This window comes from Pinus tabuliformis, chromosome 3_1 (genome assembly GCF_031772625.1).
Source record: "Pinus tabuliformis cultivar Carrire ecotype Pingquan chromosome 3_1, CPIR1, whole genome shotgun sequence".
Taxonomy (NCBI): domain Eukaryota; kingdom Viridiplantae; phylum Streptophyta; class Pinopsida; order Pinales; family Pinaceae; genus Pinus; species Pinus tabuliformis.
The window spans coordinates 782,099,340-782,171,428 of record NC_142301.1 but is presented as its reverse complement, the minus strand read 5'-3'; the positions used below and the strand labels follow the sequence as shown (position 1 = coordinate 782,171,428).

At 39.7% G+C, this 72,089-nt stretch overlaps 1 protein-coding gene and 1 pseudogene across 1 annotated transcript; both read right to left on the bottom strand.

Moving 5' to 3' along the window:
- Window positions 1-48,375: 48,375 nt before the first annotated feature.
- On the bottom strand, window positions 48,376-49,450 carry LOC149189737 (uncharacterized; annotated as a pseudogene).
- A 3,958-nt stretch (window positions 49,451-53,408) lies between these two features.
- LOC149189736 (threonine synthase, chloroplastic-like) lies at window positions 53,409-56,237 on the bottom strand. Its single transcript, XM_089411920.1, has one exon. The coding sequence runs from the start codon at window positions 55,696-55,698 to the stop codon at window positions 54,016-54,018; it is 1,683 nt and encodes a 560-aa protein (XP_089268046.1). The 5' UTR covers window positions 55,699-56,237; the 3' UTR covers window positions 53,409-54,015.
- Between the last annotated feature and the right edge of the window lie 15,852 nt (window positions 56,238-72,089).

Below are 72,089 nucleotides of genomic sequence, written 5' to 3'. Positions count from 1 at the left end.
CTCCAAGTCGTTCTGAAAAGTCACAAATTTGACCTTTCCTCGGGGCTTTGACAGAATGTCTGCGACCTGCACATCAGTCTTAATGCGATGGAGCCTTCATGCTCATCAATGTACCATATCCCAAATAAAGTGGTACCTGATGTCTATATGCTGGAGCAATCATAGAATACGTGATTCCTCAACAATCGAATCCCCTCTGGTTGACACAGAAGATCACGGTGATATCCATCATGTGTCAAACAGCGCACTAAAGAGCTTCCTCAACCAGGCAACTTTACATGAGGTCATACTCGTAGCTATGTATTCGGTCTCAGCAGTGCTCAAAGCAACCGTCTTCTGCTTCCTGCTCATCCAAGATATCGAGTAGAACCCAAAGAGAACCAACACCTAGAAGTGTTATTGCGATCCTCCACACTGCCTACCCAACCAACGTTTGAATAATCATGCAGCTTCATATTTCCGGCAGTGTATCTCAATCCATGAGAGATTGCGCCCCGAAGATATCTCAAAAGGTTCTTGGCACCAATCCAGTGAGGCTCATCCATTTATGAGCTCAACATGCTAACTGCAAAACATATATCCGGACCGGAGTTCACCAAGAACATCAATGCTAGAATGAGTTTATGAAACTCAAAGGCATTTCCCAAATCAGGTTCGGCATCACTACCACATAACTTTTGAAAGTTAGGATCCATCGAGGTAGTCATGAGCTTGCAGTCCACCATTCCAAATATCGAATCCAACTCCCTCTTACTCTTGCAAATGAGAGGGTCTGCACCTGTCAGAAAGAGGTCATCCTCATAAGTTGCCAGTGTGAGAGGTCCATCATCCAAAACCTTCAAGCAATGGCTTGGATGGGCTTCACTCCTAGTGAATCTCAGCTTCATCAAGCAGCTATTAATCCTCTCATGCTAAGCTCGAGGTGTTTTGCTTCAATCCATAAAGGGCTTTCTTCCACCTACATACATGAGATTCCCGATCATGAATCTCAAACCCCTCGGGTTGTTCCAAACCTGTGGACCTGCTACATGAGGGGAATGGTCCCCGTGTAAGATTTTCCTTTGGTACATCTCAGACATGTACCTTCATGCTCCTTTTTGAATTCAAGCATCCCTGTCACCATCTGACTCACATCAGGTAGGGCCCCATAAAGTAGACCTCCGGTGCTACAGATGAGATGTGTCAACTGACATGGTCCCCAATGGACTTCCTACAACTTGATACAAATTGCCAACCCTGAACCCATGAGTAAAAGCATCTTTGAAAATTCTATTTTCAAACACGTACCTTTCCATCGATTAATGCCACCCTGAAACCTTTGTCTTCCATTACCGAAATGGACACCAGGTTATTCTTGCGATCAAGTACATAAAAGAGATTCTTGTAAATGAATCGAGTTACCTTCATTCAATTGTGGGGTAACATTCCCCACACCCTTTCTGGGATAGGTGGCATTGACTCCAAGTATAATCTCTCAATTGTTTCCATCTCTACCAGATTAGAGAGTGCACCCTTCTATCTGATGAAGTGCCTTGAAGCACTATGATCAATAAGCCAGATTCCCAACGAGTCTAGAGGAGAGGGTCCATATAAGATAATGTTTTTTTTTCATCTTATCAGAAACAACATTTGATTCTTCATACTTGGGGTTCCTTGCTTTCTTGAAGAGTCGACTATTTCCTTGATGACCTGTATTACCTGCCATTCCTCCGATCATTGAAGATGTCCCTGGAATGATTGTTATCATCAACAAGTGATGTGTCCCTACCATTCGGACACTCCTTCACATAATGGCCGAACTTATTACAAACAAGGCATCTACCTTTTCTTCCACCCTTAGATCTGGACTTCCCATTGAAGTGATCTTTAGCTAGGTCATCAGAAGCTTTCCCTGCGCCATTCTAATAATATTCTCTGCTTCGACCTCACCCTTGGTGAATTTGAAGAGGGATGAGGAACCCATTGATCCTTTTGTCCTTTCCCAACTATCTTCGGTGATTGCTCTTTCACTCCTGCTTGGGCTTTGTCCTCACCTCAGCTCTGATACCATGTTAATTTTAGGTATGTTCTATGCTTAGAGCAATTTATTTCAATTTTCACAGTTAGCTCAATATCTTTTCTAGATTAGCAATCACATCAGCATAATAGTAAATTGCAGATAGAACATAAACATAAATCGCAGAAGACAAGCCAAGACAAGAGGACACAAGATGTGGCACTAGCCAGGGACAAACCCCAATGTGAGGAAACCCTTGATCAATTATTTTTATATGTTCTTCAATATTTCAGCGGAGAGAGAGAGAGATAGTACATATACAATAGAAGTCAACACTTTGACTTATCTAAGTAAGAGCATAGATCATCTCTAAGTAGCTGAGGTAACTGAACTCAGTTGAAGACATGTTGCTTCAACTGATTCTCCCAGGTGACTCCATCACCATGTTGCACCCATCATCACTATGCTGCATCTCATCATGCTTTACCAATCATGACTATACCCATCACTGTATTGCATCATGTACCATTGTTGTCCCATGTGCCATTGTTGCACCATGCTTGTCATTGTTGTCCCATGTGCTTGCTGCACCATGCTTGTCATTGTTGTCCCATGTACTTGCTACACCATGCTTGCCATGTTGTCCCATTATCTTTGCAGCCCCATGCCATTGTTGTTATCCCATTGTAACATTGTTGTACCATGTTGTTGTCCCAATGTGTTTGCAGCACCATGCTATTGTTGTTGTTCCATTGTAACATTGTTGTCAAATGTTGTTGTCCCAATGTGTTTGCAGCACCATGCTATTGTTGTTGTCCCATTGTAACATCGATGTACCATGTTGTTGTCCCAATGTGTTTGCAGCACCATGCTATTGTTGTTGTCCCGTTGTGCCATCATTGCACCATGCCATTGCTTCTACCCCAATGTGTTTGCAACACCATGCTATTGTTGATGTTCCGTTGTGCCATCATCGCACCATGCCATTGTTGTTGTCCCATTGTTAGTATTGTTGTGCCTGCACTTCTGGTTAGGGCATGTGCCACTGCCCTTAACCCAACACACAGCAAGACTAGCCCTCTAAATGACTGCGGCCTAGTCAAGGTAGAGTGTTGCCTCCTCATGTTGTTGTTTTGGGCATATGGCAGCCTCTCAAGTCTACATGCAGCCCTGTTTTGGAGTGGCTAGGCCTGCGGCCTACCACAGATCTCTGCGGCACCCTAACAGCCCTCCAAAACAGTCAATCCTTACCTCTTGCTGCCCTCAACCAATCCACAATTCTTCTTTCCTAACTCGGCCTCCATGCAAGTGTGAACAATCCTCAAAATACATCCACTACACCTTCAGCAACTCGACCTTCAACCACAAATTTCTCCCATGTTGTCCATGTTGTCCCAAAATCTCCTCGGCCTCCTTTACAGCAACTCAGTCCTCCAAAAGACCCATGATTTGTTGCGGCTAAGACCTATTTGGGCAGCGTATAGGTGTCTGCAATTAGGGCTCTTTCTGTCACTGCGTCTAGGGTTATATCTCCCCTCTAGGACTGCGGCTAGGGCATCCTCCTTAGGACTGCGTTTTCCTTGCTAGGGCATCATCTCTAGGGCAGCTCCCTTAGTCCCCTTTCTTCCTGCATCTAGGGCTTCATCATCTAGATTTCTCTTGCCACTAAAACCCAGAACAAGTGGAGAGAAATCAAGAGTGAATTGTGTAGAAATGACTATCAAGTCACCTCCTTTTATACTAAAACGTTGAGCACATGTGGGGGTTATTTGGTTGCTGGCCGACCTTGATGAATTGTCTTATAACACAAATAAATTCATAACTCCATGAATACTTATCAGAATCGGATGATCTTTAGATCAATCCTACAACTCCCGATGAGAGGGATCCAAGAAAAATATCAGCTGCCATAAATCAGATAACCCACATGGAGTTCGGCCCTAGTTGCCAATTTTAACACCTACACATCTACCCTATTCTGTGTTGTAGAGCGCCTCTCAATGCAATAACAATGTTATATGGGAATAGTGACTTTCAGTGACTTATATTAGTTGACATCATTAGCTTTGACACAATTGTTGGAATATTGATAGTTATGGAACCTGCATGACTTATTCTTCGTATATGTATTTGCATCTAGTGACTTATATTATGATCACGAGGATGACTTGATGAAGCTTGGTTTGATAATTAAATGACAACTTGTTGGCATGATAATAGATTAAGTTATGACTTGATAAGTGCTCCACCTGTCACCTGGTCTAAAGAATCTGATACTGTGGTATAGATTATTTTGATATTAGTTCTGATCCGGCATCTAAACTTTGATAAGCTAACTTAGTTGATTTGAATGTACAATATTGATTTATGTAAAACTGAACATATTGGTTTGGTAAAGTGTTATATTTGCAGAGCATTGTATGAAGCAAGCTCCTCGATCTTGATGTGTCCGCATTGACAGTTATCTGGTGAAGTCAAGATGATGTGTTGATCCAAACCTCTACTTCAAAAGTGATCCAAGATATGATTTTTATTTTGGTTTTGGTTTTATATATTGACAGTCTATTATTGACAAATAATGAGCCTCTAATGATCTAAGTAAGAGGGAGATGGTTTTTGAAGCTCGAAATAATGAATCATGGCATGAATTGATTTTTGAAGTTGGGAAAAGAAAATCTATATTGCGAAGCTATTGAAGAAGTGTCGAAAAGTGGAAATGCAATCCAAACCTCTACTTCAAAAGTGATCCAAGATATGATTTTTATTTTGGTTTTGGTTTTATATATTGACGGTCTATTATTGACAAGTAATGAGCCTCTGATGATCTAAGTAAGAGGGAGATGGTTTTTGAAGCTCGAAATAATGAATCATGGCATGAATTGATTTTTGAAGTTGGGAAAAGAAAATCTATATTGCGAAGCTATTGAAGAAGTGTCGGAAAGTGGAAATGCAAATCCTTGGATACTATGATTGAATTTCAAGAAGTTGTGAAGAGATATTGTTGAACTCAACTTGGCAACCGACAGTTGACTAAAGCGTTGATGTTCCGATTGAACACCCACCTGTATATATATGTTAGAATTCATGATTGAGCCGCTTCATACACATTGAGATATTTGCATGGAATGAACAATTTTTGGACTAAGACACTCTTCTTGTTATATGTGACTACTTGGATGTACCAATGATGATTGGGATCGCTATTGACGAGAGGGCACATCTTAGTGTTGCCTTAGTATGAGATTTGCCATGATGTTTTTAGATGAGAGGTTCATAGCCTTAAGCACGACCAAGGTTGAGTACGATGTTGCTAGCATGACTAGTTGTGAGGCAGGATGAAGAAGCTCTTTGGAGAAACGTTTGAGCAGGTTCTAGATATGACATGGATACATTGCAATGACAAAGAGTGGGAACCAAATGGAAAAGAATCATGCATAAAGTTGGGATTGAGACAACTTCATTGATACAGTGTTGTTGTACGAGACAAGCTTAGGCTTGTGGTTGGCACCTCCTTGAGAGGGAGGATGACTATGGTATCCTTTTTATAATATGTACATTTTGTTCTAATATGATATTTGATTTGATGTCCTGTATGAATAAAAGACAACTACTATTGAGACATGATGATTACCAGATATGAGTGCGATGATATGTTTATGGTCTACAGAGAGCAGGACTAATCGAGAACATTGAGCCAGCTTTTCCCCCCTATTTGAGATCCCAGGGTGTGGAATTAGATGGAGGGCTCTTGGGGTTGAGGAATCTCTGGACAATAGCATCGTAGATGTTGCTCCCCTATTTGTTACCCATAGGGTTGGAGTAGTAGCTCACCCTATCTTGGTCTTTGCAGAGTATAACCCAGTTGGCATCATACCCACAACTTGGGCTTGTTGGGATTACCGCTCCTCGTCTGGCCAACGGGTTGAGAGTGTACTTGGGGGTGTACAACCCAAGTTGATTATGATGCAGGTGTTATACAACATGACTCTTGAGGGTCATTGTTGGGAAGATTAGTAAGAAATAGGATGGGTTGAGCAGTAGCTCCCCTATATCACCTATTGCTTGATATGGGGTCGTAGATGTTTAGCTCCCCCATGAGATTCTGGGTTGAGATATGATCCCCGATGTAGTTCCAGGTTGAGATGTGCTCCTTGATGTTATGCTCTCCGATGATGATGCGAGTCGTAAATTTGGCTCCCCGCTGATGTTTCCCAGGTGGTAGCATTGAGCTCCCCACTGGCAGAGATTCCAAGTGGTAACAGTGGCTCCCCGAAGGATAGAGGGTCGTAGATTGAGCTCCCCTCCGATGACAAATTCTTCTTCTTTTAGATTCAAGAATATTCAGCATATGAGTAGGGACAATCAAGAGATAAGCAGGAATAAGCAAGAGATGAATTGAGATACGAGATGATGAGATACTTGAGATTGGATATGATTTGTTGACAAGATACTCATGACATGATGCAGTTGGAATTCTCCCTAGTTGAGAGGGAAAATTTAAATAGGCAACTGCGGTCAAATTCCACTTTGGACATCTCATTTGATGGAGATAATGATTGCATTGAATTCCTCTTTTCGAGAGGACCAAAATTGACCTAAAGATGACTCAAAATGGATAAGGGAAAGTGTACTTATGAAGAAAAGCCACATATGGATATTTGATAAGGTCGGCCCTAAAGCAAAGTGAACACGCTTGGAAGGCTATAAATAAAAGCGACATCTACCTCATTTGGATATCATTATGAGACACTCTTCTATCTTGGTTTTTGGCTCGCACGGGTTTGAGGCTCGTCCGCGGAGGAACAGGTTAGCTCGAAGATGAAATTGTTGGGTTCGAAGCTCGCATTTCTGTTTTAGGGTTTTGGGCTTCACTCGCAAGCACTAGATAGAGAAATCTCCACTGTGGTCGCTCACTACTAGGCTCATCTGTGCGACCGAAGCATCTCAGTCGCACACGCAACTCATCCTCCATGCGACCAACATCTAGGGTTTCAGAATATCAATTGCACACTACAGTCGCTCACTTGTAGGCTCCAAAGAGCAACTAGAAACTTCCTAGTCACATGCATGACTCCTCTATGAGACCAGGACCTAAATGATGGAATTTCAATTGTCTGAAGATTCTGCTCAGTGACTACAGTGGTCGGCAGTTGACCACAGATAGTGACAATTCATTACAAGCTTCAAAATCAGGATTTTGAGTATAAGCATGATTGGGTTCATCTCATAGATATTTAGTTGATTTTTGTTGAATAGTTGTATGGATGAAGATATGGATCATTGTACTCTATTTTGTTGAATCACTCAATGAAAATCTAATGAGAAGAAGAATTTGAAAAGGTTTTCTCCATAGTGGGTTTTTCCCTGGTCTCTGACCAATCCTAGTGTCTCTATGTGTGAATGTTTTTCTTCTATTATTCCTTCATGTTTCGCTGCATTGATGATGATGATATTGTTCTTTCTATATAGTTGCATACGCTGTTGAATAATGATGTAAATATGAATAATGTTATGATGTTATAGGGTGAACGTAATGTGTTAATGAGGAAATAAAATTATCAAAGCAAAGAACAATATAGCCCTCAGAAAAGTTAACAAAGCCCTAGAGGCAGGTTTGTTGGAATATAAGACAGAGTTCCATATGTCTATGATAACAAAGACTAAAATCCTTTTGCTCCATTTTTCAGACCAAACATAGAGTGCTTCCAATGTCACAATTTTGGCCATATTGCACGAGAGTGCACAATCGGCATGAAGAGGGCCCCCAAGGCAAGCAGGAAAGGCATTCACTAGGCAAGAAGATAAGACCACCAGGGTTTGGCAAAGAAAACAAGTTTCACAATGAATTCTCGCACAATTGGAAGACATGATGCAGCAGAAGAGCACATTGTGTTGAGAAAAATGGTACCAAGGAAGTGTTTCCTAGGCATTTTTTCTTTTGGCCTAGGGAGACACTTTAGTCACCTTTTGTCTAAGTGACATTACGTGTTTATTAATGTCAAGGAGCCTAAGTACCTTTTAGGAGTTGTGTACCTTGTATTTTTATTTATTAAAAGTCACATGTGTTATTAAAGTGACTTTATGTGTAAAGTACTAAGTTCACTTTATATTATTAAAGTGACTTTTATATTTTAAAAGACACTTTATGTGAGAAAAAGTAACCATGGTACTAAAAACATTAAAAGGTACTAGGAAGTCTTTCTAAAAGAAGGGGACCATATGGAGAGGGATCAAGTGGGGGATTGATCCTAGCCATTAGATCTTAGGGATAGGGTTTCCATTGTTTCCTAAGAGAAAAGAGGGAAAAAGGAAGAATTATTCCAATCATAAGGATATTCTTCTCAAAGGAAAGAAGAGAATGCAGGAGGTGGAGTTTGAGAGCTCGTGGAGGAAAGGAGGAAGGTACAGCAATCTATTCCCTAGAAGGTCGAGTTAAAGCTGAGAGGGAGTTTGAAATTCAAGGAGATAGTCACAGCCATAGTTGCATACAGGTCAAGAACTCTTTGGAGTCAAGTTCAGCGATATTTCTGAGTGAGCAAGGACACAGGGAACATATCTTTCAGCCTGCGTATTTCTGAAGCAGACAATAAAATTTTTGGGCTACCACCAACGAGAATTTCGGGCTTGAACAGAGATTAAATCAGCGTATTTTTTGAGGGTTGCTTTGGAACATATTTGCTCACACTCAAGGGAGGTTATCTGCTGATAAATTTATGAAAAGACCTGTGTAAGCCTGTTGTGATGAACCTGAGTTTCAAGGAAAAGGGACACAGTTTTGTGCTTCGATTCCTGTGCTACATGAGCTGATAAGAGGTTGTGTTATTCACTGAGGAAAGGAGACTGTGAGTGCATCAGAATATCAGTCCAAGAACTCAGTGCTTAAGGAACCTTTGTGAAGCAGATCAAAGGGAAGAGATAAGTTAATCTCTTTTCGTATTTTCTGTCGTAAAAAATCCTTGAAGAAGCAAAAATAAAGCCTCCTTTCAGAATTGGTTTTCCCCAAGAGGCAGTGCGGTTTTTCTGGGGTCAAGTTTGACCAAAATTAATTGTGTCACTGTGTATTTCTCAATGGTGTGCTTGCTAATATTTCTTATATCAGCTGGAAGTTAAATGTTGTAGAGGTAACCTAAAAGTTTCAAGTTAAATGCATGTTAATATATGTATCAGTCATATGTTTAAGATGGACTGTGGTTTTTAAATTTAAGCAAAAACTTGATATTTGTGTGAGCTGCCAGTGAACCTAATTTTTCTACATGGTATCAGAGCTTCCCAAGCTCTAGATCTGAGAAAATACTCCTCAGATCTGAGGAGAAATCAGCTGATATAATAACCAGCAAGCAAACTTTCTGCTAGAACAGTGTGATGCCAACCTAAAACCTTCTTCAGAAACACAAAGGACTGTTTGTTCAGAGGAAGGAAGACTGCCTTGTGTCAGATCTGTGAGAGATCTGAATTTTTGGTGTCGGTTGAAGGGTTATGGCGACTGATATAAGGGTAGAGGACAGATTGGTAGGGGCAGAAAACTTTGGCCCCTGGAAGGAGAGAATGGTGATTTTATTTGAGGAGTTGAAGGTATGGGACATCGTGGAGAGTCATGTGCAACCTCCTGCAGATCATGTTCAGTGGAGTGAGTTCAATAAGAAGAATGTAAAAGCGAAGAGAATCATTCTCGATGCCATCAGAGACCATATATTCCCTCATGTGACCGGGACAAGATTTGCCTCCGAGATGTGGGAGTCTCTTGTCACATTACACCAGAGTTCCAATGAGAACAGGAAAATGGTGTTGAGGCAGAAGCTAAGAAGCACCAAGATGACCAAGACCAACAGTGTGACCCCATACCTCACCAGGATCTCACAGGTGAAGAATGAGTTGGTTGTCATGGGAGAGGCTATCCCAAAGAACCAATTGGTTAGGATTGCATTGGATGGATTCACCAAGAAGTGGGATGGATTCATACATGGCATTGTGGCTAGCGAGCACTTTCCAAATTGGAGGATGTGGGATGATTTCATCCAAGGAAGAGATCAAGAGGAGTGCTAAGGCAGGCAGCCAGAGTGGTGGGGGAGGTGAGGAGGAGAATGTCGCCCTTGCAACGAAGGGCAAGAAGAAGCAGGGGTCCACCAGTGGGGCCAAGCAACAGAAGGAGGAAGAGAAGTTTGAGAAGGACATGAGCAAAGTGAAATGCTTTGCTTGTGGGGAGATGGGTCACTATGCTTATAAGTGTCCCAAGAAGAAAGGGAAGAAGAAGGATGTGACGGAAGAGTTCGCCTCGAGGTTTGAGTCAGAGTTTGCATTGGTGGTGAGCTTAGCCACTAGTGCTACATCCACGAGTGTTTGGTTCATAGACAGTGGAGTATCTTGCCATATGACCGGAGTCAGGGAGCACTTCACAAGTCTTACAAAGGATATAGACTTGGGGTGGTGCTTGGAGATGACACCAAAGCAGCAGGAGTGGGGGCAGTATTATTTCAGAGGGAGTCATTACCTCCTTTGAAATTGACAGTTGTTCTCTATGTATCGGGGCTAACAAGGAACCTGATCTTTGTTTCATGTATTAAGGACAAAGGATATGTCTTGTTATTCTGGGATGGACAGTTGTTGATGTATCCTGTGGGATCAAGCGTGGCATCTGCTAGAGTGATTGGTGTATGTGATGGGAGACTCTACAGGTTCATCTTTAAGCCCTCCAGGACCATGAGGAGGTCACAAGAGGATGACTGTGTAAAGCAACAGGGTTCTGAAGAGAGGAGCCCACTACAGGTTTCAAGGTCCACAGGTACAAGTTCACAAAGGTCAGGAGGATTACTAGCTTCTGGGTGACAGGATCACTAAGTGCAAAATCTCTGAGTGCAGGATCTTTGAGTGCAGGATCACTACAAGCCACAATGGCATCTTCATTAAGGTCACAGGTGTCAAGGGATGGAGATGAGGCTCCCACACTTGTGTAGGACTCGGGAAGACTTTATGGTACCTTGAAGGAAGCACATGAGCTAGTAAGGGGCAGCAGATCACCAGAGAGCTTTGATGTTGATGTGGCGATAGTGGGTGACAGGATGGGACCTAGGAGTGAGCATATCCACTTAAGATATAAGGATGGAGTGGTGAAAAACAACTTCATCGGTAAGAAGGAATGTTCAGAAAAATGGTAACAAGGAAGAGTTTCCTAAGCATTTTTCCTTTTGACCTAGGGACACACTTTAATCATCTTTTGTCTAAGTGACATTATGTGCTTATTAATGTCAAGGGAGCCTAAGTACCTTTTCGGAGTTGTGTACCTTGTATTTTAATTTATTAAAGTCACATGTGTTACTAAAGTGACTTTATGCATGATGTACTAAGCTCACTTTATATTATTAAAATGACTTTTATGTTTTAAAAGTCATTTTATGTGAGAAAAAGTGACCATTGTACTAAAAACATTAAAAGGTACTAAGAAGTTTTTTTAAAAGAAGGGAACCACATGTATGAGGGGTCAAGTGGGGGATTGATCTTAGTCATTAATCTAATGGCTTGAGATTAAATCTCAGCCATTAGATCTCAGGGACAAGTTTTCCATCTTTTCCTAAGAGACAAAAGGGAAAAAGGAAGGATTATTCCAATCATGAAGATATTCTTCTCAAAGGAAAGAGGAGAATGCAGGAGGTAAAGTTTGAGAGCTCATGGAGGAAAGGAGGAAGCTACAGCAGTCGATTCCCTAGAAGGTCGAGTTAAAGCTGAGAGGGAGTTTGAAATTCAAGGAGATAGTCACGGCCATAGTTGTGCACAGATCGAGAGCTCTTTGGAGTCAAGTTTAGCTATATTTCTAAGTGAGCAAAGGTCCAGGCAGCATATCTTTCAGCCTGCGTGTTTCTGAAGCAGACAGCGAAAATTTCGGGCTACCACCAGCGAGAATTTCAGGCTTGAACAGAGATTAACTCAACGTATTTTTTGAGGGCTGATTTGGAACATACTTGCTCACTCTCAAGGGAGGTTATCTGCTGATAAAAACACCTGTATAAGCCTACTAAGGGACACAGTTTTTTGCTTCGATTCCTGTGCTAAATGAGTTGATAAGAGGTCATGCTATTCGCTGAGGAAAAGAGATTATGAGTGCATCAGAATATCAGTCCAAGAACTCAATGCTTAAGGAACCTTTGTGAAGCAGCTCAAAGGGAAGAGATAAGTTAATGTCTTCTTGTATTTTCTGTTGTAAAAATTTCTTGAAGAAGCAAAATAAAGCCTCCTTTCAAAACTGGTTTTCCCCAAGAGGCAGTAAGGTTTTCCAAGGTCAAGTTTGACCAAAATTAAGTGTCACTGTGTGTATTTTTCAGTGGTGTGTGCTTGCTAATATTTCATATATCAACTAGAAGTTAAATGTTGTAGAGGTGCCCTAAAAGTTTCAAGTTAAATGGATGTTAATATATGTATCAGTAATATGTTTAAGATGGACTGTGGTTTTTAAATTTGAGCAAAAACTTGATATCTATGTCAGCTGCCAGTGAACCTAAGTTTTCTACACATTGTCAAGGGGACCCTATGTAATGGAAGAGATGATGCAGCAGCAAAGCACATTGTTAGGGGCAGCCTGTGTAATGAAAGAGATGATGCAGCAAGAGAGCACATTGTCAGGGGGGACCATGTCAAACGAAGATGTAGTCAATGAAAAGGACACGTCAGCCACTATTTCCCATTGATGTCAAAGAGGGAGAGAATCTTGGAAAGAAATGCAAAGAAGAAGCATGAAGTTAAGGGGAGCTTATGCAGTACACCAGGTGATGATCGATGTGTTGACATCAATGACAAAGGGGAGATTGTTGAGTATGTTGTCATTGATGTCAAAGCAGGTGCAAGACATTTTCATTTATGTCCTCAGTATGCTGGCATGCATGAATGAGTAATGCATTCATGAAACCCTAGCTCTAGGTTTTGGATTCTTTGGAAGATGATCACACCCCACACTTGCCCCGCACTTGTTGATTATGTTCGTCATGATTCTTGCCATAGGACCCCTCTGGGTTAATAGCCCTTGCCATACTAATTCCTACCAGTATGAGGCACATCACAAGACTCTTTATAGTTTGATAGTTATGCCGAATCAAAGTTGATAACCCCATCTTGTGGTTAAAACCCCATCAAGTATGATGATGTGGCAAAATTCCTTTTGATTGATCCACTTGTCATGGTCAAAGGATGATAAGTCAAAATTAATTCTAAGATTAAATTTTAGGCTCCAAAGCAAGTCGGTTTCCAAAAAGTGGGATAAATCATTTGGCTCCAAGATTCAATTCAAAAATATTATAGATCGACCTAATTTAATTTTTGGCTCCCATATTTTAAATTTAAATTTCCCTCGTTGTTAAGTCAAGTCGGCCTCTCTAAAAGACCTTATCATCCACTATAAAAGGAGGCTCGTTCTCTTTTGAAAGGCAATCATAGAGACATTGGTCTCAAAAAAAACATTTATGTAGCATCTAGCATCTGCAGCCAAGTAATCTTCTTGGAGGTCGAGATTCTGGAATAGTTTGGGCTCATGATTATCTTCTTGGGTTATGCTTCTAGTAGGGTTTCGTTGGGTTTTCTCAAGCCCCTTTTCACAGACAGCTCGAAAGAAGTTCACACTCAGATTCTTGACTATTTCCTGAAGCAGATCAAATTCAACTAGGACTGTATTTTGGGCATACCTCTTCAATGCAAGTTCAGAAAAAATCGTTGATCTGAAGGGTTACTCGGTTTGGCTTTTAGCTGGTTCTCAAATTCCTTAACAAATTTCTGAGGCTCTGTAATAATCACAGCCTCTTCTGAACACCTTAAATATATTTTTAAAGTTGCTCGTGGTACAGATTCTTGACTATTTCCTGAAGCAGATCAAATTCAACCAGGACTGTATTTTGGGCATACCTCTGCAATGCAAGTTCAGAAAAATTCGTTGATCTGAAGGGTTACTCTGTTTGGCTTTTAGATGGTCCTCAAATTCCTTAACAAATTTCTGAGGCTCTGTAATAATCACAGCCTCTTTTTAACACCTTAAATATATTTTTAAAGTTGCTCATGGTACAACAACCCCTATTCTGGTGAAGGTTCTTGGCATGTACTACAAGGTAAATCTGAAGTCTTCTCTGGAAATTTCCGGCACCCTCAAAGGACATGTCTGAAGTTCTGAAGTTAAATGATTAAATGGGCTATACACTCTATTTTGCCTTCTTATACATAGTCTGAAATTAGTTGAGGATAAAACCTCGTTTGTGGACCAGCAACATTCCTAGATTGTTTATGGTGTCAATAGAAGGACAACTTAGAACTTTGCAGAAGGTATTGTAAGGGACAAGGGCGGTAAAAGTAACCAGTGTTGCAAAGAACATACTAATCAATTTCGCTAGCTACAAAACTGCATTCGGCCCTCCTTTGATGATTGATCTCTGAATTTCAGCACCTATCTACCTAAAGCCCTTCACATGACTGAGGCTGCCTGTGGAGAATTTCGGCCTGCATATCTAAGGTGTCATCCAAGTATTTTTCAGTCTGGTTTAGGGAGATCAAAGTTTGTAATTGAAGTATCTGTAAGGATTGATAAAATGTGGAGCAGTTTCGGCCCTATAATAGAGCAAATCTCTGAATAAGATCAAGGTAACATGACATTGATCTAAGTCTATTATGTTTCCTAACCTCAGGTAGTTGTCCCTCAACAGTATACTCAAAAGACGTGATCAGATCTGTGTGATTTAGGACGATTCCTGAGTAGCATTGCTAAGGATCTATCGTTGTGATCCGACCTTATGTTTAACCTTTGACAGTGGATCTGAAAGGCATGTCTACAGCCCTTCTATAGGGCACCTTTTCTGCCTTAGTGGTGACCTAACCAGTGACCTTGTGAAGTCCTGAGGTTTATGTTTGTGGCATCATGGCATGATCCTGAATAAAGTTTTGAAGGTTTCCAGGTATGAGTAGAAGATGTACTGATATTCAAAATACCTATGGGAGGATATATGGCCAGTATATTTAATCTGTATACAAAGAAACATTTGACAAAAGGAAGCATGATCTCATCACAATTATAGTAACTACCTCAGGGGCCTGTCTAATAAACAAGGGTATTATATTAAGATTGTCGCTAAAGCGCAGATTTGTAATTACACCAAAATTCAGTATACCTGTACTTGCATCATTGTCAGTCATCAAGGATTGTGAAGGGTTCTCATATTCAGCATTAAGAAGGTACCAGTGTATGTGGAGCAGAGCATCAAAGCAAACATCTTCAGGCATCTATGGCGCATTAGGCACCAACCTAAGGGCATCTTCAAGGACAGAGCAAAGTATGGCTTTGCTCTGTGACCTGTATACCTAGAGAGTTAAGACTGTATGGCTACTATGAAAAGAAGGTTTCATTGTCACATATTTTAGTAACAGTATTGAAGCCTTGAGGAAACAACATTCACTGTATATGTGGAGCATACATTGACAATAGAGAAGTTATATTGCAACTAGGGTTTTGTTAGTGAAGAGTGTTGTGTGAGCAAAAAGGTTTTAACAGTATAATGTTGTGGAAGAATTGTATTGCAGAGACAGAGATTCTTGTTGTTGCTAGTTGTCCGGCCTATATGTTTGATGTATATTTATGATATTTGATGCCAAGGTTGAACAGTGAGAGTATTGAGGTTGTTGACCTAGGGTTTCAGCTGCAGCATTTGTACTGACAGTCTAGATTGGGCAGAGGCATCACATCAACTTTAGATTGCAGCCTGCAGGCATATAGTGACAGTGGTCTTACTGGGGTAAGTTGTAGAGTAGTTTGATTGGTCAAAGATTGTGCATCTTCCAGCAATTCAAGTTTCATAGTATGAAGTTGGGCATCATTGCATCAGCAGTATTGAAGAAGTCTGTTACAGCAGTTGAGTTTGGGCTAGCATGGTTGAATATCATTTGTAGTTGAGTCATTGTCCTTGGTACGAGAGCCCAAGCTTATTCTTAATCATTGCATGGGTCAGCAAAGTGTTGTGCGGCAAAGTGACTGAGTTGAAGTGCAGCAACATTGTTGTAGAATGTAATAGGGGACTGAAGACCCCTTCAGATTGAGTCTGCAATTATCTTCAAACTTAGGGAGCAAATGCTTCCTTCCAGCTTTGCTGGTAAAACTCCTGGGAGTATTCTACTTCCTTCCGGTCCTGACTGGTAAATTTGTACGTAACCATACATAATGAAGTTTTTGTTGAGAGAAATCTTTTGTACTTTGTCCCTATGATGTTACACTACTTTGTGTTTGTTTTTTTGTTGATTTGATAAGTTAAAAGAACCTAACCAAATTGTACAATTAAAGGAAATATTGATTCACCACCCTCTCAGTGTTTCCAACAACATGAACTAAGACAAATGTTGACTACATATTAGTAATCATAACAATCCTCATCCTCATCAACAAAACATATAACAAGATGCTTGTTCAGTAGAAGAAGCAATTCTAGTAGTACTTCCAGTGTTGCTTGAATCACCACTAACATCAAAAGCAGCAAGAGAGAGCTCTAAGTGTGATTTTTTTTAATGAAATTAGCTTAGGAATAAAATCAACTTTACAAAAAAAAATGTTTAATTAACGTTTTTGGGCCATAGAAGGGACCCACGCCCTTCTTGTCTACTTGAGTGTGATCGAAACATCTTAACTCACCGAAATGTCGCAATTTTCGGCCAAAATGGCCCCGAAATGTCACTAGTCGTACTGTATGACGTTTCGGGATCACAGAACGCCATATGGTACAGACAAAGGCATTTCATTGGAGTTTTTCCCGAGTTTCAATGTTTTGGTACGATTCTGGTACCAATATGCTGCCCAAGAAGGTGTTTCGTGCAACATAGATTAACACCATTGAAGATGGAGGTGTAATTATTGTATACAAGTTATCATAGACAATGCACTTGTTTGCAAGATTGTTGCCATGATTATGTAAGTTCAATATCCATAGACATTTTGGACATGTTGAAGTGTCCATTCTTTGAATTTAGCACATAAATCTATTGCTTCAAATGTGATGTGGATGGGAACTCTCATTGATGATGCATACCATATCTGCAAAGTACAAAACCATACCAATGCCCTCATAATCTATAATGAGTACAAAAATCCATCATTGTTGAAAATTGCAAATACTCAATTATCATCCTCATTCATCAATGCTTAAGAGGTTTAGGGAGGTCTTGACTACTATTGGTTGCAAGGTTATTCAGAGCTTTGGTCTTTATGGAGAAAGAAAAATCAATCTAATTCATAAAAGGTCAAGGATATAGCATTAGATGATAGTTGGTGTGAGAGGATAGATCTCACCGTTTAGATCATGGACCCTATCATTTCTTCATTGTGGTTTGCATGCATAAACCAGCCCATCTTAGGAGAGATGTTTATGAGGGGTGGGACTTGATGATTAAGTCCATGAAGATCATTTATAGATATTGAGTGCCTTAAGTCATCAAAGAACTTGTTCACCGCCATACAAGATATTATTTTCACCAAGTGGGAGAAGAATTACACAGCTTTGCATTGTTTGGCTCACTCGTTTGAATCCAGAGTACTATGATAATGGCGGGCCTTCATGTAGATTCCCTTCCCACATGGATAAAGAAATTTCATGAGGGAGGAAGCATTTGGTAGGTTATATCAAAATAGGGCATCCCTTGATGAGCTTCATAGAAATTTCCACTTGCATTGGGAGATTAGGAGACTATCATGTGCTCAAAGGCAAGGAGAATTAAAAAGCCTTGTGCTTGGTAGGTGTTATCACTCAAATCTGCACCACAAGGACAACAATTATTTCAAGACCTATGGTACAGAAAATTAAGTAATAAGTGATAAGCAATAAGCCCAAAGGTCACTATCTTATTATTTTTCCATTTGGAATGGTACTTTTCCAATCTCAAGCCGGTGTCCCTAGTGTTTATGTGCTAGAAAATGCTTAAAATCTGCATGTAAATATAAGAATCAGCACATAGAAAATGGTCCTTGGGCTGTGTGCAAGCAAACAACACCAACAGAATATTGATACTCAAATAAAGTAGGTGAATTTCAACTTGCAACAGAAAAATATGAGGGGAAATAAAGAAAGAATGTGTGCTCTAGGAGACTGATATAATAGGAACAGATGCATGAAAATTGTCCACGCCATTGCACATGACATAAAATATTGCATCAAGTTAGAGAGCTGTGAGAAAAGGCAGAGTCAAACTTTATTTTTGTATTGATCAAGAAATTGGCTGCATCATGAAGACAAAATACAAGACTGATCACAATATTTCTGCTCAGTGGAAAGCATAAACAACAAGGAAGAGAGAAGAGAATACAGAAAGGAAAGGCTGCTCACTGCTCTGAAAATCTCAGCTTAACAATGACCTTGCGCCCTTCCTTTATAGATTTTTTTAGCTCACTAAGGAAAGTGCGCAGCTCATGCAAGAACTGGTCCAAAATTACCCTAGCCATGTGCCTTACTCAGCTTCCCTCATGCACCATCCTTGACTCACTCTAAATTGAAGAAAACCCAAAAATAATGTGAAGTCACCCCAAAATTACCCCAAGCCCATGTGCCCTCCATGTGGTGTTGACTAGACTAGAGATAAATTAACTAGCTGTCCCAAAAAATAACTTCTTCATGCAAGGTCACCCTATCAGCTGAGCTTTATATAACAGATAGGGTTCAAAGATGTCAGGCGACTTCTTTAGAGGCACCTCTGCAGATCAGGATACTCGTTTTTCAAAGAAGCAGGCAAAGTTGTCGAATTCTCAAAAGTTTCTACCCAAGTTGGACCAGTTGGAAAGGTCATTTGAATTGACAGAGAGACATGATGTTGAAACAGCTGAGGATTGTCCCTGGTCTTTCAACCCCAGCGACGGCCTCTTAGCCGATTGCAGAAGTGGGCACCGGCCAAAATGTAGCTGAAATGGTTGTCCCCAAATTCGATGGGATCATCTTGCAGCAGCCCAATTCGCTTGTTATCTCCAATCTCGATGTCGCCTTTGGGAGGAGGAGATCTAGACAGTAGTAGCTTACTGAAGCAGCTAGAAAACAAAATCTAGAAGACAAAGGCAGCGATTGAAATGCAAAATAGTTTACCGATGACTTGGAGGGTTTGACTACCTTTTATTACAATTTGCAGCAACATCGCATAAAAATGGCAGGATCTAGCACTGTTCCTCTAATTTCTTTTCAGATCCTTGTCAAGCTTCTCTCTAGGCATTCGTTGCTCCTTGGGGTATTTTCCACAAATTTGGTATGGGACCTCAAGATTTCCCTAAAGCACTGAGTGGGTATTCCCTCTGTCATGCAATGCCTACTTTTCAAAGGTAAGCAATTGGGTTATTCTTCCCCTCTTTCTGTCCATAATATTGGTAAAGATGTCATTGTTTTTATGGCCCTTCGTTTACAGAGGGGGATCGGGGAAAGCCCTCCTCCTCTCAGGCTTTTTCTTATAAAGATGTTATCCATGCCCAGCCCTCCCCAATGGCAACTCAGCCCCAAGCGGCTCCTAGGCCATTTCTGTTGAAAAATCCGAGGAAGTTCCCTCCTTAGAAATATCTCACCCTGTTCTTGAGGAACTCCATCAACCCTCTGCAAAGACAGCGCTAATCTGTCATTTTAATGATTTATGGCCCCACTTGGGCGATCTGTAACAATGGATCCGTTCTTCATGGACCAAGAATTGCAAGGTTATTTTTTGCTCCAAAGGCTTCTTCGTTGTGATGTTTGTTGAACCGAAAGACTACCAAGAAGTTTTATCTAAAGCACCCTGCTTCTAGGGCAATCTTGGACTTTTTATAACCCCTTGGTTTCCAAATTTTGACCCCTTCTACAACAGTTATTACCGAGTTGCAAATATGGGTTTGGCTTCCTAATCTGCCTGATCACTTGTGGCACTACTCAGTCTTTGAGGGCATTGAAAACCATTTCCTTGCAACTAATGCTTCTCAAGGGCGGCTCGGTGTTTACACCTATGGCAAAATCTTCATTGAAATCAATATCAGTAAAGGATTGCCCGACCAAATCAATCTAAAAATTGGGGAATTTCATCAGACCTAGGCTTTGGACTTATGAGAATATTGCTTTTCTTTGTCACTCCTGTCATTAAAGAGGCCATTACAAAATTCTTGCCCTCTACTCAAACCTCACCAGAAACAAAGCACTCATAATTCCAGGAGAATGAGACTTCCTCTAATTCAAAAAGGGATGATGAAGGATCTGATGATAAAATGCATTCGGTGGACAAGGTTCAGACTTCAGCTCCTCAAATGTCTCCTGAGGATACTGTTGTGAACCATGCTCCCTCAACAAGCAAAGATATAGTAAATAATAATGATTTTTTGGCGCATTGAAGCGAGCTCATGAGTTGGCTTCTTCAGACTCTAACAAGGATTCTCCTTTACCATGTAATGATAATCTTCAGAGAGCTTTGATAAAGCCACCTTCGAAATATTGGGTCAAGGTTTCAAAAAAGAAAGGAAAGAAAGGTCACACCAGGGAACTACCCCAAATCGGGTGATTGCCTTTTGTAATTGTTTCTTCTACTCCTCTATCTCCTTTGCTTCTCCTAGTCTCATACGTCTCAACTATGCTCCTATCAGTATATGGCACAGTGTGCCAAAGAAAGAACCATGATTGTATATGATGTATTTTATTTCCAGATGATCAATAGAATCTTCACAACTTGAAAAAAAAAACATTTTAGCCAAAGGATTTAGGAGGATACCTCATTTTAACAAGAATGGTGGTTGTGTCACTCTCCTAAAAATAGAATTGAGAAATGAGATTAAATATTAGGTCGTTGCTAAACTTACCCAACAAGTCGCCTACAGTTTCTCTCCTGACATGGCACCTGGGTTGGCTAAGAATCATCACCCCATGTCATCCACATGGCAACCACATCTAGTGCTACTTGTCTTCATGCATGGTGATATACCCGTTATAAATAAACACAGAAAACAACACCTGTCAAAAAACAGTCGTCCTTAAAAATAGGAAAATAGAAAGATATCAAGCACTGCTAGAAAAACCTTGCCAAATATAGAAAACCTAAAAATAGGCACTGTAAAAAATAATGACTTCTCACAAGTCAAAAAATCACACTCATCGAATTCGATTTCCTGCAAGGAATCCAAATATATGGTCAGAATCATCATACAATCCTCGAAACTCTCACTGCTAAAAAATAGCAATATCTCACATGTCACTAGAAAAATCATTAGGATCGTGAGTTCACAAGGATCCCAAATATGTGATCATCTCTAACTTGTGAACCACAGAACTCTAGCTCCTAAAGAAAAAAACACTACTAAAAAAAGCAATTTCCTTAAAACTAATAAATATGCCTCTGGAAATCCTATGCCTCTTAAATGAACTCAAATCACTGAAAACCTTGTATCTAATCTCCATGAAAGCCATCTTTGAACTATGTAAAAGCTGACTAAATACATGTTTATTGAAAGTTAGTTAGCTCTTAACCCTCCAATTGCAATAAGCAATTTGGGGGTTAAAAGTGGGGAGATAACGGTGACCTCCATCTTATTTATAGGATGAGGGACAAGTGGTTGAAGGGAAAGACAGAGGTGTCGGGTCTATGTTGCTAAGAAACGTGGGTTTAGGGACGTCACTTTTTGAAACAAGGTACGAGGGTATATATTATGAATTATAATATATATGAATTTGTATATTTTCCAACTTTAAACAAGAAAAATAAAATATTTATGAATTAAACTTTAAATTTTTAAAGATTTAAACATGCACATCATTGAACATTCACATTGAAATTTCAAATTTCTAGTTTGATATGAATTGGAGTTTACATATTAATAAGAATCATGATATATGTTCATTGTCATACTATATTCAAAATTTGCCCTAAGGTGTCTCCAAACATGAACTAGGAAATTTCAAAATAGTGAATAATTGCTTCCTAAAGGCATGTCATCAACATCACTTAGCTCTTCAATCAGCATGCTCTCTAGGTAGGAATCACTCTCGTCTTAAGGCTTCTGTTCATCCATAGCAATTGGAGATAGCTCAATAAGGCCATCTGGTTGTATCTCCTCGTCCACACACAAAGCATCATTTGTGTATTGGTCCCTTCTCTTGAAAGGACCCTCCTTGTACCCAAGGTCTTTTCAAGATATGATACAAAGTGTGCTATGAATGTACACTAAGTTCTCTGCCTTTTTTAAGCCCAACCAATTTCTCTTTATTGAATGGATAAAGGCATAAGTACTCCAATTCCTCGCAAGATGAGGAACTAGCTACTAGATGTTAACTTTTAAGAGAAGCCCGTTAAATTAATTAAAAATCTAAAAATAAAAACTAAATGTAAATTTAATACAAAAATTGAGAAATATTAAAATAAGATGAGGAACTCCAAACTAGCTACCTGTCCAAGTAACCATATGGCAAATTGCTGCAACTCAGGACCATCAACACCATGAAGTCACCACCAATCAATTGGATCCTTCTTCTCGCATCTATCAGCCAAAGTGGCATGTGAACCAAATACACCTCGACCACGTGAAAATTGGGCAAACTAAAATTGTATGTCAAAGTCTTCTTCTATACAACTATAAATTCTCTAGTGATCAAGAATCCTTTGAACACCTCTCTATCTTGGGAAGGAGGCCTCCTTCCTGTTGTGGGATCATACCATTTTGGATTAAATGCATAAGTTGCCATATGAAGAGGAGTATTTAGTTTATTCCACCGTCCATGTATAAACGCTTTCAGTTATGACCATAAAGTAAGATCCTTCTTATTGTGATGGTTTGGATCCTTTCACACATGGAGTCCATGTTCTCATAAATCTCACCTAAACATGGACCATCTGTGTCTGCCTCGCAGATCATATCACAAATTGGTTCCATAAATTCCACAACAAATTTGGCATTAACCCAAAAATGACCATCCAAAATCAACCTCTTCACCTCCAAAGTTGCATCTGAGGTAGATAACCTCCACTGGTCTCACATGTCATTGACAATTGTGGCAGATAAAGCCTCATTCATCTCCACAAGCCGCTCAAGTAAAATGTAGTAAGTTGCAAATATGGTATATGTTGGTTTAAGAAGTTCCTTTTTGGCATGCTTGCGGTAAATGGCTTGTAATTGATGATGGTTGCATATAAACATTTGAATTTTACAGCGATTTTCAATTAATGCTCGAATCCATTTAATTTTCCCAACGTCCTTCAATGCATTATTCAAATAATGCATTGCACATAGTGTCCAAAAAATATGCCTAGGTACATCAAAGACAAAATTAAAATATTTATAAATCAAAATGTCTATTGATAAAAATTAGAAAACAAATCAAACTTGTAATCAAAATTAAAAATGTAATTCATGTAATTTAAATATAAGATAAATCAAACTCAAAACTTATGACTAACCTATACTCATAAACCATTGCCCCTGCTGCTTTGCACACTGGAGTTGCATCAATGATAACTTGAACAACATTGGATGGCCCCACCTTTGCAATGGCATCACATAATTGGTCTTTCAAGAACGTAGTGTTCTTTTCTTGACCAGAACAATCAATGGCCCTAAGAAAATAAGGACCAGACAGGGAAGAGACAATGATGTTTATCAATGGACGATTCCTACAATCAATCCATCCATCCATGACAATTGAGCATCCATCTACACTCCAAGATGCCTTCAAGGGTGCCATTGTCTTCTCAAGACGAGTTTTCTCCTTATCCACCAACACAGTTCAAAGTTTCTCATAACCAGACGCTTTATACCCTGGAGGTCCATCATTAATAGCACGAACCATTTGCTCAAAATAGGGTGAACAAGTTGCATTGAAGGGAATGCCACATGCAAGAAAAAATATTGCTATTGCAAGATCAACACCCTCCCTACCTTTCACATCAAACATGTCATAAATGCCACCAAGTTTAGGCTTTTTGTGTGCATATGACTAGTAGTGTTTTTTGATGCTCTAGATGGCACATGCTCATCACCAACTTGAACTTCCTCATCAAATGGTAATTCTTCTTCATTGGAGTCATCATTTTCATCAACATTACGACATGGCTTGGAGATTGTCTTACCATCAGCCCTTTGTTGCTCTCTTTGTGCACTAGGGAAACTAGTGGGATCATCCGAATCTCCAGTGCAAGCATCAACACCCTTCCTTGGTATCTTCATAAAATGAGCTTTAACTCTAGTATGGCTCCCGTTCCATTCAAATTGACAAAAATCGCATTTTATTGTTGCTGTCTCCCAGCATCCTTTGGAGGTTTTTTCCTTTCCACATATTGCCAAAGTGGATATTGTGGATTTGATGAAGACATTCTTGATTTTGGAAATTAACCAAAATGCCAAACCTGAAAATTTCAAAATAAGGACATTAGAGAATTAAAAATTTGAACGGCATAAAGCTATATATCCTAAGTTGCAACATGAACAAAACCTGCCACATAAAACTTGTAAACTCAAGCCACATAAATTCCTTCAATGGTGAAGTTCACTTAATGTTTAAATTAATTTTTTTTTAAACTAGTTAAAACTTAAAACTTAAATCAAAATGTTACATTGTACAGTGTACATAGTTCACTGTATTCCCAACAGCCTCAATAGTTATACTTTCTACTATTTCCCGACCTTTCTTTACTAAAAGCATTCAACCAATGTTGCAAAAATTGTGCACAAAAATAACACTAAGGGTCCTAAAAATATGGGCATAAAATTGCCCACCAATAAGAAATTACAATAGTTTTTTTCTTTTTTTCTGTTCTTTTTTATTGATTCTGGTAACATGATTGAACTATACATGGAAACAGAAACAGATCAATTCCATCACTACTCGAAAGCAGGCTCAATTGATAGCAACTTGCTCGGCATATCTACCAATTAAATTGAATGAGTTCATAATAGTGAACTTTAGTTACGCTAGATTGTGGACCTAACTCAATATATTAAGATGCTTCTTGAATGGAAATAATTCTCTACTAGTTTGCAGGCTGGTAGGTCTTTTTAACAAGTTTGCAAAGATTTAGGGGTTTACGGTTTATCGTTTTGCAGGTAGCTAAAGAGTTAACGCTGCAACGATCTATGTCACCGATCATCCATCTCACACCAAGACTAAGGACCAAGTGAGAGACTTGTGCAATCACCAAACTTTGCGTGAGAGACCTATGTGAATCACCAAAACATGGGCCGTCGTGAGAGACCTGTGTCACTATGCCACCGGGAGAAACATGTGTCGTTGTTCAACGACGTAAGAATCGCAATATGGGCTATCAAGTCGGGCTATAAGTCAAAGCAATGGGTTTAATTAATAAACAAATAAATGTTTTTTATTGCCTCTTGCCACGCACCCAAACACGGGGTTTGGTGCACCCATTTCAATGAAAGAACCCATCGTGCGATTACGGATTACCGGGTTCTTATGAGAAGAACCCAGTTCTTGAGGGTTCGTTTGGGACATCCCCCGCTACAGCACCCAGTTCTTGGGGACGAGAACCCCACCCCCGAGTTCAGGAACCGGATTCGTCCTAAACCCCCTACAAATCCTGAATCCAGTGAACCCGACACGATTCGGTCCGGATTCGTGTCCAAATCATATGACATGTCGTGTCCTTTTCTGACACGTCGAATCCGAGGTCGTGTCACGATTTTCAAAAGCGTGTCGCGATTTTGGGAATCGTGTCCTGTTTCCAAGACTCGCTAAGCTCAGCGCGGGTATGAAAAGGGCGTGTTTGCTCATTAATATTTTCATTTGGCAAGTGATTTGTGCTGTTGGCAAGTGATTTGTGCTGTTGCAGCAAGGAGTAGAGCATTCAGCAAGGAGAATCGACCACCGGTCCACCAGGTAAGTGCATTTGCAGCATTTCTGATCTCACTGTTCAGTGTTTACAGTTTGTAGAATGCAATTTCTTCCATATGGCATAAACTAATGAATGGGGTGGTGAACCATTAACGGTTCCGGGTTTACATTATGGCCCCTCGTGTTGTCCATCAGTTCACCAAGCAGCTCCATGCCACAGACTTTTCTGACCTCGGATTACCAGTCAAGCCCTTTGACAATCCTCGGTCTCCATCTACAGGTCTGTGGCCTATATTTCTTCACTTGTTGGGAATCTGAGGGTATTCGGGTTCCCAAGCAGCAGTCCCAAAACATGTCATGTCCCTTTTGAATTCTCGTCGTTGTACTGTAATGAGAACACTGATTAGATTCAATCCTCTTTGAAATTGCTTAATCCCATTCTTGTTGAGGGAATGAACACCTAACTGCAGCATGGTGTTTCAGAAACATTCCCTTCGTTGTTGACTGGGAATGCATTATGAAAACAGCAATCAACTTGTCAACTTGTCAAGGCATTTCTTCCACTCCATTCATTCTCAAGGGCCTCAACTTACTTGGATCCATACCAATCACACTATTATTCAACCACTCCACACCATAGATAACGAAACTTCCTTGGATTCTTTCCTTTAGATATCAACTTGGAGTCCATATCTCGGTCTTAAAAGGCCTTCTCACCTGGGTTGTGTATTGAGGTAACTCGGGCTTCTATTCTGCCAGCAACCAAGCTTTATGGCCTCCTTTTCATGGTGAACAGAGGCTTGGCCCTCCTCCACAGAATTGTGGCCATTCTCTCATAGATCAGAGAATATAATGCCTATTCTCGACCTCTCCTTCCACAGGATCAAACTGCAATCTTGGAGAAAACTTGGCTGCCCAAATACACTGAAATCCTGTACGAGCTTGGCAAGATCAAAACCCTTCTTTGCTGCGAGTCATGAAATAACTTTATATCTGGACAGTGGAATCTATTTAATTATAATTTATGTGTATTGTAACCTTGAATTTCTCAGAATACTCTGGCAAGTTGCAACCTTGAATTTCCAAAAGACATGCTAAAACTGTCTCTGTTCTAAGACTGGCATTTCACCTCCATTTTTTTGCATTTTTTACAGCAGTTTGTATATGATTTTCATTTTTTATTTACAAATTTGTGCATGCTTTGTAAGTTTGTTCATTTTTTTTACAGGTAACAGTGTTCATGGCTCAATCAAAGGCAACAGTTAGGGGGCAAAGGAAGGGCAAGAATGTCATGGGTAGAGATGCCCCTCCTCCCCCAATATCATCAGACTCTACTGCAAGTAATGTTGAGGGAAGAGAACTTAAAGACAATGATAAATATCCATTGTGGAAATATGTCACAAGAGAGGATGGGCCAAACAACAAAGGAAAGGGAGGAGGCAATGTGCAATGGAAATGCAATTTTTGTAACATTTCTTTCAAAAGCACATATTACCGTGTGAAATCACATTTGTTGGCTTTCCCTGGTTGTGGGATTGGATCTTGTAGAGCTATTACTTCACAAAAGAGAAAAGAATTGGAAAAGGAGGCCAATGTTGGTATGGAACATGTGGCACTGGCTTCAAAATCAAAAAAACCCAAGAATGAAGACCCCCTTCCACTTTTTGATGAAAGCCAACACCAAATTTCCATTTGAGAGTTCTACTTCTACTGGGGGACAAGCATCAAAAAGAAGAGCACTTGGTCTAATGGATAAGATTTTCCAAAAAGAGAGACGGGAAGAGCTTGATCTCACCATTGCCTTCTTCTTCTATCAAAACTTCATATCATTTAATGTTGCACGTTCACCTTTATTTGTTGAGATGTGTCGAGCTCTAACTCAAGGGGCTCCAGCAGGGTATGTGCCTCCTGGGTCAGAGAAGCTGAGAACCACATTGTTGACGAAGGCAAAAAAAGAGGTGCAAAAAATGCTTGAGCCTATTGTGGCATCATGGCCAACATCTGGGGTTAGCATTGTTTCTAATGGATGGACAGATCCAGCACGACACCCAATCATCAACTTCATGGTGTCTTCCTTGAATGATCCAGTTTTCATGAAAGCAGTGGATACACTTAGCGAATACAAGGATGCACAATTTATGGGAGAGTTATTTATTAAAGTTGTTGAAGATGTAGGTGTTGATTCTTGTGTGCAAATCATTACAGATAATGCACCTGTTTGCAACGTTGTTGGCATGATTGTGGAAGCTAAATATCCACAAGTGTTTTGGACACCTTGCATTGTCCATTCATTGAACTTAGCACTGAAATCCATTGCTTCTGATGTGCTTTGGATTGCAAGCATTATTGAGGATGCAAGACATATCCGTAACTTGGTGCAAAATCATACAAATGCCCTCACTATCTACAAGGAGTACAGGAATCTATCATTGTTGAAGATTGCTGATACACGGTTTGCATCTTCATTCATGATGTTGAAGAGGTTGAGGGAGGTCAAGACCGCTCTTGGGTCCATGGTTATTTCTAAGTTTTGGTCTTTTTTGGAGAAAGACAGATCAGGCAGCCTCTAAAAGAGTGAAGGACACAGTGCTAGATGATGCTTGGTGGAAGAGGGTAGATCTAATTATTCGGATCATTTCTTTGCTTTGAGTTGCAGATACAGACAAACCCATCCTAGGAGAGGTTTATGAGGGATGGGATTCCATGATTGAGTCTATGAGGAGCATTATTTTACAGAGTGAGTGCCCCGAGTATGAGACATCAACAGAGGCCTTCTGCGATACCATACATGATATTCTTGTCAGCAGATGGGACAAGAATTGTACACCTTTACATTGTTTGGCTCACTCATTGAACCCCAAATACTACAGCCATGAGTGGCTGAATGGTGGACCTTCCCGCAAATTCCCTCCTCACATGGATGGTGAAATCTCACAGGGGAGGAAAGAGACATTCAAGCGGATTTATCAGGATAGTGCATTGCTTGCCGAGGTGGAGGATGCCTTTACAGAGTTTTCCACTGGCAGTGGTCGATTTGGAGGTTATGATGTGATTAGAGACAGGGGGGCTAAGAAGCCCTATTCTTGGTGGGCAAATCATGGGGCAACAAGCCCTCCTCTTCAGCAGTTAGCCAAGAGGCTCCTCTCTCAGGTGACTTCATCCTCTTGTTGCGAGAGGAATTGGAGCACATATGGGAATTTGTGTAGTGTGAAGAAGAGCAGGCTTGAGCAGTCCAGGGCAGAGACAATGGTGTATGCGCACACCAACCTTCGTTTTATTTACAGGCAGAGGGAAGAGTGGTTGAGGGGAAAGACAAAGATGTGGGATGTCTTTCCTGTGATATGGGTCTGGACACCACTGTTGAGTTGGCATTGGCCAACATGGATCTCAATGATCCAGTGCTAGAGCCTGTTAGATTTGATGACTTAGAGGGGTCAACCTCCATACCAGCAGATGCAGAGGCGACTATGGATACAAGGGAGGAGGAGGATGCAGAGGAGAGCAGTGGGGACCATGATGATGGAGACAGTGACACTGATTCTGATGTTGATTGATGCCTTGAGACTTGTATACCTATAGTTGTCTTATATTTTCTATTTCTATTTGCCATTGGCATTGCACCAACACTACCTATGTAACACATTTTGATTTGATGACTTAATGAGAAAACTACAGTTGTCAGTGTGTTTATCTTACTATCTTGTAGTCGTAAGTTGTCTTTCAGTTATGAATTATGAATCATGATTTAAATTTTTAATAGATTTATCATTTATGTGACCAGTACCACTGACATTTATTTGAATTTTGTATGTACTATGCATGCTAATAGCTATAGATGAAGATCTATGTTTGAAATCAATAAATTTGTATCATTAATTAAAATTTGTGTAAGAAATATCTAATTTTTAATATATATATATATATATATATATATATATATATATTTTTAATAAAATAATATAAAACGAATCCTAACGTGTCCTGTTCTGGGGGGTCAGCTTGTCCGAATCCGACACCACGAATCTCGAATCCTACGTGTCCCGAATCCCCGTGTCAGGTGACTTAGGTCACTTTTGATATGGTGATCCTCTTAAGGGGTCATCCTCCACACCATCTGATGCAAATCATGAATTGGATACAGAGAGGGAAGAGGATGAGGACGAAGTAGACAACAATGGGATGGCGATCTTGATGATTATGGCATTGAGGATCACTTACTATTTGCAACAGTGTTGTGCGGTTGGCATTGATGTCAACCTTCAAAAAGATTATGATTTGAGCACCAAAAGTAAGGATTAAATGCATTAATTGTTCTGTTTTGGTCTTATTTGATGATCACCAAAAGTAAGGTGTAAATGCATTCATTGATTTGATTTGGTCCTATTTGAAATGGTCATCAAGGGAAATGGAGAGTAATTAATGTGTTGATTTAGTCTATCTTGATGAGGGAGAAATTAGCATAAATATGGTATGCTAGTGTTGGAGATTAAGTTGAGCTACAGTGCATAATGAAGCTGTGTGTATATGTAGCAGTGATCAGCAATTAGAGATGCAAAGATTAGGCAAATATTATGTTGTAGAAAGGGTTGGTTTGTGTTGGACACAGATTGTCATTGATGTCAATATGGCAATATTCAAAGAGGAGGAGACAGAGCAAAGAGGAGCAAATGGAGCCAAGAGGAGCAGACCAAGCCAGAGGAGGAACATTATATGCCATGTATATACCAAAGAAGAGGAGCTATCGGAGCATATCAGAGCAAGAGGAGCCATCGGAGGAGCAAATGCAGCAAACAGAGCCATATATGCCACAGATAACAGATATCGGGAGCATACACAGCCTATCGGGAGCCATCGGGAGCAAAACTCATATAGATATGTCATCGGGCTTGTAAAACCCATGTATGCATGCTTTAACATTATCGGCGGTTAAAAACCATATATATATGCATTCACAACTATCGGGAGCAAAACTATGCATATATGTGTTTAACACTATTGGAGGGCAAACGGAGGCTAAGACTTGGTTATATATATGCATTCACAACTATCGGAGGAGAAAACCCCTATACATATGCCTTAACACTATCGGCGGGCACATATTACAAACACACTATCGGCGGAGAAGTTTATATATAAAGGCATATATATGGATATCGGTGACATCGTTAATCGGCGATTCAGCTATGTGCCACCACTGAAACCTCCGATTGCGATAATAATGCGGACCCGATGCAGAATATAAACCATAGTGTAATACCATATCGCATCCGCCTATGTCGTTGATCTCAAAGGGCTGTCACTTCCGAAACCCCCGATTGCGATATACGGTTGTGGACCCGACGGAGGAATTAAAACAAGTATATAATATATCGCATCCGGCATTTCGGAGCGGGTATCGAGAGTGGTAAAGGCCTTGCCTCCGATTGCGACAATATATGCGGACCCGACGGGCATATAAATTATGGCTTAATATCATGTCGCATCCGGTTCATCGGAGCAGTGGTGTATCGGCCATTGGCGACTACCGATTGCGATAAGGGAGCGGACCCGACGGGCACATAAAATATGGTTCAATGCAATATCACGTCCATAAAGAGGATCAGCCCTTTGCGATCGCCGACTGCGATGAATGCTGCGGACCCGATATATTATAGATACGGGTGCTATGACCCTTGAAATCCGCCCTTTAGCACTGTCGACTGTTTTTTCATATATTTCCTGTATAATTTGATATTTGGCCTGACGCGCCTCTGAGGCAAAAATGCATTCGATAAGGATCCCGATAGCTGAGGAGACTAACTCATGGCGATAATGATTACAATTGGGACGTGGCTGTTCATTAAGCCATGTCAATGTGTGTATGCGGCCTCTCTTTCCCTTGAATGTGTCTTGTGAATATTGAAACGCCCGGATAGACAGAGGAAGCCATGGATTTGGAAGCTGAAGTGTCAAGCGAGCATAGAAGACCAAGCGAGTCAGAGGAAACGATAGCCACTGAGGAAGAAGCCAAAGAGCCAGCGTGTAAGAGGAAACGAATGGACAGAGGCATGGAATGTATAAAAACAGAAAACACAGAGGACTGGGTTGTTGTTGTTGTGGTGAAAAAACCAGAGAAGAGGCAACAGAACCAGCAGAGGGTGCATAGGCAACTGAACCTGGGGAGGGTATAGAGGCAACAGAAGCAGCAGAGACTGTAGAGGCAGAAGCAGCAGAACCAATTTATACCAAGGTTGGGTTGGAGCCCAAGAGGTTGGAGCCTCAGAACTGAACAAGATTGAAGTCCTTGGGAGTTGGTGCTCCTAAAATCCAAGATTGGTGTCTTGGCAAAACAGAGTTAGTGCTCTGGAGGTTGGAGCCTCACTGAAGTCCAAGTTGGAGCTTGGCAACCATTCATAGTCAAATATACTTATATTGTATTTATTTCATTACACTATATTGAGTCTTAATAAAAGCATTTATTCCAGCTGTCAATTTTTGTGTTCTGTGTATACATATACATATCTATATATGCTTTTGACAATCATTAGAACAAAAAATAAGAAATACTGATTCACCCCCCCTCTCAGTATTTCCAACAATTGGTATCAGAGCAGGCTTCTTCATACTAGCCTAACAGCTTGAAGAAGGATCAGCAGCCATGATGAGAAATCATGAAGCATCAGGAAAACCTCCTCTGTTCGATGGCACTAACTTTGGGTTTTGGAAGAAAAGAATGACTTACTACTTAATGTCCCTTGGACCTGAAGTCTGGCATTTTTGTCAAACTGAATACCAAGCGACTTCCACTCTTCCAACAGACCAAGACGAGAGGAAAGCCTACATTGCAAATGCAAAGGCCATGAACTCTATCACTAGTGGAATCACTGATTCCGAGTTTACAAAAATCATGCACTGTAACTCTGCCAAAGAAATGTGGGAGAAGCTAGTTAGCTTGTACGATGAAGACTCAAAAGTCAAAAAGGCAAAGCTTCAAACTCACAGAAGACAATTTGAAAGTTTGAAGATGGAAGATGAAGAAGACATTGCAGCATACCTCCTCCGAGTAGCTGAAGTGGTAAATTCCCTGAAAGGATTGGACGAAAAAGTTGAAGAAAGTACCATTGTTCAAAAGGTATTAAAGTCTCTTCCAGACAGGTTTGACTCCAAAATAAGTGCTATAGAAGAATCAAAGGATCTTGACACCCTCAAAATGGATGAACTCCATGGAATTCTCACTGCCTATGAAATGAGGAAAGGTGGTCCTAGCTCCAAAGATGCAGCATTCAAGGCCTCAAAGTCAAAGGAAGGGAAAGGAAGGAATGACAGTAGTGATGAGTTAGATGTGGAATCTGAATTGGCTCAATATGTACGAAAGCTGAAGAGAGGATCTAAGCTTAAAGGCAAGTATCCTCTTATCTGTTTTAAATGTGGTAAAATAGGTCATTATGCAACAAAATGTCCTCATAAACATGACAGTGATGATGAAGGAAATTCTAAAAGAATGGCACATAAAAAGAAAGGGTTCAATAAGAAAAACTTCTTCTCCAAGCAAGATGAGTCTGATGAGGATGAGTTTATGGTCATCAAAAGGAAATCAGATGAGGAAAGTGATCATGATGAAAGCCAAGAAGCATTATTCATGGCACTCACAGATGATGATGACTCGGGCCTAGAAGGGAATGTAGATGAACTGTTAATAAGCGCCATTGAAGAAAACGAGAAACTACGGAACAAAATCATTTCTCTCAAAGTGGAAAACGAGGAAATAAGAAGGAGAGAAGATCTTTTGGAAGCAAAGCTTAAAGAAAAAGAAGAGACTTGTGAAGAACGCGAGGCCGAAGTAGTATCTCTGAAAAAGGAGTTGGAGCAAATTAAAAAGGGTTGTAAAAGCTCTCAAATACTTGAGACTATTCTGAAAAATCAAAAACCTCAACATGATAAGTCTGGGATAGGTTTCAAGGGAGAATCCTCAAGCACTAAGAATAGTGCGAAAAGCTATGCCGATGCACTTTCCTGCAATCCAAAAGATGAAAAAGTATGTTATCAAAAGTGCATCCCAGATTCCAAGAATGAAGAAAGAATTACTCCAAAGAAGAATGTGGAGTCGAATCATGGACACTACAGCAAATTCAAACCTGTACTCCACCAAGGGCCCATCCAAAATTCAAAGAACGAGGGAGGAGTAATTCCCAGGAAGGAAATCGACTCAAACCGTGGTTGCTTCAAAACCATCTTTCTTGGACACTGCTTTCACTGTAAAAACTTCGGTCACCAAGCTAGACACTGTATGGCTCACAAAAGTGAAAAGACAATGCAAAAGGACCGAGTAATCAACTCATATGCCCCCAAAAAGCAGGGACAAATCAAAACCTTCAATTCATTTGATCCCTTGACCAAATTTGATCTGACTTGCTCTTTTTGCTACAATAATGGACACTATGAACAAGACTGCCCACTCAAAGGAAGAAAGACGAGTAGCAAGAACTCTGGCATGGACAAATGCGGCCTGGCTCTATTTGCGCAAAATAATGGAAACCAGTGGTTTGTGGATAGTGGGTGCTCCAGACACATGACAGGAGACAGAAGGAAGTTTATCTCACTGAGCAAAAAGGAAGGGAATGTGTCCTTTGGAAGCAGAACTGGCAAAATTGCAGGAAGAGGAACAATTACTCTGATCAATGGAAAAGGAAAAGCTCAAGATGCTCTGCTGGTTGATGGACTCAAACACAACCTTCTGAGTGTCAGCCAAATCTGTGATCAAGGACATAAGGTTGTTTTCAGCACCAAAGACTGTGAAATAAGGAACTCTGCCTCAGGGAAACTTGTGGCAAAAGGGGTGAGAACACCAGACAATATTTACGTTCTGAACAAGATTCAGGAAAATAAATGCTACTTGAGTCAGACAGATGAGAGTTGGCTATGGCACAAGCGACTTGGACATACCAGCTTCGAAAATCTGATCAATATCAGCAAGATCAAAGTTGTACAAGACATCCCAAGGCTGTTCAAACCAAATCAAGCAGTGTGTGGTCCATGTCAACATGGAAAGCAGACCAGAACCAGCCACAAGACAAAGGAACACTGTACATCAAAGCCCTTGGAGATCATCCATGCTGATGTGTGTGGGCCAACTAGAAATCAAGCACTCCAAGGAGAAAGGTACTTTGTGTTATTTGTTGATGATTATACTAGAATGATGTGGATATATTTCATAAAGTATAAATCTGAAACCTTTGAGTGTTTTGAGAATCTAAAAGCCCTTGTAGAAAATAAAAAAGATTCAAAAATTAAGTGCCTCAGAACAGACAGAGGAGGAGAATTCACATCAAACGAGTTTAGTGAGTTCTGTAATATTCATGGAATTAAAAGGGAATTCTCGGCTGCCAGAACACCTCAGCAAAATGGGGTAGTTGAAAGACGAAACCGAACAATCCAAGAGATGGCAAGAACCATGCTATTAGCAGCAGACCTACAGCCTAAATTCTGGAGAGAAGCAGTAGGGACAGCTGTCTATACACTGAATCAGACTCAATTAAGACCCAATTGTGATAAAACTCCTTATGAGCTATGGAAAGGAAGACCTGCTTCGGTGAAATACTTCAAGATATTTGGAAGCAAGTGCTTCATAAAAATAAATGATGGCTCGCCTGGAAAGTTTGATTCTCGGGTTGATGAAGGGATATTTCTTGGATACTCTCCACGGAGCAAGGCTTACAAGTGTTACAATTATCGACTGAAGAAAATAGTGGAAAGCATTGACATAAAGGTTGATGAAGATCTTCCAGAAAAGGAAATTGAAGAACATGAAGATGACTTTCTCCTTGAAGAAGAAGAACCTAAAGAAGAAAAGATAGATGATGAAGAAGAACATAAAAGAGAACCACCTCATACCCCTTCAAAGATGAAGTATATTGAAAGATATCATCCAGAAGAGCAGATCATTGGCGATAAACATGAAGGTGTGCAGACCCGAAGAAGGATATCAATTACACCCAAGAGAAAAGTCATTGCCCTCCTATCTATGATAGAACCAGCAACATTTGGAGAAGCAAGTAAGGATCCTCACTGGGTAAAAGCAATGGAAGAAGAAATGTCCCAAATTGAGAAGAACAAGACATGGGAACTGGTACCTCGTCCAAAGGACAAAAACATAATAGGAACCAAATGGGTGTTCAAAAATAAAATGAATGAGGAAGGACAGGTTATCAGAAACAAGGCAAGACTTGTCTGCAAAGGCTATACACAAATTGAAGGAGTTGACTTTGAAGAGACATTTGCACCTGTGGCCCGTATGGAAGCTATCAGGATGTTCTTAGCATTTGCGTGCTCAAAAGGATTCAAAATCTATCAAATGGACGTGAAATCAGCATTCCTAAATGGGGAACTCAAAGAGGAAGTCTACATGGAGCAGCCAGAAGGTTTTGATCTGACAGCAGGAAAGGACCTAGTCTGTAAGTTGAAAAAGGCTTTGTATGGGTTGAAACAAGCTCCTAGAGCTTGGTATGCAAAACTGGATAACTATCTCCAACAACAAGGCTTCAAAAAGGGAATGGCTGGAAGCAATATATACATAAAGACAGATCAAGGTAAGTTACTAGTTGCTCTTGTTTATGTCAATGATCTAATTTATGCTAGTAATAATGATGAAATGAGCCATGAATTTTCTCAAAGCATGGCAAAAGAGTTTGAGATGTCAATGATAGGAGAGCTGTCCCACTTCCTTGGACTTCAAGTATCCCAAACTAGAGCAGGATTGTGTATATCTCAAGCCAAATATCTAAAAGACATGCTCAAAAAATATGGAATGGAGGATTGTGCACCCGTGAGTACACCTATGACCACAAACTGCAAATTGAGCAAAGATGATGACTCCCCTCTAGTAGATGCAACTCATTACAGGTCAATGATTGGAGCCCTTCTATACTTAACAACTACACGACCAGACATAATGCAAGCAGTAGGAATGGTGGGAAGATTTCAATCTGCTCCCAAATAATCTCATTTATTAGCTATAAAAAGAATTCTCAGATATTTGAAGGGAACTTCTGATTTTGGTCTTTGGTACCCAAAGGACTCAACACTGACGGTATCTGGATACACCGATGCTGATTGGGCTGGAAGTATAGATGATCGGAAGAGTACTAGTGGAAATGCATTCTTCCTAGGAGACTGTTTAGTATCTTGGCTCAGCAAAAAACAGTCATCCATATCATTATCCACAGCCGAAGCCGAGTATATTGCTGCAGCAGACTGTTGTTCTCAAATACTATGGATGAAGGAAGCTCTAAAAGATCTCGACATATGTACAGATCAACCGATTATCGTCTATTGTGACAACACCAGTGCTATCAGTCTCAGCAAAAATCCAGTGATGCACTCGAGAACCAAACACATACCAATCAAGTATCATTTCCTCTGTGAGCAAGTAGCTGAACAAAACATCGCTCTGGAATATATCAGTACTAAGGAGCAGATAGCTGATATTTTCACAAAACCTCTTCCTCGGGAAGCATTCGAACATCTGCGTCAAAATATGGGGGTTATTTCGTTATCATCATTCAAGTTCATTCATAAAGACGCAGCAGGACAAGGGGAGCAGTTTGACAGGGGGAGTTCGTATGCATTCCTTTGCCATTTATGTCAAAGGGGGAGAGAGCAGAAGAATATTGCCATCAATAACAAAGGGGGAGATTGTTGGACACAGATTGTCATTGATGTCAATATGGCAATATTCAAAGAGGAGGAGACAGAGCAAAGAGGAGCAAATGGAGCCAAGAGGAGCAGACCAAGCCAGAGGAGCAACATTATATGCCATGTATATACCAAAGAAGAGGAGCTATCGGAGCAAGAGGAGCCATCGGAGGAGCAAATGCAGCAAACAGAGCCATATATGCCACAGATAACAGATATCGGGAGCATACACAGCTATCGGGAGCCATCGGGAGCAGAACTCATATAGATATGTCATCGGGCTTGTAAAACCCATGTATGCATGCTTTAACATTATCGGCGGTTAAAAACCATATATATATGCATTCACAACTATCGGGAGCAAAACTATGCATATATGTGTTTAACACTATCGGAGGGCAAATAGAGGCTAAGACTTGGTTATATATATGCATTCACAACTATCGGAGGAGAAAACCCCTATACATATGCCTTAACACTATCGGCGGGCACATATTACAAACAAACTATCGGCGGAGAAATTTATATATAAAGGCATATATATGGATATCGGCGACATCGCTAATCGGCGGTTCAGCTATGTGCCACCACTGAAACCTCCGATTGCGATAATAATGCGGGCCCAATGCAGAATATAAACCATAGTGTAATACCATATCGCATCCGCCTATGTCGCTGATCTCAAAGGGCTGTCACTTCCGAAACCCCCGATTGCGATATACGGTTGTGGACCCGACGGAGGAATTAAAACCAGTCTATAATATATCGCATCCGGCATTTCGGAGCGGGTATTGGGAGTGGTAAAGGCCCTGCCTCCGATTGCGACAATATATGCGGACCCGACGGGCATATAAATTATGGCTTAATATCATGTCGCATCCGGTTCATCGGAGCAGTGGTGTATCGGCCATTGGCGACTACCGATTGCGATAAGGGAGCGGACCCGACGGGCACATAAAATATGGTTCAATGCAATATCGCGTCCATAAAGAGGATCGGCCCATCGGCCATCGGCCCTTTGCGATCGCCGATTGCGATGAATGTTGCGGACCCGATATATTATAGATATGGGTGCTATGACCCTTGAAGTCTGCCCTTTAGCACTGTCGACTATTTTTTCATATATTTCCTGTGTAATTTGATATTTGGCCTGTGCGCGCCTCTGAGGCAAAAATGCATTCGATAAGGATCCTGATAGCTCAGGAGACTAACTCATGGCGATAATGATTACGATTGGGACGTGGCTGTTCGTTAAGCCATGTCAATGTGTGTATGCGGCCTCTCTTTCCCTTGAACGTGTCTTGTGAATATTGAAACGCCCGGATAGACAGAGGAAGCCATGGATTTGGAAGCTGAAGTGTCAAGCGAGCATAGAAGACCAAGCGAGTCAGAGGAAACGATAGCCACTGAGGAAGAAGCCAAAGAGCCAGCGTGTAAGAGGAAACGAATGGACAGAGGCATGGAATGTATAAAAACAGAAAACACAGAGGACTGGGTTGTTGTTGTTGTGGTGAAAAAACCAGAGAAGAGGCAACAGAACCAGCGGAGGGTGCATAGGCAACTGAACCATGGGAGGGTACAGAGGCAACAGAAGCAGCAGAAACTGTAGAGGCAGAAGCAGCAGAACCAATTTATACCAAGGTTGGGTTGGAGCCCAAGAGGTTGGAGCCTCAGAACTGAACAGGATTGAAGTCCTTGGGAGTTGGTGCTCCTAAAATCCAAGATTGGTGTCTTGGCAAAACAGAGTTGGTGCTCTGGAGGTTGGAGCCTCACTGAAGTCCAAGTTGGAGCTTGGCAACCATTCATAGTCAGATATACTTATATTGTATTTATTTCATTACACTGTATTGAGTCTTAATAAAAGCATTTATTCCAACTGTTGTTTTTTGTGTTCTGTGTATACATATACATATCTATATATGCTTTTGACAATCATTAGAACAAAAAATAAGAAATACTGATTCACCCCCGCCCCCCCCTCCTCTCAGTATTTCCAACAGTTTGTTCATATGTTGCAAAATTTGTGTATTAACTTGTGGGCCCAATCTGAAAATGAATGAAATCGTGGCCCATAGAATTTGAGGATGTTGGGGCCTCCTGGAAGTGGTGGCTCCTTGCTGGTGGTGGCCAGCAGACAGTTGACAGGGAGTTGGGGCTTCTTAGCTGGTAGTGGCCAGCAAATTGTTGGAGAGTAGCGGCTCCTAGCTAGTTGGGGCTAGCATTTGTAAAAGAAATTTGATGATTGATAGTAAAGAAAGAGAAGCACACAATATCAGCAGGGTGGTTTTCTTCCCCTTGAGGGTTTCCACGAGATATCTTTGTGTCCCTGGTTCCATGTGTTTGATTGCTAGTTATTGTGCATTGCTTATTACAGTTGTTTCATGTGTTGATGAATGTTAAAAAGATTTAAAGATTGTGTAAGTGACATCACTACTGATTCACCCCCCCTCTCAGTAGTGATCTTATTCCAACAATTGGTATCAAAGAGGATGCCTTTTGTTGCAGCTTAATCACTGGAAGGTGGATTCAGGGAAATCATGGGTTATCAAAGTGCTCTGTTGCTTAGTCCTGCAAACTTTCAAGAATGAAGAGAGAAGGTGAAATCCCAATTATCTGTGCTTGGATTAAAAGTTTGTATTGATGAATAGTTATGGCGAAGAACCCCCTTCAAAACAAGTTCAACAATGGAATGCCCAAGCCAAGTTTGCAATTTATGACAATCTTCATAATCTGGATCTTGAGAAAGTCATGGATCTCAAGTCTGCAAAGGAGATTTGGGAAAGGTTGCATGCCCTGCATGAAGGAGAAACCAGTAGCAATGGTGGAGAAAAGGAAGAACGAGAAAAAAACCCCTTGGAAGGAAAGTGATCAGCCAAATGGGATATGCTCTCCCAGCATCAAAGTGGTTGATTGTCAAGAAGAGAGATCGATTGGAGATCACACTCAACTTAGCTCTGCATTAGCTGAAATAGAAAAGCTATTAGCAGAAAACAGATCTGAAAAAGCTTCTTCAAATACTTAAAGAAAGAACAAGCTTTAAGGAAGAAATTATTAGTTTGAAAATCCAAATAGAAAAAGGAAGGAGGATTGAAGAAGGAATGAGCAAGCAGTTTAAAGAAAAGGAAAATGAATGTGAAAGATTAGAAGTTGAGGTGGTTTCGATGAGAAATGATTTAGAGAAGAAGAACAATCAGTTGGAAGGAGAACCTAGTTCTAAGGCAACATCAAAAAGGACTTTCAAGGAAAATGACTCCAGCAAGAAAGGAGCCCAGCGATTGAATCAGAAACCAAGAAAAGCACCCTCATCTAGAAGATCTTTTACTTCATCATTGAAGGATGTCAAATGCTTTGCCTGCAATATAGATCAAGACATGTAATAGCTAATCATATACATAGTATGATCAATATTTATCAGCAGAATAGGCAATTGAAGATGGAGCAAAAAAGAAAGCCTTCTCAACCAAGCAATCAAAGAAGATCATCATCAATCATCAGGTATAGTGGTTTCTTTTATGACTATTATTACTTATGCAATGTTTTTGGGCATAAGGATATTGATTACAAGGTTGACGCAAAGAGGAACAGGAATCTAAGGCATAGCAACAGAAGATCTAGGCCCTTTCTTCCATTCCTTGGTCACAGAAGATGTTTTATTTGTGACAATCTTGGCCATATGGCCAAAGATTGCAAATTGCACACAGTTCTCAAGGAATCTAGTCAAACGGAAAAGTTTATCAAGGGAGAATAAATAGAAACCCATAAATAGATCCACAGATTAAAAAGCAATATATCATTGTTTGGAAGAAGGAGCACCAAGAGACCTCGAGGAAAAACTGGGGTCAAGTTAGCCTTAGGGGAAGTGTGTAGTATAATGTGCATGAGCTCGGGGGGGCTAGTCTAAGATAAGAAGGCTTCTTCAATTTCGATCGCAGTTGTTTTCAATGTAAAATGCTTGTCTTGTTTCTGATTTATCGCTTGATTAAGTCATACATAGTATGTTTGAATGCTCTCTTTTGTAACCCTGTGCACAAGTATGCAGAGCCATGATCTGATTTAGAAGTGACTCAATAAATGGATCTGGTCAAAGTACGTTGGAGACCTATGGCAGCCAACGGTTGAATTGTGCACCTGTAGCAGACAGAGGATTAAGTTAGTATGCTAAATATGTAATTGCAGAGGATAAGATAATATAAAGATAAAGATAATTATATTTATGTTCAACTAATGACCACAAAGTAGGTCAAAAGGACTGTTGAGTACACTGATGTATATACAAAGCGAGAGAACCAAATGGTCTCCTATAAAAGATACAATGCATAAAGTAAATCAAAGATACAAAGCATGAAGTAAATCAACATCTTGTCCTAGTGGAGAAGATCCAGGCGCTAATAGGTCTGAAGATCAGACCCATCTCTCCTAACATCTGAGGCTGAATGAATAACACTGAAGAAACTCAACAAAGTCTGTTGGCCCGATGAAGAGCCGATGACAAATGCAGACTGTCCACTAAATCGTATCTTGGGGTGGTTCACACGCTGTTGAATGCTGGAGGACCTAGTCTGTCTCCCAGGAATGGATCTAAAGATAAAACTGCTACTGAGATCTCGTGTGGCAGGGTGAGGTCCCATGGATCCTCACTGATCTGGAGTCTGGATATGTACTGGTATCAATCGATCTCTTGGTGCCCCTGTCTGAAGGTAGTACCCTGAAAAATGTCGTGATCCTCTGTGTGGGGTCTGGTCTGATGGGAGGCTGAAGAATATGCGCTCAAAACCTAAGAGCCTCCTGCATATATAGGGCCAAACATCTCTGATCAGGGTACCTGAAAAAGTCGATGAGGGTCCAAGAATCTCTGAAAAAGCAATGAAATCTTCCTCTGATCTCATAGTAGATAGGGCATCCAAGGATGAAGTGCACCTCAGTCTCCACTTCTTGTAAATGACATACCTGGCAGAGTCTGTCTAGTCTATCCACCTAGTGGTCTGTCTCTACCCGAAGTCTATGAGAACCTACTCTGAACTGGCCTAGAGGAATGTGAAGAGCATGCATCCAGTGGTGAAACGTATACTGGGGTCGAACAATGAGCCCGTCTCTCAACTCCAAGAAGTGCTTAGCGTAGAAGGCCATCTTTGGGCGCAACCCTCTTGGAGGATTGACCTAAGTGACCTGGACGAACTGCCTATAGATGTCCTCCATGATGATCTTGTTTAGCTCCTGTCTAGTAGGTAAAAGGTGACCAAGAGCATCTAAGGAATATCGGAAAGGAGGGAGATGATCCAACTGAATTCCCATTGACTCTAAGAGGTTTGAAACTCCTATAAACCAACATCTGGCTCGCCCTGAGGGAGTAGAACGGGCAATAGTCTCAGAAGAGCAATATGCCAAGTAAGGATATCAAATCCCTTCTCTTTATCGAGTCTGCCAATCCCTGGACACGATGCAAGAATGAAACCAATCTAAAGACCGTCTCAGGCCGAAAGGGCTAAGCTCCAAACTTTGCAAGGATGATGTGCTGCGGCACTGACAATTTGCACCTAATGATGCGGCAAAGAAAAAGAATCTGGACTCTCTTAGTTGAAGCCTAGTCTGACTCAAGTAAAGATAGTCCCCAAATCTCTGAGCCATATAGAACAGTGGGACGGATCAAGGTGTCCATGAGGCTCATCTTGGACGAGATGTCCTGGAAGTGATGTCGAAAGCACTGTCTCTCAAGAAGGGCTAAGGATCCATATCCTTTGTTGATCCGAGGCTGAAGTGCTGGTTGCAAAATAAAGCGAGGACCTGAGAATTGCACCCCAAGTAAGTTTACGTGTTGGTGATCTCAATCTCCTCCCCTCTGAATATAAAGTGAAGGTTAAAGCCAAAAACAACTAAAGGGAAACATTTATAGTTTGGAAGATCCATGAACAGCCGCAGTTGCAGTCAACAACCATCGCCGCATCCTCAAAGAACAGAGTGTGGGAGAGGAGAGAGCTGCAAGTGCCTCCACAGTAGAGTGATAAGCCATTTAATCTTTTAGTGGAAGGAAGGAGTACAGAGCAGTGATTCCTTTGCCAAGTCGTAGCCTCGAGCCAGCGGCTTCTGTGTATGCAGCGGATATCGCGTAGTTTGATTTGCCCTCATCACGAGAAGCGCATTCGTGGAGTTCCGTAAGTTTTTCAAAGGCGTACTTCAAAGTTAACAAGCTCACATGGGTAGTTCTTTTTTGGAAGGGAACGAAAATTATAAAAGATCACGATATTTATTCAAAGGTCAAATTCGAGTGGTCTTCTTAATATGTGAGGTTTGTATTAAAGAGTTTTTTTTTAAGGCGTTTTGAAAAGGGATGTTTATTGAAGTTTTAAAAAAAAGACCTTTTGAAAAGGGTTTTGGAAAACAATTTTTTTTTAAGTTTTTTTTTAATAAAATAAAACAACAACAACAAAAACAAAAACAAAAACCAAACAAACAAACAAAAATTGGGAATTTTTTTATTAGAAAGGAGAAATTTTTATAGGGTTTTTATTGGCAAGAGAATTTAGGGCTTTGTAAAGTCCGTTCGTCTACAAAATTATTTGGTTTTTTGTCAAGCATGACAGTTTTTGGGTGAAGATTGTGCCTTACGGGGGCGCATATTGAAAATCATATTTTCTTTCGAGGGCGATATGGAAGATAGCCTCATGCAATCAAGAAAGAATCTATAAAACAGAGGAAAGACCACAGTCATGGGTTGCAAAGCGTGACTGAAGCATATGAAGAAAAGAAATTGAAAAGAAGAGGCAAAGATCATTGCCATGGTTAGAGAGGTTCAGGCCGCAGCCAAGGAACTAAGAAGTCTAAGAGAAAACAAAAAAGAAATCGAGAGTGATTGGTGTAGCTTTGATCTGCTACCACCTCCTATGTTTACAGGTGAATATTTTGATCATTGGGTTATCAAGATGTTAACTTTTCTTCGAGCTAAAGAGTTAATTGAGTACAAATCTAATAACCCATATGATGCAGTATGTGATGCTTTAGCATTGAATTTTATAAAACAAGCATTGGATGAGAAGTGTTTGTGCAAGGTAGCAAAAGCTACAACTTCCAAGGAAGCATGGAAGATCTTGGAAACAGAGTTTGGCACAAAGGAAAGTGACATGCAACCGCAGGTTATGTCAAAAGCAAAGAAGTCAGCCGCAAATTTGAGAATAGATGAGAAAGACTCTGAAAGAAAAACAGAGCTTAGATAATCCCACTCAAAAGTGGATGATGGTTGTCAAGACCATAAAATTGAAACCCATTATGCAAACATGCATATGGATGAAGAAGATGCAACAAAGATTGCAGAGAGAGAAGTTGAAGCCTCTGTGTGTGAAACAGAGCAAGAGCAAATAAATGCTCAAGGACTCCACTGTAATGTGGATGGAGCAGATGATGGTGAATCCCACTATGACGAAACACATGTGGATGATGACTGCAAAGTTATATGTGAATTGGTGAATCCAGTCGCAATTCATGGATTTGGTGAAGTTGAAATTGTCAATGAAATGACAATGAGCACATGCATACTTTGATATCATACCATAGTGTAAATGAACATTATGTTGATGATATGTGTAGTTTCTTTTTTGAAACAGAGATTGATTGTGGCAATATGGTAAGCGCAATGTTTGATGAAACATTGAAAGTTGAAGTTGCCACTGTAACAGCAAGATATGAAGCAGTTGGAACTGCTTATGAAGCAGTTGGAACTGCTTATGAAGCAGTATGTCATCTAGCAACAGTTGATGATCAAGAACATGATAAAGTGAGTGAAGAGTTTTTGATGAGAATATCCAATAACAGCATAACAATGGAAGACAACCTCCATGCAGTTGAAAAGAAGGAAGATGTAGAGCAGGAAGCTCTCACTGAAGAGAATGATATTAAAGACAAAGATGAACGCATTGAAACCATTTTTCAACAATGGAGTCAAGTAGAAATACGATTTTGCTATCTGGAAATATGACAGAAAGAAAAACAGGTATATGAAGCACAAGAAGTAGAGCAAAGAAGACAATTTGAAGATGCAATGTTATGGCAGCAGTCCATGGTTGAACGAATATTTGAAGAGGAAGATGTAGTAGACAAGATCAAATTGTGTTTCAGCACAAATTCAAGAAAAGTCAAAGAAAGATTGTCGCAGCAACAAGTGAATAAAGTTTACAGCAAGAAAGTTAAACAGAGAATGAAGCAATTTCGAGGATATAGAATCTGGAAGCAGAGAAAAAGAAAATGCAAAATTGTAAAATTCTTGAGTCATTGTAAGCCTAGCTAAGTCAATTTCTATTGTAAGCCTAGCAGGCAAAGTTGAGTCATGTTAAGTTATGTTGAGTCATATGATCGTAATTAAGGGGGAGTGTTAGAAATTGTAATTACTCCCGCATGTGGAGTTAGCTAAACTTAGAGAGTCAGTTAACTGAATGATTGAGTGATTGAGTATTGGAGTGTTGAGTCAAGTCAAGTTAAGTGATAGACGACTTTTAGTGTGTGGTTGCATGTGGATGCATGTCAAGATATTTTAGGCAAGTCGCTAGTTGGAAAAGGTTAAATACCCTTCACCGGGTTCATTGTAAGAATCATGTTTTGTGTAATCAATAAAAGAGCGGCAGCTCATGTGTTTTGTGTGTAAATTCATGCTTTGTCTCCTCCGCCTTTCCAACAAATCTTCCAAACTATAAATTTGTATTGAATGCAGAAAGAGTGCACACTAAAGGAAAGTGATGCAAATCGTGACCAAACTTCAATGGACTCATGAGAGGCTAATTTGTGGCAGAGCTTGTTCATTTTACTATTTTAAGCCGAAGTTGGGCAAGCTTATGAGATCGATTCGTGATGTACAATGATGTGATCGTGGATTTATTGAAAGTTGACTATTCCCCTGTAGATCGATCTGTCACTTATGATTCAGAACTAATGTGTGCAAACCATGGTGAAATAAGTGCCCGTGATGTGTCTTTTGTTTTGGCACAAGACTATGAATTCAATTTCTACCATGATCCTGCGAGGACGCACTTACAGATGAGAGCAATTTGATGAATCGAATTTGTCATTAAGGATCAGTTTGGTCAGAGGATTGGCTCTTTTGTTTAATTTTGTTTTAGCGCAAATTTCGCTATGTTTTATAATAATGGTTACAACGTGATGTGATGAAGTTGCGAGGGCGTTCTAATTGCCTGTGTATGGTGTGAAAGAGTCCAAGCGCAATCTCTGGATCTGGTCAAGATTGATCAGTTAATTTAGTCACAATTGATCTGGTCATTGATTGCTTTTGTTTTGATTGAAAGAACCTCCAAAGGCGTAATATAAACACTTTAATTATCCAATGGTTTGTTGATTCGAACTTATGAAAAGGTAATGGAACGCATTAATATGTTTAATTATGGTAGATCTGGTCAAAGTTAATGCTCTCGATTTGGTTCGTGGAAGAGTGGAACACATTATTATTGATTTGGTCATCAAAGAAGCGTTTGATCTAACCTCTAGGAAGTTAATGGAACTTTGGTATTCACTTGATCTGGTCTCTATTGATTGAGTCAATTTAGCATTGCATAGATGTATTTTAAATATGGAACAACGTGGATCGAGTTCAGTTACACACAGTGTGATTTGTGGTACACCAAGCGAGGAATTGAATAGAGGTTAGACAGTGTACTCTTGAATGTCGAAGTGCCATGTTGTGCCCATTCACTCATCCAATGCGCATCATTGTTCGGTTGTGTGTTGGCAGCTAGTGTAATGATCAGCCAATGCGCATGGAGGCAGAGATAGTGTGTGTACACCAAGAGTCATAGCCAAGGTGCGATCGAGGGCTATGCGCATGGATCTAGTGCGATTGGAGACTATCTTGTGTGTTGGTGATCAATGCATGTGTATTACCTAAGACAGAGCATATGATATCGCTGATCCATTTGTGAATAAATGTTTTGCAGAGTGCCAAATGTGAGATTCCTGAGAGTTATGCTGACTCGAAGTGCATTTACTCCTTACTTTTGGTGATCAAATCATAGTCTCTCTGAAGATTGACATCAATGCCAACCACACAACATTGTTGCCAACATTCTCCCTCTTTGGCGTTGATGGCAACCCCAGCTAATCCTTCAATCTGAAACTAGCCTATGAAAATTGATCACTGTCACTCTCTCCCCCCTTTGACATCAATTGCATAGGGCTACGGCTGAAGAAGATGACATCAATGTCAATTGTGCCAACACTCCACTGAACTCATAAATGTTGAAGACATTCAATATACTCCCCCTGGACACATGCTAACTCTTAATCTCCTTTAACACCCATGCAATACACAAGAGGACATAACCAACACTCTCTCTGCCCATCACATAGCTGATCAAGCTACCAAACCCTAGCAGCATCTCAAGCAACTTTTGACAAACAACAATAATCTCACTCAAACCTCAACATCAGGCATCAATAACTCATCATACAAAAGCATCAACATGTAGTCACCAACACATCCTTTCTCTGAAGATAACAATGGTGTTACAGCATACAAGAATACTGTGAATACAAGTCAGCAACATCTCAAATACTTTGTCCCCAGGGCAACATAAATCCTCTGTTCTGAACATGAACTCTCAGCAGCAGTAACATCAATCTCACTAACAAGTACAAGGATAGAAGCATGAAACACATCAAGTGACTATTACATGGCTTTTGCAGCATCCATACACACTTCTCTCTCTGCAACACAACAACAATGCTTATGGCATACACATGGGGACAACATATAAGCTCTGGCCAAAAGCATCAAACCCAAACTCACCAATCCAACAACATACTCGGCTATGCATGGCATTAATTACACAAAGCATTGGATACATCAGAAACCTGTAAAACTGACAAACCCTAGCACTAACATATTCAGGCCTTAGACAAGCACTGGCAGCAAATGCACTCAGACTCTATCCAACAATACTGAGCACTAGTAACTCAGTTTTCTGCAGTCCTGCAACAAAATGTTAGAAGAACAAAACATTGTCTCTCCCATCTTTGATCAGCAACTTCAATAAGACGATACATCCATCAATCCAGCATTCCTGTCAGAGCAAAAGTGCCCCCAAAAACAGCACAAAGACGCATAATAAACTGAGTGAAACTACGCTTTTCCTCCCAGATGGTAACAGTGATAGGAGAAAGATCATACAAAAAATAAACAGCTGGCTAGCTCCGGTCAGAATCCTTCATTGGCACAAAGTACTTTGTCACAGAAAATTAATTTGTTGGCAGTACTTCCTTTGACAGATATCTGTATTCGGTGGGAACAATCTTAATGTAATATTTGAAGGTGCCTCTTGCATCACGAAGAATGCAGACAATAACATCAAGTGGATTGTGTATTCCAAGGTATTTTGGCCCAAATGATAGATCATGGCTCACATTAACATGATTTGCCTGCTCAAATATCTATTGAGCAACAATAATATTCAAGCCATGCACCGAAATGTTGAAATTTCCAGCGACCCTTTGAACATCCAAAACACCAAAGACTCAACATCCTTCACCATCATCTATTGCATGCTTAACATCATTTATCATCTTTACGCGATATTTTTCAAAACCAAAGGAGTGTTTGGTATCTTTATGATGACTAACACCAACATGATCATCAGATGTGTGTTGAATGTTCCTTTTCTACAAGATTAGACACATATTCCGGTCCGATAATATAACCATCCTTAAACAAAGTTTCCATAAATTTGTGTCCAAATCTACCTGATGCTTGCCTGACATGTCAATTACATCAACACTCAAAATTTCACAAGGTATGGAAGGGAAAGTCATATTAATGAATAGGAAGATTATCTCCACGCTTCACATCTACAGACATCTCATGTACAGTTTTTGTTGTGAGATAAAACTTCAATTCTTGAATAAGCAGTGTTGCCATTATTATGAGCCCGATAACAGAAACTATTGCTCCAGACGATGTCTTTTGAGTAGTGTTGATAATATCGGTATCAGCAAAATATCGGCAAGGGTCCAGAAAACATCTTATCAGCAACATCGGCAAATATAGGCAAGCATAAAAAAGCATAATATATTCATTTTTTTTAGATTTTTAAACATATAAAGCAATAACAACATGAAATAAACACATTGACACATAAATATGAAGAAAGCATTGATATATATGATGTAGTGGATGTAAAATAAAAATGATACATCAAAGGCGATACCAAATCTTGCTAATCCCTGATAATTGTCCAATCAAGGACTCAAATGTGGAGAACCAATACAAAATAACATCACATATATAAAAGTATCTCATCATCATGAGTTATAAACTTATATGTAGCAAAACAAATAAAACTAGCAGCGATCTATCTAAGACCAATGCCCTCTCCCTAGCAGCGATCTTCTGTCTTGTTCAACAATTGCTTCAAGAGATTTTTGTATAACCTCCGCACTAGAAACCATACAAGGCATTACATCATGTGCAGGGAGTCTAGCCAAATGGTATTTCAATCGCGTAACCCCTCCTGACATCTTGGTCCCACACAATTTGCATGATAGATATGCCTGATTTGCCCCACCAACAGGCTCCCCATACTCCCAAAATGGGTCCAAGGCTTTTGGCATATTTGTAGTGAACTAATTCAAACCTAGGGCACAAAAACAAAAAACAAAAAATTGGCATTAAACGCCCCAACACAAAAAATAATAAGTAATAACCACCTCATTTAAAAAAAAATTACTACATTATTTGCAATGTGAATGAAAAATGGTAATAAGAGGGTGCATAAGAAAGTTGAAAAAAAAAAATGAAGCTTGCTGTCCAAATATGGAGAAAACCCTTGCATTGGCTCATGGGCATGAAAATCATAGCAAATGGAAAAAAAACAAAGAAACGAAATGTTGGTAGGCAAAGAGGCAAGCAAGCATAACCCTAAATCTCTGAAAAAATCATTAACATAGGGGTTTTTAAGAACATACCTGTTAATGGAAGAAATGAAGTTTGTCTCACTGTTCTTCAATCTTTGATCCACGAAAAATTCTTAGTTGATGGTGATAATGGTTGTTTGATCCTCAATCCCTCCTTGACAACCACCAAAAAGCTCTTCCCCTTCCTTCTCCAACACTCAGAAACCGAAATGAGGGAAGAAAAAAAAGGCAAATTTCCCTTTTCTAGCCGCTGCCCAGCCAGCCCGGCGATATTTTATATCATCGGGCAATATTTTCCCGAGATATCGGCGATATCTCGGAGATATCCCAATATTTTCGGGAGCCAAAATATCGTGATATTTTCTCGGCAATATTTCAGCTCGCCGAAAATATCGTGATATGTACGATATTCGGCAATATATCGCCGATATTATCATCACTGCTTTTGAGTCAAGTGCTCTTCAACAAAAGCGAAGGACTTCGAGCGTTTCGATGCTCTAAATCCGCCTGCCAACCTACCAGTCTTCTCAATCTTTTCAACATTCATAGTGTAAGCCAATCAATCAGCAATAAAGTTAAATCTATACCAAAACTCATTGAAGGTATCGCATGTTTTTCTTTTTAATTTCAGGATGAAAGGAATGATTATGCCAAGCATCTTATACGTACATGGATTGGATTGTAACTGTATGCTTCATGAGTTACATGGATTGGATTGTACATCTAAAAAATGTTCAGGCTTTGATCGTACATAATTCAGACATTCTTATTGAGAAGTCGCAATTCTTATCATTCTTTAAGGCCTATTGTCGTTATTGGTACGAAGATGCCTGCAATTGTGTAGGTATTGATCAGAAAGAATATAGAACTCATCCATTGAACTCTAGCAATGTTCTTCAATACTTGTTTTAATCCCATGGTCGATCTGCAAACTGACACAATTTGAGGGAAATGACAACGTCCAACAGGGATTGAACTTCCAATATTCTTGGGATACACATTAAGTACTTTGGCTTCACACATACATGACACAAAACACTACAGCTACACAGGCCTCTGTCAAATGACCTGTCAATGATCTATGTTCGCTGCCAGCACAGAACACCATACACATTCAGCACTTTGAGGCAGCATAATTCTCAAGAATCAGTTTTCAGAGGCCAGTTTCAGCTTGAAGGATCAGCCAGGTTGCCATCAACGCCAAAAGGGGAGAATGTTGGCAACAATGTTGTGTGGTTGGCATTGATGTCAACCTTCATATAGATTATGATTTGATCATCAAAAATAAGGAGTAAATGCATTAATTGTTTTGTTTTGGTCCTATTTGATAATCACCAAAAGTAAGGAGTAAATTCATTAATTGATTTGATTTGGTCCTATTTGATATGGTCATCAAGGGAAATGGAGAGTAATTAATGTGTTGATTTAGTCTATCTTGATGAGGAAGAAATTAGCATAAATATGGTATGCTAGTGTTGGAGATTAAGTTGAGCTACAGTGCATAATGAAGCTATGTGTATATCTGTAGCAGTGATCAGCGGTTAGAGAGGCAGAGATTGTGTTGCGCAGAGGGTTCGTTTGTTCATGTGTTACAGATTTCATGTATTTGCTTATGGGCCCAGTCTAAAAATGAATGAAATCATGGCCCGTAGAGTTTGATGAGGTTGGGGCCTCCAGAAAGTGGTGGCTTGCCAAGATAGGAGTAGTGGCTCCTTGCTGGTGGTTGTCAGCAGACAGTTGACAGGGAGTTGGGGCTTCCTAGCTGGCAGTGGCCAGCAAACTGTTGGAGGGGAGTAGTGACTCCTAGCTAGTTTGGGTTAGCATTTGTAAAATAAATTTGATGATTGATAATAAAGAAAGAGAAGCAACACAGCAACAGCAGGGTGTTTTTCTTCCCCTTGGGAGTTTCCACCACACATCTTTGTGTTCCATGTGTTTGATTGCAACACAGCAACAGCAGGGTGTTTTTCTTCCCCTTGGGAGTTTCCACCACATATCTTTGTGTTCCATGTGTTTAATTGCTATGATGCTATTGCTATTGTGCATTGTTTATTGCTGTTGTTTCATGTGTTGATGAATGTTAAAAAGATTTTAAAATTGTGTACGTTGCATCACTACTGATACCCCAACCCTTCACCCCCGCTCCACCTCTCAGTAGTGATCTAATTCCAACACTTACAAGCTATAGGATTCTTCCATCTATAGTTCTACTGTCTACCCTATCTACCCTATTTTGTATTTTACATTGGCATTCCCAGCTATAGTATCAGTGATTCAATATCTATGTTATATATTTTGATTTTGAAGACAGCAAATGACTTAAGGAGAAAACTTCAATTTTGCCTTTGCCCTCACCTTTTGCTTTTGAAATTGGTTTTCCTTTAAACTTGTTTACAGAAGTACTCGAGTTTCGGAAGAAATGAAGTTGGAATATTAGGGTTTTGAGCAATGTAAAACTTCATAGATGAACAACAATGACAAAAAGAGAACACAAAAATTATAATCAAAACACTAATATGCGTGGCAAATTTCCATTGTGCAAGCAACAAAATAAAGTTAGGTGTTTGGCATTGTGATTTAGCATCATGCAACTTTTAACTATTTATACCAGGAGGTATAAATATCCTCATTTTGTGAAGCTAAAATTCTCAAACCAACTGAAAGTAAATTATGAGGGTCTTTTACAATACATACCTCAGAATAAAATCCAATTGAAAAATCGCTTTGATGCTGAGGAAATGAGTTCCATGAGGGTTGGATCAAACCAAAATTTTATAAAACTTTATCAACCTCATAAAATGCAAGATTCACAACCTTAAGGAATGCCCACACTGTTTTCTTCTTCACTGGTAATATAGTTGTATTTTAAATCTCAGAATTCCCTGATATTACAGTAACAGCAAAACAGTACATGTACAAAACTAACCAGCTTGTGATATTTGTTGAAGTGTTGAATCAAAAATAACTCCAATGAAAATCTATAGTATAAACATATCACGCCACTGCAAAATAAATCTGTTAAACAGTTTCTTTTAGACAGATGAAGGAATCCAAATGAGAAACAAATAGGTACTCGGCAATCCACAAAAATAAAACTATAATAAAACTCGTGAATTTTTTAATTGTAAAACAGAACGCCTATCAGACTGAAAGAAACATAAATGAAACTTTTCATAGTGGTGATAATCTGCCTTACTGCTCTTCACCTTGTATAGTAGGAGAAGTTCAAGACATAAGAGATGAAACTTCAAATATATTAACTTCAAAAAAATCCAACAAAAATAAATCTGCATTTACTGTGATATGGTCAAAACATTTAAGTCAAAATTTATGGTGTAAATGACTGAAAACGTGGCTTAAACTATTTTCTATCTTAATCTGATCTCATTGCACGTGTCACAGGATTCAACAGTGAAATTTTTACTGCTAAACTCGATACCATGATTAGCCAAGAGAAGTGAACTGCCTCAGCATGACGTTAACATTAACAGAAAACAATGGCTCTCGTATGTCGGAAAGGAAAAATCCCCCCTCGATATGCTGATACCTCAATGAATACGGCAAAGCCACAGAGAAGCGAGTCAAATAAACCAACACAGAGCACCATTTGAGAAAGCATAAGAAACTTTGGCCTTGTGAAAATAGTTGAGTTCACCAACGCCTGTCCCCATAACCAGTATCCACGACTCAAAGAAGAGCTAGTTTCTTCTTCAAAACATCCATAACAGAAGAAAAATCTGCTTTTACCGTTAAAGGAGGGTTTGCATATTCGCATTTCATGTCAGGAATCGCTTTTGAGTGATAGTCAATCTTGGATTGTGTAAACTTCAGCCCATGAGCAGTACTGACAACAACGGTCCTGTCATTAAGCCCAATAATACCCTTACTTCTGAGCTTTGTCAATGCTGCAAGAGCCACTCCAGTGTGAGGGCATATAAACATACCTTTCAGGTCTGCCAGAGCTGCAGCATCCATCAACTCCTCCTCGGTAGCCTCCTCGACTATTCCATCTGAATTCTTCAGTGCATATACAGCTCGATCGATTGAAACGGGATCACCAATCTGTATGGCCGAGGCAAAGGTGGAATTGGCAGTCACAGGTTTAAATTCATTCCAACCGGACTTATAGTACAAATACAGAGGATTGGCGTTGGCAGCCTGTGCACAGACAAGGCGAGGAATATCATTCACCAGGCCCAACTCCTTGCACATCTGGAACCCCTTATAAAAGGCATAGATATTTCCCAAGTTCCCGCCAGGCACAATGACCCAATCTGGCACCTCCCAATCAAACTGCTGCAGGATCTCGATCGCTGCAGTCTTCTGCCCCTCCAACCGCAGACTATTGAGCGAATTCGCCAGATAGATCGGCAACTCTGCGGTCACCTCCCGGATCAGCCTCATACACCCATCGAAATCAGTATCGAGACTGAGCACCAACGCACCATTGGCAATCGGCTGCACTAACTGTGCAATCGAGATGCGATTTGCAGGCAGAAATACAATAGCAGGTATCCCTGCAGCAGCACAATATGCTGATAACGCAGCCGAAGTATCGCCAGTCGAAGCACAACCCACACCAACAACGGGCTTATTCATCTTTCTGAGCCTATTAACCTGACTAACGAGAACAGTCATCCCCAGATCCTTAAAACTCCCTGTGTGACTGATCCCACAGTGTTTCACCCACAGATCATTCATGCCCAATATCTCTTTCCCGTACCTCTCTGCCCAGAACAGATTAGAATTCCCCTCAAATGCACTAACAATGTGATCATTGTCTATTTCAGGCAGAACCCATTCTTTTTTACTCCAAACACCTGAACCATAAGGCCAGGTGGTCTTTCCTACTCTAGAATCAAAGAGGCCTCTCCAGTATTTGCCATCATACCTTTTTAAAGCATCCATGTCGTGTTGAACGTCCAGCAGGGCGCCGGATCGACTCCTGTACACGACTTCGTCAAGCGAATACTCTTCATCCGTCTTGGACCCTGAACAGAAGGGTACGTATTTCGCAGAGAAACCATCGCTCACACCGGTGCCAAGAACCCTAGCTTCTTCCCTGATATTCTGGTCACTATGCCTCCTCCTACCGCTTGTACCGTTGCTTTCACGGGGCGCTGATTTTGCATCTGGCTCAAGGTCTGCTGAGACCGCTTGTGGTTCGGCGCGCACACAACCAGGGTTTCTGAGGTTTAAGGTTGTGATTTTCGGGCCTGGGCTGAGCCATCTTTGCCTGTGCTGAAAAACCACTTGCCGCCCTGACTTGTACTGAGAACCCATTTGCCATTCTTGATTGGATTGAATGCCCGCTCGCTTATTTTGGAGAAACGATGATCCCTGCAACATTGTTGAGCTTGCCATGGCCATTGCAGAGCAGACCCAATAGCCAATAGAGTTCTATACGGGGTAATATGCAATGAATATAGGATATGAGATCCTTGCGGGTCGAATACCAGTCGTACAGATATCGTTTTGGGTTTTTCAAAACCCACCGCGGCTAAGCACTTCGACGATTTTTTATTCGGAGTCCTGGTGGTAATTTTCTTAGAGTTATATCGATAACGATGGTGGAAATCTCAAACTAGCATCATGATTTGATATTTTTTCAATACCTAGAAAATGGATTTGCCGAAGAGCATGGAGATTCTCAGGCCACGAATTTGGCAGGTGGCAAATTTCAAAAGAATATCCTGGAATAACCTGGTGAAACAATTCCACTAATGCCACTTTGACAGGAGCAGTTTCTGAAAATATTTGAAGCAATAACAACTTCGGAATCAACTACTGATAAAAATTCGTATGATTTTGTTTATTCATGGGAAAGATTATTGTTTTCAAGAGAGAGATGTTTTCGGTGCAAATTACTTAGCCTTCGGATATTTGGCAACTGCGAATGTGAAGTTCTCAAAGGCACGTCATGTCCATAACCATGAAAGAGTTGCCAAGTCCATAACCATGAAATGGTTGCGGTTAGAACTGCATCAACTTTTGTACGCTTTTTTTCTTTAACAAAATATATATATTTTATATTATTTTGTTCGGTATTGTTTCTATCATTTTTATTTTATCATTATTTTTTTATGATATTCTAAATATTTTAAAATGGCTAAATATTTATATTTAAAAGGAAATTTGTTAATTTGTTATTTTGTCAATAAAGTAAGTTTTTTTGTTTTGAGCATCTTATATCATTTAAAAATTTGAGTTGCCATGTGACACTAATATGATTTTGCTAGTTGGGCATGATTATTAATTGGTTGTATCATCTAAAATATATTTTACCAACATGTCCCAATTAAATCCAAGCAAGGCATTTTAAGTTGTGTGAATTGTCAAAGTGTGTGTTTTACCATAAATGATGCTACACCATCACTACCCAACCATCAACAACATATTATCTCCTCCCCTAGGCCCAGCATACTCAAACCACTGACTACCCAGCATGCAATCGTGTTATTATTCATTTATGCCTACATAAGATAGTCAAAGAATACATCCCTCTCCTTTGCCAAAGGTCCACATATATTTGATGCACTTGTCAACATCGTTATTTTGCCAAGGACAACACACACAATTTATAACATTCCCAAGACATGGCCTTTGTCGAATCCTGCTACACAAAACCTTGCCAATCATTTATCCTACTCGATATGACATCCTTGGTCCTCCTACCCTACATGTTAGTACAATGTCTTATCCATCTCAAACATTAGCTAAGTTGGTAACCAAGGCTACCAAAGTTATAGACTCATCATGTGACTTGTCAAGTATGCTTGACACAACCTTTGTCATGTCATCGTCGATGGCACCCTAAGTAGGGTCCTTATATTCTCCCCCATTTAAATTATTGACATCGTCATTAACACATCCCCAATGATGAAAGGAGTGTTAATGGTGAAGAGACACTTCTATAATTTCCACATTCAAACCTGGTTCTAATACCACCTATCCCGAACCTACAATCTACCCATTTTTTCTTTGTAAACTTCAGTTTCTCCCAAGTTTGTTCTCACAATTGAGATCGTGCAACACTACCTTACCTCAAGCACAGGGACTTGGCTAGCCTAACCTTCTACAACCAAACTACACTTCTTCAGTTAAGGTCTTCCCATAACTTTACCTTGAGCTACAATCTATCTAATGCAACTAAATCTTACTCAACCAAGTTCATTACACAGTAGACACATATCCAACCACAACCTTTAAAACATCTCAACAATACCTTAATAATTATCCAATATGTCAATACTTAGCCAACATAAGCAAAGGAAGGAATAGTGATGATCTAGGTGGATATTGGTGGCCACCGACCTATTCCACTTTGGACTCCCACCATTATTTCTTTTAGTTCCTTAATTGTAGCACAATTTACTATTTTTGGTAGTTTTTTCGGGTCTTAAACTTCTGGAGCCATTTTGAGGCCCTAAACGACGTTTTTTTGGAAAAAGGGCAAACTCATAGTCTGTCGCAAGGTTTGCATTTGAAATTGTATTCCTCAAATAGATATTTCTGATAAGGCATCGTATGCGTCAAATGGAGATCGTGTGCCAAAATTACGACCCTGGGAAGTTGATGTACCAATTTACCCCAACAGGGCCCACAAACTTTTGGCGCTTCATCTCCAAGGGTTAGGTTTTTGGATGTTTAGGGTTTTCCATTGTTTCTCAATAATAAATAGGCCTTCGAGCCTCATCATAACACAGTTCAGAAGGCATGTAGCCACCACATCTCTTCTCAAATATAAGCTACCATCGCCTGAGCTAGTTTATTTCCATTTAGCATGTAAACGGTTTTCAGTACTTTGTTATTAATGAATTGAAGTTTTGTTTTCACTCTATCTTTGTGTTTCTGTTCATATCTGTATTTCATTTTGTTCCTTCATAAATCTGGATCAAGTGACATTCAACAATAAAAAAGAAACCATAACCCACATGTATAGGCAAATGCCTTAACTTTATTATGAGTAATGTTATTGATTTACGACAAGAAAGTTACAACCTTCTACCTACAACTTTATATAATGCAACCAAGTTCATTGCACATTAGGCACATGTCTAACCACAACCTTAAAACATCTTAAAAATACCTTAATAATTATAACACCCTCCTCCCACATTTACCCAAGCTAATCGGTCCATTGGGGTAAACATGTGACGAGATGCTACTATGATGTGATTCAACTCCCCAAATATAGTTAAGGAAGTGGAACTGATAAAACACAACCAAACTGACCTTCCTCGAGAGCTACAGGCCCTTTAGGAGGTAACCAACCCTTCCAAATGCTTAGGCCCTGAGACAACTTGACATTTCAACGATCTTGACCCCCAACCGCTCCCATGACAAGCCATGCATGCGACTAAGGCCTTCCAGTCTCTCCCACAGCAAGGCATGCCAGCGACTGTGGACTTTTTTAGTTAGTTCTAAGCCAAAGACCCCAGATTCTGTGCCAATTTTTCAGGGCCAGGACTCAGGCCACTGCCTAAAACTTCATGAAACTTTCAGAAGTGATAAATAACAATGGAATAAGGCTACTAATGCAAATGTTGGTTCAAGTACTTGATCTGAACCCTACTAGCCATGACATGCATTTCGTCAAACATGTCACAAATATGCAATGTACAGGTCATAACAACTGATATGAGCATAGGGGTCTCATACTTATCTGAGATTCGTAAAGAAGCATTGTTGTCATCAATAGTTGCATTATCATATATTAGGACAATATATATTGTACATTCATTTGCAAATTAAAACATGATGAGAGCCATACCTCAAGTCTATCGTAAAACATATTCATAACCAACATAAATAACAAGGATATAACAACCATAAGAATCACATATGAACCAGTATATTTACTCATGAAATACCAAGGAGAAGAAGCTATTATTAATGAATACAAAAGCCAACCAGGTTTGGGACTTCCAAGAACCACCCGACCATAGATGGATGAACCAAATCTTTCTTTCAACCAATCACCCCCGTGCCATATTCCAAGCATGAATGTGGGACTCAAAACCAAACCAAAACATGTTTCCTTAGGCTTTACCGCAATCCCCACCAGATCACCAAGTCCTAAACAAACATGGATGCCACTGGATTTATCCACCTACACCGTGAGGAATTTTGTTGTCTCCTAGTGTCTAGGCTTTACTGTATATCTCGCCATACAACAGTAGAAGATTCCTAGGTCTAATCAAGACTCCACCCTCCAGGCTTTACCATATATCCTGACATTCACGAGTCAAGGATTCCTTGGCCTGATCAAGAGCACACACCTCTAGGCTTTACCGTACATCCCGCCATTCACCAGTTGGGGATTCCTAGGCCTATCGAGGCAAACAAAATTAGGTTTTACCAAAATCCCACCTTCTCTAGTCCAAGGATTCCTAGGCCTTGTGTTCTTTCTTTTAGAGACCACTTCACTCGGTTTTGAACCATCCGACAATCCAGCTCAACCAAACACAAGAGAACCCATCACACCATGACTATCCAGAAATGGCAAGGCAATGCTAAAGAACATTATCACACCTAGAAAAACCCATGCCAATGACAGCAAGAGAACCAAATACCCACATGCATGTACCATGCATGCCAAAACTAGCAAGGAAATCACACATGCAAATGGATACTTGCAAGTAATCTCATTGTAGTTGTTAGATTTTGCTCTTCCTCCTTGATCTTTACTTTCCTTTGCCTTCTTGGTCCTTCCTTTTCTTTCCTTGATCCAATGCTAGAGTGCTCCAAGAATGCTTTAAGTGTCCAAGAGTGAGAGAGAGAGAGAGCTCCAAAACTAAACTGACAAAAGGTTACCAACTGATCCTCATAAGCCTTTTTATTAATGAGGCCTCTAATTTCTTCAATTTTCCATTATTTTCCTTCAATTTCCTAGTCACATGCAACACATGACCTTTCACCTTCCTTTTCTCCTAATTTCCTTTATTTTCATAAATAAAATGCCAATTAATGCCTCTTACCTTTTCAAATCCTTTGTCATTGCCTTTGCCAATTTCCTCTTAGCCATAATAACCGAAATGAACACCCACTAGGATGTTTTTCCCACCATTCATCTTGGAATACGTGTCTCGTAACCTTGGTCTTATATTTTTTTACATGAATTTTGAACCAGGTTGTTGCAAAACCCTCCCCTTTGGGGGAACACCGTCCTCGGTGTCCAATGACACTTATAAACCAACAAACCGCTGAAAACAAAACATATTGCCCATGAAGCTTTATAACACAACTCGTTACAGTATTTGCAATCACCATTGCTGAAACATGACAAATGTATCGTTTACTGGAGCTTTATAACACAACTCGTTATGGTATTTACAATAACATCCACATATACTTATGCACATTTGCTTCAACCAACAAATAACCATATTGTTTATGGGGCTTTGTAAATCCAACTCAATACAATATTTATAATGATACACATATGTACATTTTCTCTAACCAACAAATAAAAGGATACAATACCTACATCCACGACAAGGGAATCTAGAGGTTCACACCTCCACCCTCAAAGTAATACCAGGATTCACCTCTTTCCCAAGAAGTCCAAAATCCACTGTCAAAATCAAATCTGCGTCCAATGTCTAGCGCTACAATCCTGCGCCACTTGTCCTCTCAGTGAACAGTTACCGACTCATTGTTCCAGGGCACACTCTCAATGTGCATCTAATTCCATCTAGCAATGTTAATGACCAAAACAAATCCATCCCCAACCTTCCCTTATTTGATACACAATCCCTCTGGCAATGCAGTCACCCCCTTTCGTGTAATCACTCATCTTCCAAGTTCCCTGACATGCCCAATCCCGAGTGATCCATCCCTTGGAAAGGTTTCCTTACATCAAAAGATACAAAAACCAAGGCATATCCCTACCTCGAAACCATCATACCAGTCATAGCATGCTCATGGCATCAATGGACATTATTGGGTACCAGTGTCCCATAATGGCCCTGCTCCTGAAGTACTTTACCAACATACTGCTACCTTCTTCAATTATTTTTGTTGTTGTTGTTGCTAATGCTTGCAATCAATTTCAACCACCCAACCGACATTTTCATGCTTTCCTATACCAAGCACTTAATTTCCATTAGTCTCCAAACGAATTGAAATATATTCACATTATACCTCATTGGTAACTCATCAACAAGGTACATTTCCATTCACTTCTTGTCACAACAAGTCAAACTACATGAGAAGATGGCTCCTTTGATAGTGTATGAATTTGTTTACTTTCTCTTGTCATGTGTCTTGATGCTCCACTGTCAATTATCCAAGCACTGTCATCATTAAGAGAATCTGTAAGAGTAGCCAAGAATCCTTGACTTTTGACCCTGTTGAATAAGTAATAGATGACTTTCTTTATCCAACTTCCAACAGTGTTAATACCTATTCTTATGTAGTTCATCAAAGAGGGAGAATCCATGCCAACAAAGTGGTGTTCGACTCTTCCTGACCTTAGCTCTGATACCTTGTTGGAAAATCAAAATAGTTATATTAGGGTTTGATTCTCCTTTCTGGATAATTACTTGTGAGAGTGTTGGATTCTTTTACTTCTTTAATATCTTATCTTTCATCAAGCAATTACCATATTATGTGTGTATGGAGATCACAAAACAAGAGACACGTGATGTAGGCATTATGCCAAGGAAAAACCCCCCTAAAGGGGAAAACCCAGTCAATATAATTCTTCCTTTCAATGGTATTCTTTGAGACTCTTCACCCTAGACAAAGACCAGACCTTCCCTCCACACCAAGTCAGCCTCCCAGATCTTCGACCCCTTTCCAACAACTTCGACTAGGTAGTAGCTTCCAATAATAGCGAAACTTGCAAGACTTCGATCTCCCAATTTAGGGCACAAAACAAAGAGAGAGGCACCAAAAGTTCGATTTTCTTCTTCTCCTTAGACTTCCCCAAATTCACACTTCCTTTGGCTTCTCGACAACAGAGTTCGCACTTCCCCAACTACTCTTTAGATATCGAACTAGCTTGAGATGTGATGCTCCAAATGACTTTGACTATCTTGTATTTATAGGCTCCATGTGAGGTCAAATAAGTGTCCTTAGTCTGACTTGATCTCTTCTAGGCTGACTTGGTGTGGAGGATACATAAATCATATTTGACTCAATCATAAATATGTTTACATGATTCAAAATCCCAAGAAGAGTCTCTTTGAATGTACAATGACTCTATAAACTCAATATTAATCCTAGGAGTCCACAATGTGGATTTTGACTAATATAATGATGACCCAAGCATGAAACCATGCTTTAATAAGTCATTGTTACAATAATAAAAGTTATTTTCTTTATTCTTTTGACAATTACATTTCATGATGACTCAAATACATTAAATGAATACCGAACCTAGTACAGTTTTCAACACTCCCTCTTAACTAGGGAGGTATTCATCATATACAAATGCAATAAAAGATCTCAAACTATATGAACAATGAATAACTTTAGGCACCAGAATGCCATGGACTAGATTCCTCACCAGGGCAATCTATCCATTGGTCTCTCAACAATTTAGGCACCTCAATGGCACAAACTAGATTCTTGACCAGGGCAATCTATCCAAGTGGGAATAAGGTGGAGTCAAGCTTTCAGCCTCTCTAGGTACCATCAGGCTTACCAACCCAGGGACCTAGGTGTGTATCCATGGTCAGAGCTCTATGATCCATGCCACCTTCCCTACTTTTGGGACCTAGACATCAACACAAAGTGCCGGCCAGATGTCTTCCCAAGAAATGCTTCATTCACAAAGCCTCAGCAAATCTCTTCCATTTCCTTATCATCAATACAATCAACAATGTCTACCAAACCCAACAGGTTTCTCAGATACTCAATCTTATTATTCGGAAGAGCCTTTGTTAGTATGTTTGCTACCTATTCATCTGTCGAGACATACTCCAACTTCACAATCCCATCCTGCACCAGGTTCCTAATAAAGTGGAACTTACTGTTAATATGCTTCGTACTCTAATGAAACACGAGATCTCCATACATCTTGATACAACTTTGAATGTCACAATTAATCACAGTAGGACCCAAAGACTTCTCAAACAAATATTTCAAAAGCTTCTTTAACCAAACAACCTCCTTTCCTACTTCACATGCAGCCACATATTCTACCTCGACACTACTCAACGCAACGGGATCTTGCTTCCTACTCATCCATGAGATCATAGCAACTCCCAGGAAAAAAATAAAAAATAAAAATAAAAATAAAAAAATAAAATAAAATAAATAAATAAATAAAAAACAAAAAAATAAAAAATAAAAATAAAAATAAAAAATAAAATAAAAAATAAAAATAAAAATAAAAATAAATAAATAAATAAAAATAAATAAAATAAATAAATAAAATCCTTTGGTAGTGCTCCTTCCATCGGTCTCACTACCACCCCAATCAGAGTTTGTGAAGCCAATTATCTTGACTTCCTTACTATCATACTTTAGGAAGTGATATATAGTGCCACAAAGATACCTCAATATATGTTTAGCAGTTATCCAGTGATTGTGATTAGGCTCCAACTGAAACTAACTAAGAACGGTTACTGCAAAACATATATCTAGCCTAGTATTTACCATATACATTAGGGATCCCACCAACTATTGACAGGAGGTAGGATCCACGAGACTAGAGTCTGAGTCCCTCAACTTCTTGAGATTGGTGATCATAGGAGTAGTCATCGACTTGGAATCCATCATCCCAAATTTATGCAACAACTTGATGATGTACTTTCATTGACCCAAATATATCTCCCTAGGTCTCTGCCATACCTCTAGACCTAGGTAATAGTGCATCAATCCTAGATCCTTCATTTCAAATTCGACTGCCAACATCTTCTTACATTCTTGAATTATTCGCTTCACACCTGTGATGAATAGATCATCCACATATAGCAGAATAATGACGGGCTCATCATGCACAATCCTTATGTAGAGATTCAAATCAGCAGAACTCTTCACGAACCAAATTCTAAGTAGATATGCATCCATCCTTGCATACCATGCCCTAGGTGCTTGCTTCAAACCATATAGGGCCTTCTTAAATATGCAAACATGAGAGTCCTTGCTATTAACTTCAAGGCCTTCAGGTTGTTTGATGCACACTTCATCATCAATGGTCCCATTCAAAAATGCGATCATCACATCCATTTGATGGATATTCCATGCCATTGTAGCAGACAATGAAACCAACGATCTAATAGTAGTGTACCTCGTTGTAGGTGCAAAGGTTTCCTCAATAATCAATGCATTCCTTTTGAGAGAAACCCCTTGCAATGAATATTGCTTTATACTTGTCTATACTTCCATCAATTGCACGTTTGATCTTATAGATCCATTTAGATTTGACAACTGATTTGTCGCTAGGTCTAGGAACGATTTCCCAAACCCCATTATTGATGATGGATTGATATTATTCCTGCATTGTTTTCTTCCAAACCTCTTCATGCGCAACTTCCTTGAATGTAGATGGTTCGACCTCTATCAATTTTGTCATATATTCAGTATAACCAGAATATATTTTTGGTCTCCTCCTTTCCCTGAAGGTTCCTTTCGCAACTTCATGTCCTTCAGCATCTTCCAATGTAGCTTTCAACCAATTTGGCCTCTTCCTTGTGATTGGGATGACCATTGATTGAATAGGTTCACTTGGTCCTTCTTCTTTGAGATTTGTAGTAGAGTTTTCACGATGAACTTCTTCTTCTTCAAAAATGGGAACTTCTTCGTCATCAGAATCAATAGGAATATCCTTTGATTTCTTGTATGCTTGATCCTATTCAAATATGACATCCCTACTTACTTTAATATATCTTCCTTCCTTGATGTAGATTCTATATGCTTTTTAAGAGATACTATATCCAACAAATATTCCCTTGACACTTGTAGAGTCCAACTTCTTTCTCTTGTCTTTCAGGACATGGATATATGCTGGACATCCAAAGATTTGGAGGTGATCCACACTCGGCTTCTTTCATGTGAATACTTCTTCAGGTGTTGTATTATCAAGACTCTTATGGGGACTTCTATTTTGAATGTATACGAGTGTCATCGTTGCATCTCCCCATAAGAACTTTGGTATATCTTGATCAAGGAGCATAGTTCGAATGCATTCTTCAATTGACCTATTCTTCCTTTCGGCCAATCCATTTTGTTCGGGATAATAGGGAACAATGAACTCTCTCTTAATACCTACTTCCTTACAATATGCAATCAATTCCTTAGAAGTGTATTCCCCACCATTATCAGACCTCAAAGTTTTTATCTTTCTTTCAATTAGGGTTTCCACTTCAGCCCTAAACTCCTTGAACTTATCAAATACTTCATCTTTTGTTTTGAGAAGGTAGAGCCATGTATTTCTAGAATGGTCATCAATAAATGTCACATATTAGAGATGACCTCCAAGTGATTTGTCAGACATGGGCCCACACACATCGGAATGGATGAGGTCTAATATCTCTTTAGACCTAGTTTCACTATTATGAAATGGCTTTCTTGTATGTTTTCCCAAAGAGCATCCCTTGCACACACCTTCATGATCCAACTTCATATTAGGAATACCATTAACCAGTTGACTAAGAGCAGGGATGACCTTATAATGTAAATGACCATACCTCCTATGCCATAGCTCAATAGGACTTATTTCCATATGAACCAAAGCTTGAGGAGGTGGTGTAATGAATCTATGAAGACTTCCTTCACAAACTCCAATAACCCTAGCTTTATCAATTGATCCGGATTTAAGCAGGAACGCAATATATTACAGAGATAACCATAAATACAGAGATGCAATAACCATAATAACAGATATGCAGCGGAAATAATACTTCATTTCATTAATGGAGAATACTAAAATATGCTTACAAATAGAAATAACCCAGCTAGGGCGATGGTAGCTTATCTATGAGAAGAGATGTGTCGGCTACATGCCTCTGAACTGTTTCGAACTGTGTTATAATGAGGCTCGAGGGCCTATTTATTGTTGAGAAACAATGGAAAACCCTTCACATTCCAAAACCTAACCCTAGAAGATGAAACGCCAAATTGTGGCCCCGTTTTTGGGTAAGTTGGTACATCAACTTCCCGGGGTCGCGAATTGGTCGTACTATCTCTGTTTGACGCGCATGATAGCCCGTTGGAAAGATCTCTCCGAGGACTACGACGGAAAAGACGATTTTTAAACGGCGGTGGATTTCCCAAAAAACGTCGTTTAGGGCCTCAAAACGGCTCCGGAAGTTTAGGACCCGAAAAACTACTAAAAATAGCAAACTGTGCTATAATTAAGGAAACAGAAAAACTGAAAGAGACAGTTGTGGGGGTCCAAATGGGATAGGTGGGTGGCCACCAACATCCACCTGGATCATCAATGCTAGAGTCTTTTCCCCAAACCAATACTTTTCCATCAACAAAAGCAATTATTTCCCCTTTATCTTCTAAACAATAAATAAAAAGCAAATTCTTTTTCAAACTTGGAACATATAGAATGTTGTTGAGATGCAACTTCGATCCATTATCCAGCTTTAACGATGTTGATCCTAGGCCTCTAACAACATAGCTTTTGTTGTCACCCAATTCCATTGCATGAGAAGATGGCTCCTTTGATAGTGTATGAAGTTGTTTACTTTCTCCTGTCATGTGTCTCGATGCTCCACTAGAAATGATCCAAACATTGTCATCATTAAGAGAACCCGTAAGAGCAACCAAGAATCCTTGACTTTTGACCTTGTTGAATAACTAATAGATGAACTTCTTGATCCAGCTTCCAATAGTGTTGATACCCATTCTTATGTAGTTCATCAAAGAGGGAGAATCCATGCCAACAAAGTGATCTTCGACTCTTCCTAACCTTAGCTCTGATACCATGTTAGAAAATCAAAATAGTTATATTAGGGTTTGATTATCCTTTCTCGATAATTACTTGTGAGTGTGTTGGCTTCTTTTACTTTTTATTATCTTTTCTTTCATCAAGCAATTACCATACTCTGTGTGTATGAAGATCACAAAACAAGAGACATAAGTTGTAGGCACTATGTTAGGAAAAACCCCCCTTGAGGGGAAAAGTCAAGATAATTATTCCTTTCAATAGTATTCTTTGAGACTCTACACCCTAGACAAAGACCAGACCTTTCCTCCACACCAAGTTAGCCTCCTAGGTCTTCAAGCCCTTTCCAACAACTTCAACTAGGCAGCAACTTCTAGCAATAATGAAACTTGGAAGACATCGATCTCCCAATGTAGGACACAAAACAGAGAAAGAGAGGCACCAAAAGTTTGATTTTCTTCTTCTCCTTAGACTTCCCCAAACTTGCACTTCCTTTGGATTCCCGACAATAGACTTCGCACTTCCCCAGCTACTTTTGAGATATTGAACTAGCTTGAGATGTGATGCTCCAAATGACTTTGACTAGCTTGTATTTATAGGCTCCATGTGAGGTTGAATAAGTGTCCTTAGGCCGACTTGGTGTGGAGGATACATAAATCATATTTGACTCAATAATAAACCTTTTTACATGATTCAAAAGCCCAAGAAGGGTCTCTTTGAATGTACAATGACTCTATAAACTCAATATTAATCTTAAGAGTCCACAATGGGGATGTTGACTAATATAATGATGACCCAAGCATGAAACCCATGCTTTAATAAGTCATTGTTACAATAATAAAAATTATTTTCTTTATTCTTTTGACAAGTACATTTCATGATGACTCAAATACATTAAATGAAGACATACAACACAACACATACACCTACATCCAGTGTACATCACAAGATAATACATACACCTACACCTGGTGTACAACACAACACATACATACACATACACCCAGTGTACAACACAACACATACATACACATACACCCAGTGTACAACACAACACATATACGTACACAGAGTACAACACAATGAATACACTTGTCAATATGCCACAAATACACTATGCACATACATAGTACCACATGTACACAAAATATCATGTACAACATGAACCTAATACCACATGTGCACAACACAGCATGTACGACATGCACACAATACCACATGTACACGGTACCACTTGTACACAACACCACCTGCATAACATGTACACAACATCACATGTACATGGCACCATCTGTACAATGTGTACAAAACGCCACATGTACATCGCACCACATGTACAACGTGTACACAATACCACATGTACATAGCACCACATGCACGACATGTACACGACACCACATGTACACGATACATAAATCATATTTGACTCAATAATGAACCTTTTTACATGATTCAAAAGCCCAAGAAGGGTCTCTTTGAATGTACAATGACTCTATAAACTCAATATTAATCTTAGGAGTCCACAATGGGGATGTTGACTAATATAATGATGACCCAAGCATGAAACCCATGCTTTAATAAGTCATTGTTACAATAATAAAAATTATTTTCTTTATTCTTTTGACAAGTACATTTCATGATAACTCAAATACATTAAATGAAGACATACAACACAACACATACACCTACATCCAGTGTACATCACAACATAATACATACACCTACACCTGGTGTACAACACAACACATACATACACATACACCCAGTGTACAACACAACACATATACGTACACAGAGTACAACACGACGAATACACTTGTCAAGATGCCACAAATACACTATGCACATGCATAGTACCACACGTACACAAAATATCATGTACAACATGAACCCAATACCACATGTGCACAACACAGCATGTACGACATGCACACAATACCACATGTACACGGTACCACTTGTACACAACACCACCTGCATAACATGTACACAACATCACATGTACATGGCACCATCTGTACAATGTGTACACAACACCACATGTACATCGCACCACATGTACAACGTGTACACAATACCACATGTACATAGCACCACATGCATGACATGTACATGACACCACATGTACACAGTGCCACATGCATGACATGTACACAACACCACCTGCACATAGCACCACATGTACAATATGTATGCAACACCACATGCACGACATGTACATGACACCACATGTACACAGTGCCACATGCACAACATCTACACAACACCACCTACACATAGCACCACCTGTACAATATGTATGCAACACCACATGCACAACATGCACGCAACACCATATGTACATAGCACTGCATATACAACATGTACATAGCACCGTATGTACACAACACCGCTTATCCAACATGCGCACAGTACAATATGTACACAACACCACATATCCAACAATACATAGCACCATATGTACAACAGGCACACAACACCATATGTACACAATACTACATATGCTACATGTACACAACACTAGTACTACACATCCTAAGACCACACTGTCCTTACCAAACGAACTTGCTTCTATTGTCTTATCCATGCTTGTCCCAACATGCCGCAAAGCACACTGCTTTCATTCTGCTGATGTATCCCTCAACATAACTTGTGGATAACATAAGCATGGTATAATAACATAATATCAACCCATAACCACATGATACTGACCTCGTAGATTTGTTAGGACTACTCTTCCCACTTGATTCCCCATAAGACCAAGAATCTCTTCATGTCATTCACCTGCATAAGAAATCATTCCTCCACAAGAATGATATAACCCCATCATGCAGTGACATAGATACATAAATACATACATACATATATACATATAAACATTAGAATAAAAACAATCATGATCCATGACGACCCTATCAAACATGACATACATATATACATACATGTATACATATATAGACATAAGCATAATCATGATCACAACATAATTACCAGATATCATAAGGTCAAGGTTAAGGTAACTCCCTTTATCCATGCACAACATTGAGAACAATAGTTCCCAACATAGCTAAGGCATCCGACACCTCAAATTCATTTACTCTACCTTTCATGTTACATTTCTCATGATTATCCGCCACCATCCATTTATCCCAATGGACCTAACCAACTCAACTAGATATCATACCCTTGCCCTCAATTGCCTTTATGCATGCACCGAGCTTCATCCAGGCCTTACAATACCTGTTGGTTTTCATCCAGCTTTCCCCGAGCTCCACTAACTTTCCTCCTTCCCAAACAAATCCCAAGACCCTCAAAACATAAAAGTCAAGAACAAGAAAGCCAACAAGAAGAAAACCATGAAACCAATAGCAATATGACATCACAAACAAAGTGGAAAGGCCTGGCAGCAGACTCAATTAAAACCCATAAATAAAGCTCAAAAAAATCACAAAATTTCGAAGGCACAAAACTCCCAACAAACACCATGAATCAACCCCATGGGTTCCCAATGCCTCAAAGGGAAATTCAACCTGAGCCTTCTTCAAGATTTCATGGCAGTCTCTTTTTCCATGCAATCCCTTGCATCCTATTGCCATAGACACACAACTGTTAATGTATAAATAAATATAAAAATATATCAGATACCTTACGTTCTTGTATCAAGCATGCTACCCTGTAACTGAACACATCCATGTCATCTCTCAAGGGACTCCAATTCCCTTGATGGATCTAGCTATTACTAGAAACCAACTGTTATACCTGTCAAATACATTTTTATGAATCTAACACATATCCACATGATGTCAAACAAAATCTAGGTTAAGAAGACTTCATGTATTCAAATCATTCATTCGTTTGGAATTGCGGCTTCCAAACATAGCCAAAGGAATTCTCACCCAATTCCTTTCATTTACCTTTACCTTGCTGCAACTGATTCTTATTATGTACTATCACATCACCCAACGTATAACTATATAAACAAATCAATTATTACCTTGTCATGTAAATACCAAGGATGTTGCCCTTCAACTGTTTACACATGTCAGCCACATGTTCCAAGGATCAAAACATTATGTCTATTAATTTAATCAACCTTTATCGAGACTAATAACCATGTCATAATCAACTAACAGTCATTAATCATACTACTACAACTAGCACCTACATACACTCAAGCGCATATCAGTTGTCTCAACACATATGTGTTAGTACAACCGTCTTAAAACAAAATCATTCCTTCATGCAATCTTATAGACACATACTCATATCATGTAAGTAATCAAACATTCAAACAACAAATAGACGACATAATAGACACCAAAAACTCAAACACCAAATAAATGACATAATCAAACATTCAAACACCAAATAGATGACATAAGAAAACTTATACCTTAATGTATCTCGGGGGAGGCTATCTTGTCTGCACAATCAATCTAAATTAGCACGATATAACTTCACAACATATCAACTCAAACATATATAAGATCGCAATGTCCATAACAATAACTAGATAACATGTTCACATCATAAACTCATAACCAATTGTCATTCATGCATAACAATCACATATGTACATTCAACCTAGATTAGCACAACACAATATTATAAATATATTAGCTCATACTTGAATACCATAACCATAACCATTTGTACATGCCAATCCAGATTAGCACAAAACATAATAACATTAAGACCTCAACTGCAATGACCATAATCATCAGGCACATGACTACAATGCATACAACAAAAGGTTACTATCATTCATGACTATCTTACACATGTGCACATCACTACACTGATCAACTAGCATTTATCATACATGTAACCATAACAACAATAGAATGACAAGCATATAAGAAACCCAAATGCTTATAACAACCATTAACCACATACCTGCATGCTAAACATA

Excerpts from the sequence above, each read along its gene's own strand:
- LOC149189736 (XM_089411920.1), bottom strand. The coding sequence starts at position 55,698 with ATGGCCATGGCAAGCTCAACAATGTTGCAGGGATCATCGTTTCTCCAA.